The 72,089-nt window shown below is 36.8% G+C and overlaps 2 protein-coding genes and 1 non-coding gene across 3 annotated transcripts; 1 reads left to right on the top strand and 2 right to left on the bottom strand.

Moving 5' to 3' along the window:
- Window positions 1-44,239: 44,239 nt before the first annotated feature.
- On the bottom strand, window positions 44,240-44,755 carry LOC120084189 (pectinesterase inhibitor 10-like). The gene has a single exon (XM_039040081.1). The coding sequence runs from the start codon at window positions 44,753-44,755 to the stop codon at window positions 44,240-44,242; it is 516 nt and encodes a 171-aa protein (XP_038896009.1).
- Window positions 44,756-48,519: 3,764 nt separating this feature from the next.
- On the bottom strand, window positions 48,520-49,266 carry LOC120084188. The gene has a single exon (XM_039040080.1). The coding sequence runs from the start codon at window positions 49,264-49,266 to the stop codon at window positions 48,520-48,522; it is 747 nt and encodes a 248-aa protein (XP_038896008.1).
- An 8,580-nt stretch (window positions 49,267-57,846) lies between these two features.
- On the top strand, window positions 57,847-57,952 carry LOC120084352. Its single transcript, XR_005483711.1, has one exon. It is a non-coding gene; the product is annotated as a small nucleolar RNA R71 (small nucleolar RNA).
- Window positions 57,953-72,089: the final 14,137 nt, after the last annotated feature.

Genomic DNA, 72,089 nt, shown 5'->3' with positions numbered 1-72,089 from the left:
TTCGAGCTGGATTTGAAGATTTGAGGAGTTCTTCAAAGGTATAATTTCAAAATCCTATTTTCCTTTATTGAACATGCTTGCTTGTTTGCTTAAATTGATGAAATTAGAATGCTTAAGATCCTAATTTATTCCGCATTTGAATGTCAACACCATCAAGAAAAAACTATAAAAATAGATGAAGGAATAAAATCAAAATACATATGATGTAATTAGAATAAGATTGTTTATTTGGAGATAACAATGTTACCTATTTGATGAAATTTATTTGACAAAAATAAGTTTATAAGTTCTCAAAATTCCATTTTGACATGATTCAATGTTTCCTTTACAAATAATGAAAACATTTAATTTTCATGTTTTTCTTTGAGAACTTTAATCTCTATTGTAAGAGAAATCATTTTTAAGACATTTTTAAGACATTTTAGGTTAATCCTAAACTATGTATATGCATGATTATACTATATAGTTTGTATGCTTATAATATAGTGCTACATTATTTGTTTTAATGTTTGATTAAAAGTATGCTTAGCTATATAGCAATTCATTAACATTTATTTTAATATAAGTTATATTGTGTATGCTGATGAATGTGACATGCTTGAGATATGATTTTATTCATTAGTTTATAATTGTTATATTTAATTAATAATACCGCAAAACGCATATTGTTTAATTGCTTGCCAGCCTAATGCGATTAGGATAAGGTTAATTAATTTGTTTTAATTGGCTTAATACTGATTTAATTAATCTTCAAAGTTTTTCCTAATAAGATTAGATTTAAAATAAAATTTTTCTTTTTCTTTTAATATGATTAAAATGAGAAAATAAAAGACTAAATTTATGAAGAAAAAAAATCCTATAAAGAACCTTTATTTAAGGAACATTTTGTCTAAGATTTGGGTATTTTAGTTGACAAAAATGGAAAATCCCTACCTGGGAACTGATCTGAAAGGTGAATTTTTCAAATGTTTTATAAGCATGCAATAGATGATTAAAATTTATTAAAGTATTTAATAAATGATAATCATACATTGTTAAACTATCCAATATAAGAGTTATATTGGGCAAATTTAACAATGCTTTTAGATAAATTTCATAGCCTAATTTACCTTAGTAATGAATTCTCAATTGAAAAATACTTAGTGGAAGGAAAAATGATATATATGATATATGTCTAATTCCCTTACGTTCTCGGGTAATTCACACCGTGAGATTCATGTTCGGTCTCGAGACGCCTTGATGCGTCTTTCTACAGATGGTGTTTCCATTAGTCAATATTAAGCTGAACTAGAGAAAATATTTATAATAAGTGGGTGAGGGACATATATCAACACATCCCGCGGTCTCTATCATTAGTTGTAATGTGAGACAATATCCAGGCGAACTTTTGAAAAAGATAGGGTTATAATTTTTATTCTCATCATTGTTCTTCCCTACGCCAAACTTGCTGGGACAAAAATTATAAATTCTAGAATGATGGGTTACACTTACAAGAATTCATTAAAGTGGTTAATAAAATTTTGACCAAATTTATGGTAACTAAATATTATAGAAATAAGAGTTATTCAGGTGTAATATTTGGTTAAGAATGTTTCAATCCAGTGAAGGAATAACTGACTGCCCTACGATGTCTTTTATTCTAACTCACTGGAGTATTATAGCAATAGAAATCTTGAACTAATATGAATGAGATTCATATTAAATCTATTGAATTTATTTTTAATTTGAATGTTGAATTTGAATTGAGAAAGATTGCATATTTTTTAAATAACCTGTTTCATATAATTCAAACTATTGCATATTTTTTAAATAACCTGTTTCATATAATTCAAACTTATGTCATTTTCTAATTTTTAACTACCGATATAAGTCAAAAGATTTTATAAATATGTTACTTGGAAAAATATCAACTACACATAATGGTCATGTAATTTTAAATTTGTCTTCAATTTGGAAAATCTTCTCAAAAGGGTGTCGCCAATTATGAAGTGTTCACAAATTATCTTTGAAGTGATAGCTTATTTTTATCATCTAGATTATGTATCATGTGTCTGGATTATAAGATAAAGTCATGACAAGAACATATTGTATGTTGGAGTCATGAGAAGTTAAATGACCTCCAAAATAGTATTATTTGAGTCCAAGAAAATTATCGTGACTAGAGCCAATAAGAAAAATGTTTCCAAATTAGCTTGAGATGTCACACGATGAGGAATTTTAGAAATACCTCAAAGAGGAAGAAATATAAGAATAAGTAAATTTGATTTACTAAGTTCTTATTGGAAATACAGACTCACACCATGATAGTTGAATATGGATTCACTATCATAATTATTTTTCATTATAATTGAATTGAATTTCTTGGCAGATGCTTAATTCAATGGAATAATTCTACTTGTTGGCAACGAAAAACTCATCTCAATTAAAATAGTGGGAGATATTAAAATGTTACTTATTTATGCAGAATATAGTGGTTTTATCATCATAAGAGAAATTCAATTTCTCCAAACTTTATTACTAAATAATTCATAGAGTATGAATGGTTTTAATAATGAGGCATGTTATCAAAAGTTGTTTGAAAATATGTTTTAACTTTAAATAATACATCTTTTCTGTGTGTTAAAAGTTAATACATCTAAATACTAAACTGAGGGAGTGTAAGGATTAATGAATCCATAAATAAAAACAAATTCTTTTCTTCTAAAAGGATACTTGTCTTTGGCATTTAAGTGACTCTTACAGGTAGTTCTCTAAGAATTAGAGTTAAATTACTATTACCTGTCAAAATTCTTGCTTTTCATGCAAGAGTGTCATTAAACCTTATTAAATAAGGCTATCAGGCCAAAGAATTTGTTGGACTTATACATTTTGACCTAGGTGGTTTAATAACTGAAAGAGTAAGTTTGAAATCGTAAATATATCATTAATATGGTTAATGAGTATTTATGAATAGAGGTATCTTAATCTAATGCAATTTAAGTTTTATTTTCTTTGAAATGTTCAAAAGAAATTAGACTAAAGTCAAAGTCATTTAGGCAAGTCTACTGCAACATTATGATTAGATTATAAGGATTAGTACGGGAAATTTAATGTACTGTGTCTGATTGATGAATATGATATAAGATCTCAAATTTGAGCATTAGGTACCATTTGGATTAAATCGTAATGAAATAGGAGAAATTTGGTCTTGTTAAACTTAGTACGTGCTAAGTAATTTGTGAAGCATAAACATTACACTGGTGTTAGACTCACTAAGGACATGCATTAGAGATTGCAATTTTGAACATTATTTCCTCAAAAAATGTTTGAGAAATGATTTTAAGTTATGAAAGTGTTATAAAAATGTTTACGACATTTCAGTATTTGGATAAGTTGAGACGCTCGTGTCAAACTGAACCCTTGGCGAAATGAATGTTCAACAATACACCTAAATATAGGTAGTCATTGAGGAGTTTATAAAATGGTCTTTTGGACAGTCCTAAATAAAATAATGTATTTGTGTGACTAATACTGGTTTTTATTAATAATGTAAAAATAAAATGTCGCGGACCTTGAACAAGGTTAAATCATGTTGATTGACTAATTTCAAGTAAAACTACTTAAGTTAACAAGTGTTAACCATTTATTTTCATTCAAACATCAATTTCTAATTTTCATCCAGATAAGTCTTCATCATAGTGAGACAATTGTGAGATAACTCAACCTTTATAAAGGCTTACTTAAAGTCTATATTTTCATATGAGATGACAAGATGAAAATTTATAAACCGTAAAGTAGTGGGAGATTTATGAGATAACTAAACCCTTGCTATGGCTTATTAGAAGTCAAAATTGTCATAACAGATGACAAAGATTGTAGGAAGTTGACAAAAAAAAAATGTCAAAGTTATAAAATTTGAGATAAAGTAATGTACTTAATCGCAGTTAATTTTATGTAGATTTTCATTGATGGGATCAAACCCAAAGATTATGAATGGATTTACAAAAGGGAGACTTGAAAGTGTAGAACTTAGAGATAGAGATCTCCAAAGTAAGACTCTTGGCGTCAGATAAAAATCAACGCTATAATTAACGGGTGAAAATAGACTATGTGTCAATTTTCTCAGTGGTTATTTTAATAGTTTTTTGCATTATTTGATTCATTATTGCATATGAGATATTATGTCAATGTCATAAAATTTGAGATAAAGTAATATACTTAATCCTAGTCAGTTTTACATAGATTTTCATTGATGGGGTCAAACCCAAAGGATATGAATCGATTTACAAAATGGAGATTTGAAAGTGTAGAACTTAGAGATAAAGATATCTAAAATAAGACTCTTGGCATCAGATAAAAATTAGTGCTATAACTAGTGGGTGAAAATAAACTGAGTCAATTTTCTCATGGGTTACTTTAATAGTTTTTATGTATTATTTGATTCATTGTTACATAGGAGATATGTAAAAATGAATAACTTTTTTTTATGAAAAGTAGTTCAACGCATCTACACAAATTTGAGCACATTTTTCAGAGATTAAAATTGCAAAATGTTTGGAAAGTTGTGATGTACATTTGAGAAATGATTTCACAATTAGGATCTTTGGATAAAGATTTGACGCAGTATCATAACCCATGACTTTGAACTATGACATTTTTCTTGTACAGACAAGAAAATGAAAAGTATGAAAGTTTGACTATTTAACTCATTTCAAATAATTGATTTGGAGTATTTTTGTATATTAAAATTTCACATAAAGATGTTTAGGATATGTTGTTAAATTTGTCTCATGCATCTTACGTTAACAAAGTAGTTGTTTAATGTAATAATTTCATATGGAATGGTAATGTGCACCATTCTACAATGAAGTTAATATGTCTAAGGGAAAAGTTTCCGAAGACACCTCAAGTATTGAGGGGATGTAAATCTTAAATGAACTATGAAGTTCCATAGCGGAAGCGAGGACCGACCCAATTTTATTTTCATAGAACAAAAATTTTACAAAACAAACAATTATACATTAATGAGAAAAATTACAGCAATAGAGGGAGAATAGTGCTTACTCTTGAAGCCAAAGATCTTTAAGAAACCCTCGAAGCAGTCACTAACAATTCGTGAAAACACAAACACCCAGTGATGACACCATCACAAATGAGATCTCCATATTCTTGTTTGAGATGAGAATCCACACGAGGTTTAAGCTCTGTGTATTTTGGGAACATGGAATTATATTTTAGAAGAGAGAATTTTTTTTTTACAAGACGAGTTTGCAGAAATCCATACACAGAGACACTCTTTGTGAAAAGAGGATGAAGATAAAAAAAACTCTTTAAAAAACCATCCATTCATGTCTGATTGAAAGAATTAAGAGGAGGGAAGGAGGGAGTTACCTTTAATTTTGAAATTTAAATTTAAAATAAAATAAAATAAATTTAGATAATAATTTTTTATATATATAATAACTAACTTATTATATGTATATATAATTATATGTTATATTAAGGAAAATTATTTCAAATGGTAAAACTGTTTAAAATATTTACAAGATATAGCAAAATTTTCGAATTATCAATGATAGATGTTGATAGACACTGGTAGACTTCTATTAGTGTCTATCAATATCACTGATAGACACTGATAGAAGTCTATAAGTATCTATCAGCGTCTATCATTGATAGTTCTAAAATTTTATCATATTTTATAAATATTTTAGTTTATTTTTCTATATTTAAAAACAACCTTTATATTAAATATAGCACATAACCTATAATTTTTATATTGTATCAAATACAATATAACCTATAGTTTTTAATTCTTTCAATCTTTTGTGGTATTTAATATAAATCAATTTATACTAAATTTAATTATATGAATCCAATCCATATAATTAAAATTTTAATAATATTAAAATATTTATTCTCTCTCAAATAAACTTTATATTATAATGTATCAAATACATCATATTAATTATACCACATATATAATTAATTTAATTATATCACATATAATTAATTTTCTCAATTAATTTGAACAATTCAAATTAATCCAAAATTGATTCTCATTAATCCCTGTTAAGCTACAAAGGGAACCTTATGGACCTGTAGATTGAAGCTCCAATGGTACTTGAATAATTAATTAAACTCCTTTAATTAAATTATTCAACATCCATAAACTATTGGTTACTCCACTAAAGACCGACAACTGTACTCTTCGCACTACAGATATATTTTTATGTCCATTGGATATTATCAGTCAATAGCATGATGACCCTCCACATATTGCTCATAAGTACAACTGGGCCAAATTTACCGTTTTGCTTCTATAGTTACATCTATCTCCTTAAGTATCACTGATCTCTCTAATGAACAATAAGTCATAGTCCAACTATGACCAATCCCCTCTCGAGTCAAGAATGTGTGGCGCCACATTGTTCAAACCCCGGAATCAGCCCTTAAGGAAGCAATTTATCTACTTACCTAGATGTTAGAGAAGGTGTGAATTCCGTCTTGGGTAGTTGTATTCCCAGCTCCACAATCAGACGAAACCCCAAAATGGTAGGCTTATTGAGTCGACGATCTGGCCACACTCATCTATACAAGTCAAAGGACCGCCTTCAAAGGCAGGGTTCACAACTTACTCAGGATTCAGGTCATGTCACCTATGGTCATCCTAGTAAAATTTAAGTCTCTATTATGAACGGTGGTAATATAATAAGACTAGTCATTTTGTGGTCTGGTCTTATACAAACTCCTTTGTATAGAACACCCCCACTCTCATGTCTCTACATGAATGAGCAACATCAGATAATTTATAGCACTTTACAACAATTGTAACATCTACAAAGCGGGTCGTATTCGTAGTGTCACCAGGATAAGGTACCCAACCTTATTCATCTACTACAGACCATTTAGGTTATCACTTAAACATGATCTATGTGTATGTGTCTATTGGGGTTGATGCCCTAAATCTCGTAGGATCTTGTAGTTTGTAATTATATTGTACAAACATTTCATTTATTTTATAAAATATGAGATGTTTTATTTACATTTAGTAGTATTAAACCCACCAACCAATAAACTAACATCCAAGGTTATCATTTGTAGCTTAAATGTATGCACAGTCATATAGGTAGATCATGTTTAAGTGATAATCTAAATGGTCTATAATAGATAACCTTATCCTGATGACACTACGAGTATGACCTACATTGTAGATGTTACAATTATTGTAGAGTGCTACAAATGATCTGATCCTAATCATTCATGTGGAGATATGTGAACGAGGGTATTATATAGAAAAAAGTTTGTATAAGACCGAACTACGAAATGACGAGTCTCATTATATAACACCGTTCATAATAGAGACTTACATTTCACCAAGATGACCATAGGTGACATGACTTGAATCCTGAATGAGTTGTGAACTGCTGCCTATGAAGGTGGTCCTCTGATTTGTATGGGTGAAAGTGGCCAAATCCCTGACACAACAATATACCATTTTGGGGATTCGTCTAATTGGAGAGTTGGGGACACAACTACACAAGACAGAATCACTCATTCTCCAAACTCGGGGTAAGTAGATAAATTACTCCTTTAAGGCCTGATTTCAGGGCTTCAATAATGTGGGCCACACCTTTTCCTGGCTCGAGAGGGGTTTAATCATAATTGGACTATAATTTATTGTTCATTAGATAGAACAGTAGTACTTAAGGAGTTAGATGTAATTACAGGGGTAAAACGGTAATTTTGGTCCAGCTGTCCTTACGAACAGTTTATGAAGGGTCATCGTACTGTTGACTAGTTATATCCAATGGACACATAAATATATCTATAGTGCGAAGAGTGCAGTTGTCGGTCTTTAGTGGAGTATTCAATAATTAACAGATGGTGAATGATTTAATTAAAGGAGTTTAATTAATTATTCAAGTATCGTTGGAGCTTCAAGCTATAGTCCATGAGGTCCCCTTTGTAGCTTGACAAGAATTAGTGAGAATCAATTTTTGGACTAATTTGAATGGTTCAAATTAATTGAGGGAATTAATTGTATGTGATATAGTAAATTTAATCTAATTATATATGACATAATTACATCATTAATATAAAGTTTATTTGAGAGGAAATAAATATTTGAATATGGTTCAAATATTAATTATATGAATTTCATACATATAATTAAATTTAATATAAATGAGATTTATATTAAATGTCATTGGTGAGAGTATAGAAACTCCAGGCTATGTGCTATATTTGATATAACATATAGCTTAATATATATTATATGATAAGGTAGTTATTATACAAATATATATTAGATTGATTTATAAAATTAAATTAAAATAAAATAAACTATTTTAAAAATTATTTTGGGAGGGAGTTACTCTTTAATACGTGATAGTGGGGCAAGGGAGAGGGGATTTTCTTCTTCCTGTGGTGGTTTCACAAAAAGATTACAGATCTATAGAAACGTTCCGAAAAAATTTGAATCCTACCTTTCATCTCTCTCCAAATCGTTTTCTTCCAAAATAGTTAGACCCCACAAAACTTCTAGATTCTCACCCAGAGAATACTAAGGAAATCAAGTAGTGGTATCTATTATAAGGTGATAACTTGTAGAAATACAAGTTATTATATCTCTTTCATTTAAAAGAATAAGAAAAAGGTATGAAATTACAACACTTGTACCAAAGAATTCATACAAAAATCGAAGTATGCGATTATACAATTTCAACATCTAATATATCTGAATTACGGGCTAATATTGCTATCTTTATGCAGAAAACTTGCTAATGCGACCAGGCGAACACATGATCACATGAACCAAGTACCTACTGATGCGATCAAGCAAGAGCTATCGGAGACAAACATATGATCGCATATCCAACTATGGCGATGAAGCATGACATGGGCGGTGGGAGTCAAATCACATATTGAGTTGGTGGCCGACAAGAGAACTTCGTTGGAGATTCAATAAACTTCATGGAATTTAATGTGTCCTATCAACACAATCATGACTGTGAGAAAAAATAAACATCCTCAGATGCCTATAAATACCCATGCAGGATATATACAGAGAAACGAGAGAAATTATGAGAAGAAAACTCTGCTAAAAAACCTTCCTATTCAGTCATATAAATATCTTAGCGAGAACTTAGGATTCCTATGGAAGAAAAAGAGGGATACCATTGTTTGATAATCTGAGTGAAGCAATAGCCAATAGAGGTGAAGGGAGCAAGACATTGTACACCACGACTTGATTCTCTATCCATTTCTTTCTCTTAAAGTGTATTTACATTGTAACTTTGACTTTGACAAATTCAAACATCATAATATGAATACATATTCATTCTATCCTTTGTTTATCTTATCCATCACCATCATGCGTAGCTAAATTGTCTAATGGGTTGAGAAGTATGTAGATAATACTAGTAAGCAACAAGAGAAATATGCAATCAACTTGTTTTATGTATGCTTATATGCGTTACTTGAATAAATTGAAAGATTGTTCTAAGTAAATTTAATATGAGTTTGAAAAAATTTGGATTTGGAACTTATAAAACAAGAGGAGATGTTCCTTAGAAATAAGTATACCTTCTGCATATTATACTAATCGCATGCGTCTTAGAGATAAGATATGTGGCTAGATACACTGAGAAATGATGATCGTAACATTGAGTGCATCACTAACACATAATCCATTTAGTTGTTTAGGAAGTGTTAATGAAAATTCTTCTCAACCCTATCATCACATATCTATCACCAACAACCATAATTCACACTATTTCACTTAGGCATAATTTTCATCGCATAGAATTTAGAATTAGAATAACATCTCCAATCAACCCCTTGTTTGAACATTTCAATTTGCATTAAGATCGTTTTAGTTTCATCGCACATTTACAAGCAATCCCTGAGTTCGACCCTGAACTTACCAGGACTCTGGTTGAATTTGCACTTGGGTTCTACCAGATAAAATAAAGCGCTATAACCTTATAGATCTTACTCATTTCATCACATGTTACGAACGCATCATGGGGTTTCGAGTTCGTGTTTTTTGTAGAAGAGGATACATGAAGAAGATTGTCCTTCAAGGGTTAGTTCTCTCACCCTAATTCTCTCATTTCCTTTTTTTTTTTTTTTTTTGCATGTTGTACATTTATCATTGTGCATAACATTTGTACTCTATAATTTTGATTATGTGAAAATAAATTTTGGATCGATCTCCACGCTTTTGCTAAAAAACCTTCAAAGATTGCTTCAATTGGTATCAGAGTCAGATTTTGATCCCAAATTTTTATTGTTCTAGATCTTAATTTTACAAAATTGGTGGGTAGCATTCTGTATATGCTCATGTGAATGGATTATGATTATTGGATGTTTTCAGGATTGGATTTTTTAGATTTATCGCTTTCATTTACAAATTGGTTTGTAAGGGCCCCTTTTTTGGGCATTATTGTTTGCGATCGAGTCTGTAATTTAAAGTTTTGAGTCGCTCGTGTTGTTCCCGGTGTGTTATGGAGGAAAAACAAAGCAACATTACGATGAGGAAGAGATCGCTCAGTGTTTGCTAAGAGATCGCATAACATTTTCTAATAGATCGCGTAGCATTTGCTAAGAGATCTCTCAGCGTTTTCCAAGAGATCGTTGCTAAGAGATAGCTACTAAGAGATCATTGGTGGACGGTTCAGTTCAAGCGGTTCAAGGCCCGGTTCACTTGTTTCGAATTAGTTGACTATTATTTTTTAATAGTTATTTCTTTTTTAATTAATTAAATTAATATAAGTGCTATATTTACTTAAGTAATTGTTAAGGTGTCCAATCTCGGTCCAATAATTATTTTTTAAAAAAAATTATGCATTTTATGTATGATTTATATTTATTATTATATGTCATAATGTATGTCATGTAGTAAAAATCCCACCATAGGTTATGCATTTAATTTCATGCATCATTTATATTATGTTATAAGTGTTATAATAAATATAATTGCATGATTTAATTAATATAACATGCTCATACATCATATAATATAAGTGTTATACTATATGTTTGCATGCATTAATAACATTGTCATGCATCATTTATATTATAAATGTTATAATATATAGTTTTGAGAATGTATGGATAAATGTTATTAATTATTTCATTACATTATTATATAATTGTTATATATAGTTAGTAATGAAATAGAATTGCATAAAGCATGACATTACCTTAAGTAATTTATAATTGTTAAGTATGTCATTTGATGCAATTGATTAGTTTTAATTTGTTTCATTTTCTTTATAATCGTTATAATTAAATAAATTTAGAAATTAAAACCAATAATTCAGAAATATATGCAAACCTTAGGTCAAAATCATCTTTTAAAATTGTTTTAAAATATGATTCATATAGATCTCATATCGCTTTTCTAAAGAGATTAGAAATTTAAGTTTAATTTTTTAATCGGTAAAATAGGACTAAACTGATTCTTAATTAGAAGATTAAATTTGTAACAAATGTATCTATAAGGGATCTTTTGTCTAAGGCTGGTTATGTCTAGGCTGGGGTATTTGAAAAGGTGAATTAGATAGATTTATTACAAGCATGCAATGTTTGATTAAAGTTTATTAAAGTGTTTAATAAACCTTAATTAAAAATTGTTTAACTATCCAAAGCAAGTGTTGTTTTTGGGAAAATTAAATATTCACTTAGTTAAAATCAGTAGCCAAATTTTCTTAAGTTAATTAACCCTAGGTAAAATACTCAATGGGAAGAAGATGAGGTATATGATACTTCAATTTTCCTCTTCATGTTTCTCTCTAAAACTTCACACTGTGAGATCCATATGTTGGGGATGATGCATTAAAGTCTCATGTCCTGTAGTTTGTAAACAGTTTGTATGAATGCTTGTGATGTATAATATATGATATTTACTTCATTTCTTGATTTTGCTCATTTTGGATGTTTTATTTGCTTTACCAAAAACCAATAAACTAAAATTCCTGGTTGTCTTTATGTAACTTAAGCATTTATGTGGTGACATACAAGTGAATCATGTCTTAAGTGATAACCAAAATGGTCTGTAGTATATGGATATAGGAGGGAAACCTTATTTTAGTAACGCTACGGATGCGGCCCGCTTTGTGGAATAGTTACATGTGTTGTGACTTCTCACACTTGGTCTGATCCTGATCATTCGTGTAGGGGACATGCAAGTGGGAGCATCCTATACAAAGAGTTTGTATAAGACCTGATCACAAAGTGTTTAATGTCTCGTTATATAACGTCCTTCATGATAGGACTTCACTTCACTAGGATGACTATAGGTAACCTCAATCCTGAGTGAGTTGGGAGTTCCTAGCATTGAAGGCAGTCTTTTAATTTGCATGGGTGCGAAGGGCCAGGTCGCCGACTCAAACCTACCACTTTGGGAATTTGTCTGATTTAGGAGCTGAGAAACTCATCTACACAAGATGGAATTCACTCCTTCCCCGGAGCAGGGGTAAGTAGATAGATAGCTCCCTAAGGGCTGATCTCAGAGCTGGAATGATGTGGCACCACACACTTTCTCATGGCCTGAGAGGTGTTCACACATAGTTGGACTATGTTGTATGTTCATTAGAGGGATCAATGGTACTTAAGGAGTGAGATGTAACTACAGGGGCAAAATAGTAAATTGGCCCAGCTGTACTTACGAGCATCTGTGAAGGGTTATCGTACTCGTGATTGGTTATATCCGATGGACACAGAAATATATCTGTGGTAAGAAAAGTTCAGCTGTCGGTCTTTAGTGGAATGCCTAGTAGTTAACGGATGGTGGATCTCGTGGCTAAAGAGTTTAGTCAGCTATTCACATACCGTTGGAGCTTCAAACCATAGGTCCATAAAGTCTCCTTGGTAGCTTAGATACAAGTTGAAAATTAATTTTTGAGTCAGTTTAAAATATTCAAATTGACAAGAGGGAGTTCGATTATATATGATATAATTGAACTGGTTAATTATATATGATATGATTGACTAAATGTATGAGGTACATTAAGTTGGAGGAAATTGGATATAAATATGATTTATATCAAGTAGATGAGAAAATACTATGGTTGATATATGATATCAAACTATAGGTTATGAATATAATATGATTATATTTATTATTTTATTAATTGGATGGTTATGAGATAATTGCCCACCATTTTCTCCGAATTCATACGTTAGTGGGAAGTTCAAGTCAGTTTTAGTAACTAAAGAATAAAATGAAAATGGTTTTCATTTTGCAAGAGATGCATAATCGCTCACCATGTGATTAGCAATTGATCGCATAGTAATTAAGAGCCTATACGATAGCACTTACCGTTTCTAAATGATTGCACACCCGCACGCCTTTTCTCTAAACGATCGCTTACCATTTCTGAGATGATCACTTAGCGTCTGACCTAAACTAAACGATTGTATAGATGATCACTTAGCTTTTACTACATGATTGTATACCACGCACTAAACGATCAAGCACCCGACTATATGATAGTCTGTCTCTTCTCCTACTTGTTTGATCTTTGTACACGATTGCCTTTCCTCCTCCTCTCTACCAAATCTGAACAAAGCCCACCCTTTGGATTCTCACTCTGAGAATAGTAAGGGCTCCGAGTTTTGGTGTTGTCCCCGTTTCTTGGTGTTTATGCGAAGCCGTTCATGGTAGACGACGGGAGAGTTGCTGAACGATTGCCTGACGTTCTAGCGAGAGGAGTTCGTTCGCGGAGAGAGCGAGTTTTAGAGTGAAGAAAGTCTTCAACTAGTATGTTCTCTCCATCTCTTTATTTATCCTTTAACATGCCAGTAATTTAGTGTTGCTAATGCCTATTTGTATGTCTAAATGTATATGTGGAAATTTTGTCACAATGAATTGGAAAGATCCGCTTTTACATTTTGGGATGAAACCTTGGTTTGTTACATTCTTTTACATTTTCAGTTAATTGTAAAGGCCCCTATGTTTTTGGGCATAATTAATTGCTATCGAGTCTATAATTTCAAAGTTAGTTTGAGTTTTGAGTCGTTCGTGAAGAAGCTTTATTGAAAGGGTTGTTGTTCTTGGATGAAGAAGACAATCAAGCGTTGGTCAGGTCATGTAGACCATGGCGTAGACAATCGTTGAATATCGGATGCTTAGGTGTCGTTTAACGCGTGCGCACACTAGATGATCGTATAGCTCAGCACGCCTTATCGCTTAGTCCCTGACTATACGATCGAGGAGTAAAATGCGTGGTAAATCATTTACCTTATCGCGTGTTAAGCGATCGTCTAGACAATCAGGCTTCGTAGCCTCGTTGTCGTCTAAGCAATCGAGTAGCATTTGCGCTATTGTCTAGTGTGCACTAAACGATCGTTACCCAGACGTGTTTACTACATGATCGGAGCTTCACTCGATGGTTCAAGAACTGGTTTGCCTGTGAATCGGTTTGCTCGGTGGAAAATGCAATAGATAGAATTTTTCATTCCGATTTTGTGTTAGTTCATCCCGATCTATTAATCTGTGGTTTTATACATGCAATGTATGTTTATTTTATATGTCATATGATATGCACATATAGGAAAATCCACCTTAAGTTATGCATTGGTTATGCATCATCTCTTTATTATAATTGTTATGATTTAGAGAAGCATGATTTAAATTAGCAAGAGCATGCTCATGCATCATATAATATAAGAGTTATATTTATGCATGCATAAAAGCATTAACATGCATTATCTTTATATTATAATTGTTATAGTATAAGGGTGTATGGAAAGTATGTTTGCTTGGTTATTTATTTGATCTCCTATAAGAGGGTAAGGTTATTTTGTCTCTTGTCCTAATTTGTTTCTTTCCTATGGTGGGCTCATTAGGGTAGGACTCTGGCACTGAAAACGAGGGGTCACACTTACGATAAATTTTTAAGAGTTAACAATTATGGACCACATAAATGGTGGTTGTAGGTTCAGTTCCAAGAGTTGGTTTTGCCTAATGGTTGAGAATGTCTCATCCCAGTGAAGGGCACATGATCACCCCACCGGTGACGTTTGTCCTACCTCGCTGGGGCATCATTGCAAAATAGAAGTCTTATCACTTAGGGTACTTGGAAACTGTTTTGCTAAAACTAATTGGTTAAAAATGTGGTTTAGCAAAGTCTTATAAAAGTTTGTTCATTTTTCACCAACAAGTTTTAAAATGGCTACAGCCACAATCTCTTTACTTAGCACCGAAAAACTTACTAGCGACAACTATTCAAGTTAGAAACATACGATCATGACAATACTCATCATCGAGGATCTAATGTTTGCCTTTACAGAGGTCTGTCCTTCTATTCCAACTCCTAACGCCACTCGAAATTTTTGGGAGGCATACGAGCGCAAATGAGAAGGCCTGAACCTATATCTTGGACAATCTTAGTGGTGTGTTGGCCAAGAAGCATGAGCCCATGGTCTCAGCACGTGAGATCATGGAGTCCTTGTGGGGGATGTTCGGAAAACCATCTAGAAGCTCAAGCACGAGGCTCTAAAATACATCTTCAACTTCAAAATGGAGGAAAGCACCTCTCTTCGTGAACATGTGCTTAACATGATGGTCCACTTCAATGTGGCAGAGATGAATGGGTTTAGAATTGATGAGGGCAGTAAGGTTAGCATAATCATGCATTCATTGCCGGAAGGCTTCCTCCACTTTGTTAGCAATGCGATTCTTAACAAAGTGGAATATACCCTTACAACTTTCCTCAACGAGTTGCAGACATACTAATCTTTACTAAAAATTAAGGAGAGGAAAAGGGGTGAGGAAAATGTTGCTTCATCTTGTAGGACGTTTCATCGAGGTTTGACCTCAGGAACGAAGTCTGCACCTTTTACTTCTAGCTTTGCAAAGGGGAAGAAGATGAAGGGTGGTAAAGGGAAAGGGAAAGTGCCTGCTAACCCGCCACCTGTTGCCCAGAAGGCATCCGTCACTGGTTAAAAAGGGAAAATGTTTCCACTGCAACCAAGACAGACACTGGAAGAGGAATTGTCCTCGCTGGCTGAAGGAAAGGAAGGCCACCAAGGTTAAGGCCAAGGCAGACAAAGGTAAATATGATTTACTTGTACTAGAAACATGTTTAGTGTAAAATGATGATTCGGCCTGGATAATTGATTCGGCACAACTAATCACGTTTGTTCTTCTTTTTAGGGGATTAGATCCTGGAGTTAGCATGAGGCTGGTGAGGCATCTAGTTATCTTTACAGAATAGGTTTCTAGTTTTAAAAGATGTTTATGTTTTTCCTGAACTTAAGAGGAACCTTATTTCTGTAAAGTGTCTGTTACAATATAAATATACGCTTTCTTTTAATGTGGATAAAGTATTTATTCATAAAGATGGTGTTGAAATTTGTACATCTAAACAGGAAAGTAATTTATATATGTTAAGACCGTTACCCTTAAGTTCCCTCCATAACACAAAGTTGTATAAATCTGTCGTAACTCAATCTAAACGTCAACGAATTTCTCAAAAAGAAAATGTTCAACTTTGGCACCTTCGATTATGGCACATCAATCTCAATAGGATTGAGAGATTGATGAAGAATGGCCTTCTAAGTGAGTTAAAAGAAAATTCTTTACTGGTATGCGAATCTTGCCTTGAAGGTAAGATGACTAAAAGACCTTTTCCTGGTAAAGGTTATCGAGCCAAAGAGCCTCTTGAGTTAGTAATTCTATCCTTTGTGGTCCTATGAAGTGCGAGCCCAAGGTGGCTATGAGTATTTTATCGATGCATGTCCTAAGTTATGTGTTTATACTCATACGTCGATGGTCATGTGATGGAATGAAATGTATGTGTTGATCTCAAATGCAATGACCATGCGTTCCTGTCACAAGTTTTCTTGCGCTCGCGCCAAGTATAATGCGAACGCAAGTTTCTCGGGTGATCCGAGGTCGAACTCAGGGACTTGTAGATAAATGTATGCGGTGATGTGTTTGCGGCGGATGAATAAAAGAATGATGGGGGTTGTAAGCTATAAACTACTCCTACTCCTAACTAACAGACAAAACAATGGGAATATGAATGAAAGGTAGAGACCCGACAACTATTGACGCGTAGTAATTGCATGAAAAAATAGATGAAAAGGTGAGGATGTCTTCACTAAAACACTGAGCTTGACCGCAAGGGCAACCCCATCCAACGCAAAGCTATGCGATCAAGCTACACACACTTGTGCCTAATTCTAGGACGTATGTGATGTATATGCGATAGTGTTGAGAAGCCTATTTCTAAGCCTCCATAACCCACTCACGAGCTCTCACATGTAAGCGTGGTGACCACATACCACCGTATCCTACTTCTGGACGCATGCAATATCCTATCTGTAGGGTGCAATACGCTACGTAATAGCAACAGAGCTTATCTCTAAGTTCCCCATTCTTGCTCATGCATTCCAATCCGCTCTCTCAAGTTTAGATTTGGCTTTTAGGCTACTCTCCCAAGTATGCCTAAATGATGAATGATGCACTCATAAGATAAGGTAATCGCATAAACCTGGCTGACGTAAGATTATTCCTACTCTAGTGAACACTTTTTTACATTGCTTAAGACGACCAACCATGTACCTCCCGGTCATTAGTTGTTGCTGATTTTACTCATAGACAAGCATTACGTCTGCTTATAGACAAGCGTTGCTACAAGCTTCACACTAAGCAAAATAAGGTTTTCTCACAACACTCATGCAATGCACACCTCTCGGTGGTTTGCTACATCTTCATATTCCTATGCCACATGGTTAAATATGCGATACTCTAACAGTCTCACTAAGTGATGCAGCGAAAGTTAAGGAGCTAAGTAAATGAAGATGAGATGGAATCAAAGGGAATATAGAAATGCATTGATCACAAAAATATATTAATCCTTAAGCCAAATGTAAACAATACAATATAAGGAAAGAAAGAAATGGAAAGCTAGCTGGTAGCACTTTCTTGCTTCAGTAGATGTGTGTCAAGGCTACCGATGGTGCCATGGAAGGCGCGGAAGCAGACTCTCTCGAGCTCCGACTCCGACGAAGGCTCCAGTTGTCACTCGGAATGGATGAAGGAGATAAAGAACTCTCAAGCTTTCTTCTCACGCTTTCGCTGGATCACAAGGATCCACCTGAACGTAGAAACTTGGATAATGAAAATTCTGCTCAACGGCTTCTATTTATAGAGCTGAATCGCCAAAAAGCAATTAATGGACCTGCTCTGATTCTGACATTCGCGGTGCGATGGTTCTTTTCTGAATCTCTGCTGTTAACAGCGTGATAGGTGAAATGTCAACATCATCTTTTGATTCTCCTAAGGTATGCGTTAATGCTTCCATTCCACCAACCTTGCATTCATCCCTCTATTATGGTTATCATCATGTAGCTGTAATCTCCTTGTGATGACCGCATTCGCTCGATGGACGCAAGTTCTATGTGATGACCGAATTCGCTTGATGCCCGCAACTTCTATGCGATGGACGCATGTGGCTGATGGTCGCAACACCCATGCGTCGAATGTATGCGTTCGCCTTTGCGATGGAGAGATTCCTCGCATTCGATCGTCTTTACGATAGCCCGGCTTTCGCGTATGCACCTGCTTCTTACGTTAGTTACAAAGATAGGCAATTTAACGCATAATAACACATATAATGGATTAGTCGAGATTCCTGATGCCGATCGACACAAACTCGTTTTCTCAGGAATTCTTAACATATTCTCCGCATATTTCTCTTAACAGCTCTCATAATTCTAAATAAAAGGCCTAAAATGACGTGCATTTCTGCCCATTATCACACCCCCAAACTTAGAATCATGCTTGTCCTCAAGCATGCGTTATACTCAAGAAATTCTTAACTCACCTTCTGGCTTTCCTTTGCAATGACTAGCCTCTCAGAATATAATTTACTCATACCTCTGACCATGGCCGCAATGCTCTCCTCCACTTCGGCTGCTTCTTCAAAAAGATCTTTTCTAAGTTTAATTCCGACAAGCCTTTGCTCAAAATATTTTGATTCATCCCTCGCAACTTTACGTTTAGCTTTTGAGAATGTGTTCGTTCAAGACAATTCAAAACTTTTCGATTACTTATTATAATGCGACGTTGAACCTAGTTACACTCTTCATTTTGGCTTGCCCCTACAGGTGTCATGTGGACAGCCAACTTCGGTTGCGTGCTATATTCAACTCAACTCTTGTCTTGCTTGATTTGGCTTACGCCCAACAAAGGATTTGCGCTTATGCGTTGATCCTGGCGACTTACCTTCGTTTTGGCTTGCCCCCACGTGTGTCATGCGAACATCCAACTACGGGTAGGTGCCTTTCACAACTTAACTCTTATCAACATGGGTTTCCCTATTGCGTTGACAGTGGAGTTGTTATTCTTACAATTCTTTTTTTTTAAAGATGGTCGCAATGTAGTGAACGCAATTCTCTGAGATTGCTGCTACCCCCAATCTTAAAGGTTGGTAGCGCTCTCACCGTAAAACTAAAAACAAACTCAACAGGAATGCGGTAACAAATGTTTGAGCAAAGGTTTGCACATAATAAAACTTAGACTGTCAAAATTTTGAAGAAGCTATTAAAAGTAAGGTGAGCCTTGCGATGCTTCGTTAGCAGATGTGGTGAATTATACGTACCATCATAGATACATTGCAAAGGAACGCAATCAGACAAGGAGAATTTCAAGAGGATAATGCATAAAAGATAAACAGAAAAGAACTTAAGTAGAATAACGCTTGCGACCATGCCTTGGAATTCATGCAATCGAAGCCATGCATTGAAGGATGGGGAGGATTCTTTCATTGTAACTGCACACTGAGGAGAATTATTGTCGCACCTACAAGGAGCAAACGCACCACAACCAAGGAAGCAGCCGCATATCCAAAATAACAAGAAAAATAAATTAAACTAGAAAAGCAAGGTAAAGATAAGAGTAGAAGATGTCCCTGGAGAAATTGGAGTGTTGTCACCGCAAGGAGTCTTCCATGCAGGAGATTTCTCTCAACTGCTTAGATCAAAGGGCTCGCCCTGACCAGTGGAACTTTTGGCAATTGTTGGGCGCATGTTAGCCACCATGTGCTTAGAACTACCTTCAGCTCATGCGACTGATTGCTCTTCTACCTTGGGGTCAATACTGGTTTTCAGCGCATCACCTACACTTCAATATTGGTTGCAACTTGGTTGCACAAGCTACAACACTCCCAAGATAAAAAGGTTGTCTGCGAAAACTCAAAACTCAACAAAGTATCAGTTGCTAAGTCCCCGACAATGGCGCCAAAAACTTGATGACTAAAATTATTGGGGAACGCAATTATGCGATGCATGTCTTAAGTTATGCGTTTATACTCATGCATCGGTGGTCATGCGTTGGAATGAAATTTATGTGTTGATCTCAAATGCAATGACTATGCGTTCTTGTTACAAGTTTTCTTGCGCTCACGCCAAATATAATGCGAACGCAAGTTTTTCGGGTGATTCGAGGTCAAACTTAGGGACTTGTAGCTAAATGTATGCGGTGATGTGTTTGCGGCGGATGAATAAAAGAATGATGGGGGTTGTAAGCTATAAACTACTCCTACTCCTAACTAACAGACAAAACAATGGGAATATGAATGAAAGGTAGAGACCCGACAACTATTGACGCGTAGTAATTGCATGGAAAAATAGATGAAAAGGTGAGGATGTCTTCACTACAACACTGAGCTTGACCGCAAGGGCAACCCCATCCAACGCAAAGCTATGCGATCAAGCTACACACACTTGTGCCTAATTCTAGGACGTATGTGATGTATATGCGATAGTGTCGAGAAGCCTATTTCTAAGCCTCCATAACCCACTCACGTGCTCTCACATGTAAGCGTGATGACCACATACCACCGTATCCTACTTCTAGACGCATGCAATATCCTATCTGTAGGGTGCATATGCTACGTAATAGCAAACAGAGCTTATCTCTAAGTTCCCCATTCTTGCTCATGCATTCCAATCCGCTCTCTCAAGTATTAGATTTGGCTTTTAGGCTACTCTCCCAAGTATGCCTAAATGATGAATGACACGCTCATATGAATCACATAAAAATGGCTGACGTAAGATTATTCATATCTCTATTGAACAATTGCTTACATTGCTTAAACCGACCAACCATTTACCCTCCCGGTCAGTTAGTTGTTGCTGATTTTACTCATAGACAAGCATTACGTCTGCTTATAGACAAGCGTTGCAATAGCTTCACACTAAGCAAATAAGGTTTTCTCACAACACTCATGCAACGCACACCTCTCGGTGGTTTGCTACATACTTTATATTCCTATGCTGCATGATTAAGTATGCGATACTCTAATAGTCTCACTAAGTGATGCAGCGAAAGTTAAGGATGCTAAGTAAATAAAGATGGAGATGAAATCGAAGGAAATATAGAAATGCATTCATCACAAAATGTATTAATTCCTTAAGACAAAATGTAATACAAGACAATATAAGTAAGGAGAGAAATGGAAAGGCTAGCTGGAAGCAATGTCTTGCTTTCAGTAGATATGTGTCAAGGCTGCCAGTGGTGCCATGGAAGGGCAGTGGAGTAGACTTTCTCGAGCCCCGACTCTGATGTAATGTGATTTGTATGTATGATATTTAATGCTCATGATGATGCGATACTACTATTATTTATGCATTAATTAGAGATGCTCAAGTAGTATACCCTGCACTGTCACAAGTTTCCTTTTATGGAACCAAGTATAATTCCACCGCAAGTTTCTCGGTGTGATCTGAGGTCGAACACGGGGAAGTGGTGCTGGTTATTGCAGTATGTTCATGGTATATGCGACCGGGTTTTTTAATTCTTTATAAAAGTGTGTACAGTATGTAAATTACAGTAAAATAAAGGAAAGCAGTAAGATGCGATAAAACATGAAAATACAATAAACCTAAACTAGATGTTACAAGATACAGAGTTTATGTGCAAGATACTAGGATTAAGGTTGGCTGTGAAGGTTGTGCAAAGATATGGAATGCGATGAAAAGTCTTATGAACATATTAGAAAGAGAAAGATAAGTATTACAAACAACGCAAGTTCTTAATCGAATTGAAGGTACAAATATTGTTCTGCTCTTTTCTTGGCGTACACCTTTCAGTGGTCGACCGTGTTTCCCACATGTCTGTGGTGAAACAGAGTCTAACGTAATGAACGTATGGTTGCTTCCATGTCTGGAAGTATTACTTGCTTTAGTTAACGCACTCTTCTGACCTTCTTTTGATAGATCAGAATGACATTTTCACTTCTACTCTCACAAGTGAATATGTCATCTAGCATGCTTTAGCTAAACGTATTTGATAACTTTAATACATATTAAGTTCTTGGTGATTCATATTGCTCATCAAGAAGTTAAGAAAACATCATGGAGAAAGTGACTAATGGGTGAACGGAAATAGACAAAGAATGATAAATGAAATCTATCGAAACATTTAATATTTCTGCTAAGTGTTTGATACTGATGTGTGAATGTAGAGATAAAGAAAACATGGAATATAGTGAAAGAGAGATAAAACAGATACAATCAGGTGCCAAAGTCTTGGCACAAATTCAATGGAGATCTGCTTGCCGAATAGGATGGTTTTGATGGCAGGAAGAGCTTCCCTCTCAGGCTTGCTCCACCGGTAGCAGAGATCTCTGCACAGAGCTATGATCGGGTATACAGCTGGTCGGATATGAGATTTACCTCTCGGCCTTATCTCTTTCTCTTCCCAGATTTCTTCTTTTCAGCATTCAACTCAGCCTTTATCTCTCTAAAATATTACAACACTTAGCCCAGTATCAAATAGCATAATTTTCTCTAAATTCGTTGGGGTATTTATAGGAGTAGATCCTTTGACTCCAGCCATATGTTCCCCACTTGATGGTTATGGTAATTCCACAGAATGAGGGATATTATTCCTTCTGTTATGCAATCAGACCATCAATTCTGCACAACTGTTAGTTGTACACGTGTCTCAATCCTCCACTTTTTCGTTGCTCGGTTGCATCTTTCGATCATAGGTTCGCATGCGGTGTTTGTTTTTATTATCGCATGTGGTCGTAGCATAGCTCTGGACCGACTATCGCATTGCACCGTTACTTCGATAATTGTCTCTTTAAGGTTGATCGACGGGCGCAATGTGATAGAGATGCGTTGATTAGTTTCTCATGAGCCTTGAGCACAAGCGGTGACTTGGTCTCCTGCAAAACAGAGTAAAGTTTGGCTTGTCCTCGATCTTTTTGGCGTTAGTGGGTGTAATTGCAAACATTTATAATTATTGTCATACTAAGTTAATTTTCATACAATTGGCGCATAATTACTAACTTTTGGCTGCAATATCTAGATAAGATGGCATAAATAACTTTTATTTCTACAAGTTATCATCCGGCGAAGGCTCCGGTCGTCACTAGGAATGGATGAAAGAGATGAAGAACTCTCAAGCTTTCTTCCCACGCTTTTTTTTGGATCACAAGGATCCACCCGAACGTAAAAACTTGGATAAAATGAAATTCTGCTCAACGACTTCTATTTATAGAGCTGGATCGTCGATAGCATTAATGAACATGATCTAATTCTGACATTTGTGGCGCGATGGTCCTTTTCTAACCTCTGCTAATAATGGCGTGGTAGGTGAAATGTCAACATCATCTTTTGATTCTCCCGAGGTATGCATTCATGCTTCCATTCCACCAACCTTGCATTCATCCCTCTATTATGGTTATCATCATGTAGCCACAATCTCCTTGCGATGACGCATTTGCTCGATGGCCGCAACTTCTATGCGATGACCACATTCGCTTGACGCCCGCAACTTCTATGCGATGGATGCATGCGGCTAATGGCCGCAACACCCATGCGTCGAACGTATGTGTTTGCCTTTGAAATTGAGAGATTCCCCACATGTGGTCGTCTTTGCGATAGCCCGGCTTCTGCGTATGCGTCCACTTCCTGCGTTAGCTACAAAGATAGACAATTGAACACATAATAACATATAATAGTGGGTTAGTTGAGATTCTTGATGCCGATCGACGCAAACTCGTTTTCTCATGAATTCTTAACATAATCGCCACATATTTCTCTTAATAGCCCTCATAATTCTAAATAAAAGGCCTAAGATGACGTGCATTTCTTCCCGTCATTACGATGCTCTATACTAGACCAGACATAGCATGGTAATAGCTAGTAGGTATCAGTCTAACCCAGGTCAGGGTCATTGGACAGTAGTGAAGAACATCCTCAAATATTTTCGGAGAATAAGGGACTACATGCTCGTGTATGGATCTAGGGATTTGGTCCTTACTAAATACATTGATTCTGAAATTCTGACTGATAAGGACTCTTACAAGTCCATGTCAGGGTAGTTTTTACTCTTAACGGAGGAGCTGTAGTGTGACAGAACACGAAGCAGGGGTGCATCGCCGACTCCACTATGGAGGCAGAGTAGGTAACGGCTTGCGAAGCTGCTAAGAAGGTCGTCTGGCTTAGGAAATTTTTGATAGAATTGGAAGTTGTTCTAGATATATCTAGGCCAATCACCCTCTATTGTGAAAATAATGGTGCTATGGCGAACTCCAAGGAGCCTAGGAGTTACAGGTGCGGCAAACATATAGAGTGGAAGTATCACCTGATCCGTGAGATAGTGCATTAAGGGGACGTGATCGTCACGAAGATCGCTTTAGAGCACAACGTTGCTGACCCGTTTACTAAGGCTCTCATGGCTACAGTGTTTGAGGGTCATCTTTAGAGCATGGGTCTATAGGACTATCCACGGCTGGACTAGGGCAAGTGGGAGTTTTTATTGTACTGGGCTTTTATGCCGTAGTTTATTGTTTTGTACTATCTTTCGTACACCCCACTCACATTAGGACAAGTGAGAGATTGTTGGGAATGATGCCCTAAAGTCTCATGTCCTGTAGTTTGTAAACAGTTTGTTTGAACGCTTGTGATGTATAATATATATGATATATACTTCACTTCTTGATTTTGCTCATTTTGGATGTTTTATTTGCTTTACCACAAACCAATAAACTAAAATCCCTTGTTGTCTTTATGTAACTTAAGCATGTATGTGGTGACATACAAGTAGATCATGTCTTAAGTGATAACCAAAATGGTCTGTAGTATATGGATATAGAAGGGAAACCTTATTTTAGTAACGCTGTGGATGCGGCCCGCTTTGTGGAATAGTTACAAGTGTTGTGACTTGTCACAGCTAGTCTGATTCTGATCATTCATGTAGGGGACATGCGAGCGAGAGTGTCTTATACAAAGAATTTTTATAAGACCTGACCACGAAGTGTTAACATCTCGTTATATAACGTCGTTCATGACAGAGACTTCACTTTACTAGGAAGACCATAGGTAACATGACCTCAATCCTGAGTGAGTTGGGAACTTCTGCCATTAAGGGCAGTCCTTTGATTTGCATGGGTGTGAGTGGCCAGGTCGTTGACTCAAACCTACGACTTTGGGGATTCGTCTGATTTGGGAGATGGGAACTCAGCTACACAAGATGGAATTCACTCCTTCCCCGAAGCAGGGGTAAGTAAATAGATAGCTCCCTTAAGGGCTGATCTCAGAGCTGGAACGATGTGGCACCACACACCTTCTCATGGCCCGAGAGGTGTTCACACATAGTTGGACTATGTTGTATTGTTCATTAAAGGGATCAATGGTACTTAAGGAGTGAGATGTAACTACAAGGGCAAAATAGTAAATATGCCCAGCTGTACTTATGAGCATCTGTGAAGGGTTATCGTACTCATGATTGGTTATATTCAATGGACACAGAAATATATCTGTGGTAAGAAAAGTTCATCTGTCGGTCTTTAGTGGAATGCCTAGCAGTTAACGGATGGTGGATCTCATGGCTAAAGAGTTTAGTCAGCTATTCACATACCATTGGAGCTTCAAACCATAGGTCCATAAAGTCTCCTTGGTAGCTTAGATACAAGTTGAAAATCAGTTTTTGAGTCAGTTTGAAATGTTCAAATTGACAAGAGGGAGTTCGATTATATCTGATATAATTGAACTGATTAATTATATATGATATGATTGAATAAATGTATGAGATACATTAAGTTGGAGGAAATTGGATATAAATATGATTTATATCTAGTAGAGGAGAAAACACTATGGTTGATATATGATATCAAACTATAGGTTATGAATATGATTATATTTATTATTTTATTAATTGGACGGTTATGAGATAATTGCCCACCATTTTCTTCGAATTCATGCATTAGTGGGAATTTTAAGTTAGTTTTAGTATCTGAAGAATAAAATGAAACTAGTTTTCATTTTGCAAGAGATGCATAATCGCTCACGGTGTGATTAGCAATCGATTGCATAGTACTTGAGAGACTATATGATAGCACTTATCGTTTGCTAAACGATCGCACACTCGAGCACCTTTTCTCTAAACGATCGCTTACCATTTTCGAGACGATTGTTTAGCGCTTAAGCTGAACTAAACGATCGTATAGACGATCGCTTAGCTTTTACTACACGATCGTGTACCTCGAACTAAACGATCAAGCACCTGACTATACGATAGTTTGTCCCTTCTCCCACTTGCTTGATCTTTTTACACGATTGCCTTTCCTCCTCACCTCTACCAAATCCGAACAAAGCCCACCCTTTGGATTCACACTCCAAGAATACTGAGGGCTCTGAGTGGTAGTGTCATCCCCATTTCCTGGTGTTTGTGTATAGTCGTTCGTTGTAGATGACGGGAGAGTTACTGAACGATTGCCTGACGTTTTAACAAGAAGAGTTCATTCACAGAGAGAGTGAGTTTTCAAGTGAAGAAAGTCTTCAACTAGTATGTTCTCTCGGTCTCTTGTTTATTTATCCTTTAGCATCCCAGTAATTTAGTGTTATTAATGCATATCTGTACGTCTGAATGTACATGTGGAAATTCTGTCATAATGAATTGGAAAGATCCGCTTTCGCTTATAGGTACTTTTGTACAAGAGTTCCTTCACTATACTCGGCCTCAAGAGCACCTTGAGTCTCCCCCTACGTATGGTATTTGTATAGATCAATATCAAGGTGAATGGAGAGACTATTTATAGTAAGTGGGAGTGGGACGTGTGACAACACATCCTTCGGTCTTTCTCATTAGTTTGAAGTAAAGTTTCATGCACGGCCCCATGGCACCTTGAATGTCTTGCTATGGATGGCATTTTTGTGTGATGCTTCATTTAAACTCCAGCAATGGATAAGGTTACTTTAGTTTCATGTCTCAATCAATTTTTCCTTACGGTTGACTCATTCGAGCGAAACTTTAGAATCTAAAATCAGAGGTTACACTTACAAGAAATGTTAAGCGAGTTTAACAATTTCTTGATCAAACAATGGTGATTGATAGTTACAATAGCAAAGAGTTGTGCTGTCTATTGGTTGGGATTGTCTCATTTTAGTGAAAGGGCACCTGATCACCCTTTAGTGGATTTTGTCCTGCCTCACTAGAATATCGTTGCAAAATAGATGTTGCTTAGGGTACATTAGATTATTTTGCTAAAAAAATTGATTGATTTTTCTAAGTGTTTTAATGTTAAATAGATTAATAAAAATAATTTGTATGGTTTTAGCAAAATTTTTCATAATGACTTCTGCAACGCTTAATTTACTCGCCGCTGATAAATTAACGGGAAAAAATTACACGTCATGGAAAAATATGATCAACACAATCCTAATCATCAATGACCTCCATTTTTTCCTAATGGAGGACTGTCCTCCAATTCCAACTCCAAATGCTGCTCAAAATGTTCAAGAAGCATACGAGTGCTAGATAGAGGCAAACGAGAAGGCCGAACTATACATCTTAGCAAGCCTTTTCGAAGTCTTGGCTAAGAAGCATAAGCCCATACTCATGGCCCGTGAGATTATGGAGTCCCTAAGGGGAATGTTTGGACAACCGTTTGCACAGCTTTGGCATGATACTCTCAAACACATCTTTAATGCCTGTATGCAAGAAGAAGCATCTGTTCGAGGACATGTTTCTCAACATGATGGTCCACTTCAACGTGGTGGAGATGAATGGGTCTGTTATTGATGAAGCCAGTTAGGTATAGCTTCATTTTGGAATATTTATGAAAGTTTCCTTCAGTTCCATAGTAATATTGTTATGAATAGGATTGACTATAACCTGACTACCTTGCTCAACAAGCTTCAGAATTTTCAGTCCTTGATGAAAAGCAAGGAACAAAAGGGAGAGGAAAATGTTGACTCATCCTTAAAAAATTTCTACATAGGATTGTCCTCTGGAACTAAGTCTCCTTCTTCTGGCACCTAAAAGTGGAATAAAAAGAAAGGTGGAAAGGGGAAAGCTAACCCACCAGCTGCTGTCCAAAAGGGCAAGAAAGCCATGGTTTCAAAGGGAATTTATTTTCATTGCAATCAGAAGGGACATTAGAAGAGGAACTGTCCCAAATACTTAGTGAAAAAGAAGAAGGTAAAGCAATGTAAATATGATTTGCTTGTTTTGGAAACCTGTTTAGTAGAAAATGATGATTCGACCTGGATAATTGATTTGGATGCCACTAACCACGTTTGTTCTTCATTTCATGGAATTTATTCCTGACGAAAACTGGAAGCTGGGGAGATGATGCGGGTTGAAACTGGGTACATCGTCTCAGCTGTGGCAATGGAAGGCTTCCAACTGACTTTACAGAATAAATATATTTTACTAAAAAATGTATATGTAGTTTCTGGTTTGAAGAGGAACTTAATTTTTGTAAAGTGTTTGTATTCATATTGTATTAACTTCTCTCTAAATAAAGTGTTTGTTTCAAAGAATGGTGTTAATATTTGTTCTGCAAAGTTGGAAAACAATCTTTATGTTCTAAGCCCATTAGCAACTAAAGCCCTCTATAACAACGAAATATTTAAAATTGCGGTAACTTAAAATAAAAGACTTAGAATTTCTCCTAAAGAAAATGCCCAACTTTGGCACCTGAGATTAGGACACATCAGTCTCAATTGGATTGAGAGGTTGGTGAAGAACGAACTTCAAAGCGAGTTAGAAGAAAATTCTTTACCAGTGTGTGAGTCATGCCTTGAAGGCAAAATGACTAAAAGATCTTTTACTGGAAAAGGTCACAGGGCCAAAGAACCTTTAGAGCTAGTACATTCAGACCTCTGTGGTCCAATGAATGTAAAAGAAAGAGGAGGGTTTTAATATTTCATCACCTTTACTGATGATTATTGTAGATATGGTGTTGATAAAAATTGTAAAACATATATGATGCATGTCTTATGCTATGCATTTATACCCATGCATCGGTGGTCATGCGTTGGAATGGAAAGTATACATTAATCTTGTATGCAATGACCATGCGTTCCTATCACAAGTTTTCTTGCTTTCTTGCCATATATAACGAGAACGCAAGTTTCTCGGATGATCTGAGGTCGAACTCAGGGACTTGTAACTCAATAATGTTTGTAAAGTAATGTGTTTGAGGCCTTGAATAAAAGTAAAAAGAAGTTGATGGATTACACTCTACTCCTACTCCTAACTAAACAGATTGAGCGAATGGAAGATTTGCGATGAGAATTGTTAGATATGCAACAACCGTTGATGCATAGTAATGTTAATTATCTTAAGTCGCTCGAGTAATCCCAGCTCGTCACACTAACGCATCGCACACCTCTCGGTGGCCAGCCGTATGCCTATATCTTTATAGTGCATGGTTGTGTCGAGCATAAGACCGTGCCCATCTCTAGGAACAATGCATACTCTGCTTTAGTGGGTTCCACCTCTTACCTTCTCAGGAAGTTAGATACGGCTAAATAGCTCATAGACAAGCATGCCCATAGACAAGCATTGCTACAGCCTTACACCAAGCAAAGAGGATTAGCTCACTATACTCGCACAACGCACACCTCTTGATGGGTTGCTACATGCGTTCTATCTTTAGGCTACACGATTAAGTATGCGATCGCCTTTGATAACTAAACGATGAAGGTAAACAATGATAAAGATAAAGAAGATGAAGAAGATGGCGTTGAAGGAATTAAGATATGCATTGATTACAAAATGTCTTAATATCTTAGGCTAAAATGTAATGTATTAAAAAGAAGAAATCAAACCCTGTTGGACATGATTTGGTCTATGATGAGTTGCTCCCTGTTGGACATGGTTTGGTCTATGATGAGTTACACTTCCTTACCTAACTCATTTTGGGGTTTGTAGTATAGACTACAACATATATTTTGAATTGTGTTCCATCCAAGAGTGTTACTAGAACACATTTGGAGTTATAGAATGGTCGTAAGCTAGTTTAATGATTTTAGAATCTGGGGTTGCCCAACATATATGCTTAAGAAAAATCCCAATAAACTAGAACCTCATTCAAAACTATGCCTATTTATAGGCTACCCCAAAGGAACAAGAGGTGGTTACTTCTTTGACCCTAAGGAAAATAAGGTGTTTGTGTTGACAAACGTTACTTTTCTAGAAGATGACCATATAAGGAAGTACAAGCCCCATAGTAAAATTGTGTTGAATGAACTTTTCAAGGAATCTACTGAACCTTTAAGAAGAGTTATTGAAGAACCTAATACCTCAAGAAGAGTTGTTGAAGTTGGATCATCTAGGAGGTTAAATCCATCTCAAGTGTTGAGGGAGCCTCGACGTTGTGGAAGGGTTGCAAACCCCCTTGTCTGTTGCATGGGTTTAACAAAAATCCTAGTTATGTTAATTGATGAAGATGTTAAAGATCGATTGTCTTACAAGAAGGCAATGGAGGATGTAAGAAAAGATGAGTGGATCAAAGCTATGGATCTCGAAATGAAGTCAATGTACTTCAATTCAATTTGAGATATTGTAGATCAACATGATGGGGTTAAACCTATAAGTTGCAAATGGATCTACAAGAGAAAATAAGGCACTGATGGGAAGTTGCAAACCTTTAAAGCTAGACTGGTAGCAAGGGGTTACACCTAGGTTGAGGGAGTTGACTATGAGGAGACTTTCTCACCCGTTGCCATGTTAAAGTCAATCTAAATTCTCCTGTCCATTACCTCATATTATGACTATGAGATCTAGAAAATGGACGTCAAGACTTGCCTTTATGAATAGAAATCTTGAGACCATTCATATGCAACAACCTAAGGGATTCATAACCCAAGATCAAGAGCAAAAGGTTTGTAAGCCTAATCGGTCCATTAATGAATTGAAGCAAGCTTCTCGATCTTGGAATATAAGACTTGATACTAGGATCAAATCTAGCTTTGGTTAGATTATTAATGAGCTTTGTGTATATAAGAGAATCATCAACAGTTGAAGAGCTTTTCTAGTGTTGTATGTAGACGATATCCTACGCATTAGGAATGATGTAGGTCTACTGACCGATGTTAAGAGTTGGCTAACGACCCAATTTCAAATGAAAGATTTGGGAGAGGCTCAATTTGTTCTGGGAATTCAGATCTTTAGAGATCGAAAGAACAAATCACTAGCTCTATCTCAGGCATCGTACATTGACAAGATGCTTGTTAAATTTTCGATTCAAAATTCCAAGAGAGATTTATTTTGTTTCAAGCATGAAGTTATATTGTCTAAGGAACAGTGTCTTAAGAAACCTCAGAAGTTAAGGAAATGAGACGAATCCACTATGCATCGGCTGTTGGCAACTTGATGTATGCGATGTTATAAACTAAACCTGACATCTGCTATGCAATAGGGATAGTCAGTAGATATCAGTCTAATCCAGGATTTGATCACTGGACCGCTATTAAAAACATCCTCAAGTATCTATGGAGAATGAGGGACTACATGCTCGTGAATGGTTCTAAGGATTTGATCCTTATAGGGTACACGAACTCTAATTTTTAAACTGATAAGGATTCTAGAAAATCTACATCAGGATCATTGTTCACTCTTAACTAAGGAGCAATAGTCTAGAGAAGCACCAAGCAAGAGTGCATTACTGACTCTACTATGGAGGCTGAGTAAATAGCGGCTTGTGAAGCTACTAAGGAAGTTGTATGGCTCAAGAAGTTTCTGACTAAGTTGTTCCAGACATGTCAAAGCCCATCACCCTTTATTGTGATAATAGTGGTGTTGTGGCTAATTCTCGAGAGCCTCGACAAAGGCTCTGATGGCTAAGGTGTTTAAGGGTCACCTACAAAGTATGGGTCTACGGGACATGCTACATTTAATCTAGGACAAGTGGGAGATTTTGTATTGGGTGCATAACATGCCCTAGTTTATTGATTTTTGTACTTGTATATTAGTATGACTTGTATATTGTACAACTTGTTAGCTTGAGTACAGGTGGGAGATTGTTGGGGTTGATGCTCTAAATCTCACAGCGTTCTATAGTTTGTAGTAGGGTTCTATAGTTTGTAATGGTAGTGTACAAACATTTTATTTATTTAATAAAATATGATAGAAGCCGTGTCATTCGCATCGAGAGGTGGTTTAGTGTCATATGCATGTTGCATGATGACATAGCATGAACGCATCCTGGGAAGTGTTATCAATAAATTTTCTCAACCCGTTCACCGCATACTCATCGCATTTCCCGTTTATCAACTCTTTTCAAACTCCGCTGCATTTGTTTATTTTTCATCAATGCAAACAACAATCCCAACACTTTATTTATTTATCCGCTTACCGCAAAGTTTTCATAAAAATTACCAACGCAACCTGTTTTCACAAGTCCCTGAGTTCGACCCTAGACTTACCAGGAAACTCAGTGGAATTTATACTTGGATTCTACTGAGAAAACTTGAGTGCACAACGCAATTTCACCATCGCTTATTATCCATAATTCACTTCATAAAAACAAAGCATCAATGACTTTTTCAAAAAAAAAAAAAATAAATAAATAAAATAAATAAAAAATGTCTCTACTTCTCTCCTCTTCTTTATTCATGGTTTCTTCGTATATATATATATATATATATTAGACTGTCTCTTCTTCTTCCTTCATTCACGGCCTCTTTCAAAAAATTTAGAATTGTCTCTTCTCTTCCAAACGTTAGTTACTTTCTTCTTCTTCTTCTTTTTCAAATCAAAGTCTCCAAAAAACAGAGTGTGAAGTGTCCAGTTCTATTTTTCTTAAAAAATAGAGAGTTTTATTTTTTCTTAAAAAATAGAAAGTGTGACATATGTGCCGGTATCTAGCCTTTTTTTTTTTTTTTTTTTTTTTTTGCAAAAAACTAAAAAGAAAGTCTTGTGTTTTTTTACTGCCAGCCACCATTACTTTGGTACCACATTGGAATCTTTGTTTTGTCATTAAAAAACAAAGAACGGCTTCAAAACAGAGAAGAAAACTCTACAAAGCAGCAACCGTCTTCAAAATCCTAGTACGTCTTGGCTCCCAAATCCCAAATCCTAACTTTTGTGATCAATTTATTAAGGTAGTTACTAATCAAGTTAAGTTACTAATCAAGTTAAGTTTCTAATAAGTAGATGGTTAAGGACGGTATAAGAAAGGATCTGGCACGGAAATATGTAAAATTGCAAAATGATCAAGATGTTAATACATTAGTGTGTGGATTTTGTTCAAAAGTAACAAAAGGAGGAGTTTTTAGAATGAAACATCACCTTGTTGGTGGTTATAGAAATGCCATGGCATGTAGAAAATGTCTGGATCATGTGAAGGAAAGATTAGAGAGTATATATCTAAGAAAAAGGAGATTAAAGATCAAATAAATTTGATTGAAGACATTGATGTAGAAAACTATGGTATTGAAGATGAGGACGAAGATGAAGTGTGCATAAGTAATTCGAATAAAAGAGGTACACCAGTTTCAAAGAAGCCGAGACAAAAGGGTCCAATGGATGCATATTTTACACCTAACCCAGAAAATGTGGTGCAAAATAAAAAGAATGACAAAGGAAAAGGAAAACAGGCTACAACCATCTATGTTTTGGTTGTGTAAATAAACATGTATATAAATATATATATGTATATTTATATATTTATTTATTTATATTTATTTATATATAGTATGCCTCATAAAAAAAAAGCCCATGCCTTTTTGTGCACCTCGTGTCTAGGCTTCAGAGGGCTATTGCGCTTTAGTGCGCCTTGGGCATTTTAAAACACTACTCATACCTACAAAGTAGATAAAACAACAATTTGAACAAATAAATAAAAAACAACAATTTGAACAAATAAGTAAAAAACAACAATTTGAACAAATAAGTAAATCAATGATCATGTTAGCACGCAAGAAAACAGACACCAATAGGTAGAATTCTACTTACCTAAGTGTTTTAAAAGTGCTTCTCAAACAATCAAAAAATCAAGTTTTTTACTCTTATATTTTGAAAATTTTCTACAGCATAACAACGCTACCACAACAAAACAAAAAATTTACCTTGAACCTGTTCAAAGAAACAACTTCCAATAATATTCCACAACCACTTCTTCTCAATAGAACTACCAAAATTCTCAAAAAACAAATATTCAATACTTCATAAAACAAATCCAGCAAAACTTGTTATAAACTAACCAAATGTATTCAATGACAACTCAAGTAAACTAAACAAATACCTATTATAAGTTCTCAACTCAAACATCTAATTCAGAACCAACTTAAATTTAAAACACTTTCAAATTCCAAATATTTGAAATAAGCAAAATTCACCCCAGGCATCAAAGAATGTGACAACATTTTAAAGCTAGCAGAACAACAAGACCTTAAGACTTAGTTCTGGAAACAGGAATTTGATGGCATCTAAAAAGTACAAAGAAACTTCATAAAAGACTTGCATTTACAAGTAAATGATTCTTGAAGTAGTTACATTGCTACAATTCAATCCACTCCAAGGGTATTCAACTAGCACACGTGGATCTCCTTGCCAATCCCTCTTTATCCCATAAGTTTGACTTGATATTGGCAACTGCATTCACTAATGATCTAAAGAAAAATCACAATAGTATTCTTTAACTTTCAATAAACTCAAAGAGTGCATTTAGAGAAGCATACCATCTTCTTGATTTGTTTCTAACTTTTTTATGTCTTTCACGTAATATACCCAGGAAACAAGATATCAGGCACAAAAAGAAAAAAAAGAGAAAATACCTGTCGACAATTAAAATACCCAGGAAGAAGCTAGCAATGCATAACAGAAAACCCCATCTGGGAGAGAAGCCATTGGTGGGCTTATGAGGTATGGTGAAATCCATTAGAGCATGTGTTAGACTAGAAAATATGCATTATGCATTAAGCTCGTATGCAATGACCAAGCGCTCCTATCATAAGTTTTCTTGCTTTCTTACCAAGTAAACGAGAACGCAAGTTTCTCAGGATGATTCGAGGCTGAACACAGGGACTTGCAACTAAATAATGTTTGTGAAGTAATGCGTTTGAGGCGATGAATAAAAGTATAAAGACAGAAGTTAAAGGACCACTCCTACTTCTAACTAAAAAGATTGAGCAATGGAAGTTTAACTAAGAGAATTGATAGAGATACAACAACTGTTAATGCATAATAAGATGACTTCATTATGTTTGGTTGCTCGAGTAATCCCAACTCATCGCACTAACTCATCGCACACCTTTCGGTGGATAACTGCATACTTATATCTCTATAATGCATGGTTGCGTCGAGGATAAGGTTGCTCCTATTTCTAGGAACAAAGCTTACTTTGCTTTAGTGTGTTCCCCTACTTACCCTCTCGGGCAATTAGTTGTAGCTAATAAGCTCATAGACAAGCATTGCGACAACCTTACAACAAGCATAGAGGATTAACTCACTATTCTCGTGCAACACACACCTCTCAGTGGGTTGCTACATGCATCCTTTTTCTAGGTTGCACGACTGAGTATGTGACTGTCTTTGATACTTAACTAAACGATGAATGTAGACGATGATAGAAGATGATGAAGATGGTGCTAAAGGAACTAAGATATGCATTGATTACAAAATGTATTAACGTTTTAGCCAAAATGTAATACAATACAGAGATAAGAGGAGAGGTGGGAGGCTAGATGCAAGCAATCTCTTGCTTTTTCATCCGAAATGCGTCAAGGCTGCTGGTGGCGCCATGGATGAATGGTGGAGAAGTCTCTCTCGAGCTCTATCTCCGATGAAACTCCGGTCGTCACTCGAAAGGGGTTGTGGAGGTGAAGAATCCTCAAAAAGTGTCTCGCTCATGCTCTCATCTGTGATCACAAGAATCTGCCTAAGGCAGAGACTCGAATTGTCTAAAGTTAAACTCCAAGACTCAATTTATAGAGTTTAAACGTCGACGACATTGATAACTCTATTCTGACTCACTACTACTTCTGTTGTGGTATAGGAAACGTCAGCATCACCTTATCTTGTTGATACTCCTAAGGTATGCGTTCATGCTGGTTTCTCCTGAAGTGTCAACGCATTCCACCCACTTGGCGATCAATCTTCCATCACGATTATCACTCTCTGGACGCAACATTCCATGCGACGAACTAGTCTTTATGAAACTTAATGCATGCGATTACTCTTGCAGTGGTTTGAGATCGATGCATGCAGTCAATTCCTGCAATAGCTGCAAAAATGGAAGCTTTGATGCATAATAATGCATGATATAAGGTTAGTGAGGATTTCAGGTGCTGGTCGATGCAAGCTCACTTTTCCATATGAATTCAATGCATATTCTGCTTATTAGCCCTCATAATTCTAAGTAAAAGGCTACAATAGCTTGTATTTCTACAAGCTATCCTCCCAAATTTAGAATCCTGCTTATCCTGAAACATGTCTTATACTTAAGAAATTCAAAATTTACCCACTGGCTTTTCCTTTGCGTTGACCAACTTTTCAAAAAATAATTCACATGCACTTCTAACCTTGGCAGCAACATTCTCCTAAAATTTAGCTACTTCTTCTAAGAGATATTTTCTAAGTTTAATTATGGCAAGCCTTTGTTCAAACACTTTTTACTCATTTCAGGAAACTTTGCTTTTAGCTTTTTGCAATGCGTTCGTTTAATATGATTCACAGTGTTGCGATACATTATTGAATTGAGGCGTTGAGCCTGGTTACACTCTTTGTTTTGGCTTGCCCCTATGGATGTCATGTGGGCATCCAACTTCGGTTGCATGCCATATTCAACTCAACTCTTATCTTAGCTTATTTGGGTTGAGCCATACAAAGGTGTTGTTATTATGCGTTGATTTTGGTCACCTACTTTCGTTTGGCTTACATGCACGGGTGTCATGCGAAGTATCCATCTTCGGGTAAGTACCTTTCACAACTTTAACTTTTATCAGCTTGGGTCTTCCCTTTGCACTGACAGTGGAGCTTTTATTATGAACCATCTTTTTTTTTTTGAAGTAAACACCACAATGCTTAGATTGGACGCATTTTCCCAGACCATTGCCACCCCCAAATTTAGAGAGTGGTAGTGTCCTTGCCAAAAAAGCTAAAAACAAACTCGTTTAGGAATTCGGTAAAAGATGTTTGAGCAGAGGTTTACAGATAATAAACTTAAGACTAAAAAACCTTGAATAAGTTACTAAAGTGAAGTGAGCCCTGCGATGCTTAGTTAGTGGATGTAATGAATTATAAGTATCATCATGGATGCTAATCTATCAACGCAAAAGAAAGAAAGCGGAAAAAAGAGAATTTAAGAAGGATAACGCATAAAAGATAACAAGAAAAGAAACCTACGAGCAGAATATCAATTGCGTTAATACTTTAGAACTCATGCGGAGGAAATAGTCATGCGTTGAATGATGAAGAGAATTCTTCTTCCAAACAATGCACCAAGAGGAATTATTAACGTGCCATAGGGAGTGAATACGCATCACGTCTAGGAAAGCAGCTGCAAATCCAAAATGGCAATAATCAAATAAATAAACTAAAGTTAACTAGGAAAGCACAGTAAAGATAGAGTAGAAGACGTCCCTTGAGAAATTGGAGTGAAACCATCGCAAGAAGTCTTCCATGCAGAAGATTGAACTTGTCTGCTTAAGTCAAGGAACTCATTGTCCTGACCATCATAGCTTCCAGCATTTGTTGGCCACATGTTGGTTAACATGCTCCTAAGACTGCTTCCAGCTCGTGTGACAGATAGCCTTTTTATCTCGTGGTCAATATTAACTTTCGGTGCATCACCTTCACTTAAATATCATTTGCAACTTGGTCGCACAAGCTACAATACGCCTAAGACTAAAAGGGTTGCCTGCAAAAACACAAAACTTAACAAAGTATTAGTTGCCAAGTCCACAACAATGGCGCTAGAAACTTGTTGGTTTGGAAAAGAGGAGAGGAAAATATGCTTGTCTTATGTTATGCGTTAATCTCCATGCGTTGACGGTCATACGTTGGACTGGAAATTTCCAATATGCGTTAAGCTCGTATGCAATGACCATGCATTTCTATCACAAGTTTTCTTACTTTCTCGCCAAGTATAACGAGAACGTAAGTTTCTTGGGATGATCCGAGGTCGAACACAGGGACTTGTAACTAAATAATGTTTGTGAAGTAATGTGTTTGAGGTAATGAATAAAAGTAGAAAGATAGAAGTTAAAGGATTATGCACTACTCCTACTCCTACTCCTAATTAAACAGATTGAGCAATGGAAGTTAACTAAGAGAATTGATAGAGATGCAGCAACTGTTTACACATAATGAGATGACTTCATTATGTTTGGTCGCTTGAGTAATCCCAGCTCATCGAGCTAACACATCACACACCTTTCGGTGGGCAGTCACATGCTTATGTCTCTATAATGCATGGTTGTGTCAAGCATAAGGTTGCTCCTATCTCTAGGAACAAAGCTTACTTTGCTTTAGTGTGTTCCCCTACTTACCCTCTCAGGCAGTTAGTTGTAGCTAATCAGCTCATAGACAAGCTTTGCGATAGCCTTAAAACAAGCATAGAGGATTAACTCACTATACTTGTGCAACGCACACCTCTCAGTGGGTTGCTACATGTATCCTTTTTCTAGGCTGCACGACTAAGTATGTGACTATCTTTGATATTAACTAAACGATGAATGTAGACGATGATAAAGATAGAAGATGATGAAGATGGTGCTAAAGGAACTAAGATATGCATTGATTACAAAATGTATTAATGTCTTAGCCAAAATGTAATACAATACAGAGATAAGAGGAGAGGTGGAAGGCTAGATGCAAGCAGTCTCTTGCTTTTTCATCCGAAATGCGTCAAGGCTGCTGGTGGCACCATGGATGGATGGTGGAGAAGTCTTTCTCGAGTTCTATCTCCAACGAAACTCCGGCCATCACTCGAAAGGGGCCGTGGAGGTGAAGAATCCTCAAAGAGTGTCTCGCTCATGCTCTCATATGTGATCACAAGGATATGCCTTAAAGCAGAAACTTGGATGATTTGAAGTGAAGATCCAAGGCTCTATTCAATAAACCTCAAACGTCGACAACATTGATGATTGCATTCTGACTCACTGCTACTCTTGTCGCGGTATGGGAAACGTCAGCATCATCTTATCTTGTTGATACTTCTAAGGTATGCATTCATGCTGGTTTCTCCTGAAGTGTCAACGCATTCCACCCACTTGGTGATCAATCTTCCATCACGATTATCACTCTTTGGACGCAACATTCCATGCAGCGAACTAGTCTTTATGATACTTAATGCATGCAATTACTCTTGCGGCGGTCTGAGATCGACGCATGCGGTCAATTCCTGTAATAGCTGTTCGTTGCTATCGTGATTCGCTCTAGGAGTGTATTGTATAAAATAAATTGGAAGAATAAGTTCCAAGTATAAGTGATGCGTTGAGGCTTTCATGCGTTTAAGTATTTGTAATGGGTTAGTGCATTAGAGAGATGCAACAGAACGCACAACACTCCTTCTAATGACATTCAAGTTTTCCTAAACTAGATCCAAGTATAAATCTAATTTAGGTTCCTAGCAAGTCCAGGTTTGAACTCAGGGATTCATTTAAACAAACGCAAACCTTACGTTGATCTATTATAGGGTTTTTCCTAAATATATGAAAAGAAATGTGTTATTTACACTAAGTGTTGTGCCTGTGCCAGATGATACAAAATAGTTGAGTGGTGAGTGATGGATCATGCGAAAATGGAGTTTAATGTGAGTGGATGCGTCGGACTAAAATGAATGTACACAAACCAGAATGTAATGTGGATGAGATGGGATGATTTTCTTATCTTTTGTTTATGCGTTAGACTTTATTCAACACTTCTCAATGTGAATAACATGCAAAACCTATCTCTAGGATGCATGCGTCTAACACATAATGCAATAAACACCAGTAAGTCTATCTTTAGCTGTACTAGGCATCCTACTTGATGCAGCTTAGTTATTCTCTCGAATAATCTAAGTTAAAGATACGTTTACCAATTGATCAAGTCGGCTTAAGCGTTTGAAATGAGATTTTGCATAAAGTATAAATGCATTCAACATGAACAAGAAATAAATAATGGCAAAAATGTGAAGGATCAAATATATGAATTTTATAAAGAAGCAAATTGTCTTTACAAAAACAACATTTAATCAAATGAAACGAAAGCGATAAGTGAAATGAAAGTGATAAATGAGATGAAGGAAACTAAGTTAAGCCGCAGAGTACAATCTCTTGTATCTTTTTGGCTCAATTCTGTTGTGTACAATCACTTGTATAGGAAGAGGATGAAGTGTCTTTCTCAAGCTTGGCTTCCTTCGCTCCCTGACCGGCGGTGGTGGTGATTCTCAACCCTTCTGATCGTCTTGGCACTATAACACAACTTAAACTACGACTACACTAATTACAGAGAGTAAGGATCTTGATAATTTCTGAACTGAATAATTTTTTCACTAACTGCGAACTCTAGAGGGACTTCATCTATTTATAGGCGTTGGTCATATCCACTTGGTGAATGGGCAGCATTAAAGTCCATATCTTGGTCAGCATTAAAATCAATGCCCTGGTCAGCCGCCTGACTCTCATAAGCTTTTCAGACGCCGCCTACTACTTGGAAGCTTTTTAGACGTCGCCTACTGCAGGTGCCCATACTTGCAAGTGGTGATGTGACACAATCAGCCTAGATCAATGAATCTTCTCTTCGTTGAACTCCCTCCGATGCATGGCCCATGCGTTAGAGCTTTCCCTGTGGCACTTTTCTAATGTGTTAGCATTAATCCTCGTGTTGAAATCTTGCAGTACAATGCGTTAGCGCTGTGATATTTAGTAATAAAACTTATTTTGCATGAGTTTGCTAATGTTTGAATAATTCTATGCGTTTCTAATAAATGAGGAGAATTTATTATTAAAAACCTTAGTTGTTCAAACTTAAAAGCAAAAATAACTTGTATTTCTACAAGTTATCACCACCCCCAAATTTAAACAATGCTTGTCCTCAAGCATTCCAAAATAATTCTTTGTTATGTCTTTTGTCTTAAGTGTGCAGAGTTCGCCTCTCATCATATTCATTCATAAGCTTGAGATAAGAGTTTGGAAAATGTAAATCAGATTGATTCTTTTCTAAAAGAACTAATGTTGAGTTTCAGATGCAGCAGGCCTTTTATCAACAACTCCTTTCATTTCTCAAAACATTCTCGTTTTTTCTAAACCAGCAATGCGTTAGATGTTCTTTTTAAGATAATTTCTAGATAAAAAGAAAAACAATTATGAATTTTTACTTACCCATGCGTTGTTCCAGGTATCCCACTTTCATTTTGGCTTGCCTCTAGGGTGTCATGCGAACATTCAACTATGGATGAGAACCCTTCACAACTAAACTCATATCTAATATTCATGCGTTTCAAGATATATTTTCTTCATACTAGATAGAGGAGTTCTATGGGATGCATTGGTCTAGGAGACTTATCTTCGTTTTGGCTTGCCCCACGGGTGTCATGCGAGCATCCAACTACGGCTAAGTTCCTTTTCCAACTTAACTCATGCCATTTTAAGGTCTTTCTTTTGAAGTAATGACAGAGGAGTTGCGTTTAACATTTTTTTTTTATTTTGTTCCCTTTTCTTTATGTACTCGTTGATGCATCTTAACTCGGATTTTCCTCATCCCCAAATTTGGAGATGAGCTATACTCATCCCAAATTTGGAGACGAGCTAAATCCTCATTGCTAAAAAAGAAACAAAATTTCAAAAAGGCTTTAAGAGTTAGAAAGGAGTTTAAGACTTGAAGCTTACACGCGTTAGAAAGTAAACTTAAGTCTTTTTAGAGAAGTTCAGGCCTTGTTGATTTTCCTAACGCCTACTCTATACATAGATTTTATATAGTTGATATCATTGAGGTCAGGTAACGCACAAGACTTAGAAAATATCTAAAGAACAAAAATAAAGTATGCTAAGGTCAAACGCAAGGAACAAAATGATAGGAATTTCTCATTCATTTTCATAGATTCACATGAAGTAAACAAACAAGTCAAGCAAATACAAAAGAATATCAATTAAATCAAAATATAAAAATAACCCAACACCCCAAAACTCTATTGTGTTGGCGCGTTATCTCTGCATTCTTCTCTAGGGTCTTCATCCATAAAGCGCAGAGGGTTTCTAAGATGGGCAGACAGTGGAGGCAGAGCAAACATTCCAACCAAGACCTGATTAATGTACTATGTTGTATAAACGAATTGGTCTTGCATCCATCTTGTTTGCTGCCTTAGATAATCCCTTAGAACCCGATTTTATTGTTGGAGACCTTCGATGGACGCGACCAGTGGTCTGAGCTGATCACTGATAAAAGTTTTCAACTCTTCTAAATCAGCGTTGCATCGAGGTGGGGTTGGTTCTTCATTTCTTCCAACTGGGTCTTCAAAATTTGCTACGTTGCTCGATCCTAACCCAGTTGGTTCAAAGATTATTGGAGGAGGCACATAATTGGGAATTGGACTTGATGGGGGAGAAGAAAGGGAACAAGAGATGTCCTGATCCATATGAGTTAGTTCTTGGTGCGTTTGATCAGGACTCCTTTCTGGAGGGGCCAATGGCAAGTCATGGAGAGTAAGGTTGAGGATTGATTGCGCTTCTTCACCCGAAAGTTCAAGCTCAGCTTCATATTCTTCTTGCTCTGAAGCTTCATTGTTGTGTTCAACAATCTGGACGCGTCTTCTTTTGGGGGCGCGTTTTGATGATCGAGGCTTGGTTGCCACTTCCTTGGTAGGTAAGGCAGGTTGATGCAGCGAACCGTGAAGTAGACGCCTTACTAACTTTATATCTATCAAGCCATCAATATCTTCATGATCATTTCCCAGAGGATGCCCCCACATTCACATAGTGCGCAGATCAGCCATGGAAAATAGAGTTGCCCTCGTGGCTTAGTCTTGATGGCCTTGATCTAATCCCTTATTATTCTTCCAACATCTAAAGGGATGTACTGCATGATGCAATAGGTAGCCAGGACGCATTCCTTTGACAATGTTTCATCAGGTGTTGTAGGCATGATGCTCCTTTTGATTAACTAGTACCATAAATTCGTGTCTGGAGTTAAGTTCCTGGAAGCTAACATCTTTGCTCCATTTCTAGAAGTTTGCCACTTGCTTCCAGGTTTGGCTACCGTTCTTAATGCATCTTCCAATTGACTTGGTGTTGGATGCTCCAAGATGCGATTACCTTCTGCATCCGGATTACTATCAATGTTAAACACTTCGTTGATCTTGTCGGCTGAGAAGCGCACTAATACCCCATCAACAAAGGCTGTGTTCTTCTCCATGTCAAACTCGTTGTTGTAGAACATGCGAACGAGGTTGGGCCAAATACGTGTGTGCCCAATGCAGAACTAACTCCACCCCAATGCATTTATTGTTTCTATTATGTATATTGGCAGTGGGTGGTGCTTAGGAAAGAAGCCCTTTTCTACAAGTATGTCACTGAATTGACGCTTTCTTCCCGAGGTCTTCTTAGGCAATGCATCGGTTACCTTGCATTTTCCTGCTGCGTGCTCTTTGGCTTCCTTTGCCAGTTCTCTCAATTCATTTTCCAATTCCCTTTGGAGAGCCGTCTTCCTTCGCCCTTGCCTTGTGGGCTGATAGTCTTCCAAGTCCTTCTCTAGTGCATCGTGCCTTAAGCAACTCCCATGCGTTGCATCTTTAGGGCCAGATGCAGATTGCTCATCTACTTCCTCCAATATTAACTTTCTCTTCCTTGTTACTTTCTTTGATTTTAAAGGCCCTTCATTCGCGTCAGTTTGGCGTGATTGAGACGTGTCAGGGCCAATTCTCCCATCTTCTTCTCTATCTTCTTCTCTATCTCCTTCTCTATCTTCTTCTTCTAATTCTGCCTCTAGCATCATAGTGTATCGCTTCGCTTTTTCCAACTCAAGTGATACGTTAGGTGGGTTTGAATGCATCACTTGGTCTTCCTCTTGGCTTTAATTGAGAGACGTCAAAATTGCACCAAAAACTTCTTGTTCGTCCAGTCGAGCCAATTCTGCTAACTCTTCAGGGTTGCGCTCTGACGCAGGACTGTCAGAGGGGGGTATGGGTAGAGTAAATGGAGGGGTGCCCACTAGGGTATGAGGCATCCCAGGGGAGGATATGACGATGGGCGAATGAGGTGTTTGGCTCGACGCGTCTAATTCGATTGGATAAATGGTGACTAAGGGCTGGATCGAAAGTGGAGGAGGTGGACGCATAACTGGTGATGGTGCGCTGTTAAGGTAGGCTGGAAGTGGGTCATGCGTTGCACCCATCGGGGTTATGTTAGGAATGAATGGTGGTGGGGCAGGCTTGGTGTAAGGCTTAGTGGCAGCCGTGGATGATGGACGTTGCCTCGATTTCGAAGATGTTTTGGCCTTTGGCTTAGGGGTGGTTTTGGGTTTTAGTTGAAGGTTCTTGGCCGGAAGGGTTGCTTTGGTGGTTTTAGAGGGGAGTTTTGTGGGTGTCATGGAAGGTTTCAACCTAGACAACCACTGGGAAGAAGAGGTGGCTCCGCTGTGCATGGGTTTGGTTTGGACAAGGGTTTTGGAGGTTTTTCTAGGGCTCGGGGGAGGTGAAATCGAAACCGAGGACGAGGAATAGGAACTTACCGTTAGTCGTTCCTGAAGCTTACGTTCTGTTTCTGACTGTCTGAGGCGAACGACATTGTGGCTGGAGAAGCTTGAGCAAATCGGAAGGGAGGAAGACGAAGAGGCTAGTTTCTTTTTTCTTTTTCATTTCAGAGAACTCGAGAGCGAAATGAGGAAGAAGAAGAAAATGAACCATTCGATCGTTTTATAAGCTGAGAGAGGGTTAGTGGGCTGACAGGCGGTGCCTGACGTCCGTAATAAATGTGAAGCTGAAGGGACGTCTTGGGTTTCTAAGCACTCGAGTGCTTTTGTATTCTCGAGACGCGTCCTTTCAACTGGGCCATGCGTTAGACTTGAGTCTAACGCGTCCGTTATTCCCAACTCGATTATACACAACTTTTAAAAAGAAAACAAGTAAAATTTCATAATTTATGAAGGCAGAAACAAAGAACAATCAATCTTGAAAACATAGGCAGACAAAAAAACCAACAAACTCAAACGCATTATAAAATACAGATAGAAGAAGTGTCCCTGAAATATATGGCGATGCAAACGCAGGGATGCTTCGATGCGGGCCTCAATTGGCTTCGCATAGTGCGAGAGATGACTTTTGATGTTCCAGTCCATCTTCAAAGTATGGCTTCGCTCTCTGGCCATTTACTTTGAATGCGTTGGTGCCATCTTCTCGTGTTAATTCCACTGCTCCATATGGAAATATTGTCTTAATGATAAAGGGTCCTGACCACCTGGATTTTAACTTCCTTGGAAACAAACGCAAACGTGAATTGAACAATAGAACTTTTTGGCCAACAACAAGTTCTTTCTTACTGATGCGTTAGTCATGCCAACACTTTGTCTTCTCTTTGTATAGCTTGTTGTTCTCGTACGCGTTCAATCGCCACTCCTGAAGCTCATTGAGCTGAAGTTTGCATTGACCGCCCACGACGTCCAAGTTCATGTTTAGCTTCTTAACTGCCCACAATGCCTTGTGCTCCAACTCTAAAGGTAAGTGACAAGCTTTTCCAAATACAAGAGAGTATGGAGATATACCTAGAGGGGTTTTGTAAGCAGTCTTGTAGGCCCAAAGAGCTTCATCCAGCTTCTGTGCCCAGTCCTTCCGCGTTGCATTAACGACTTTCTCCAGGATAGATTTGATTTCTCGATTGGATACTTTCACTTGACCGTTTGTTTGTGGGTGGTAGGCAGTAGCGATCTTGTGCCTAACACTATATTTTGCAAGTAATTTAAAAATGATGCGATTAATGAAGTGCGTACCTTCGTCGCTTATCAGGGCTCTTGGCGTTCCAAATCGCGTGAAAATGTTCCTGGTAAGAAACTTGGAAACAATGGACGCATCATTCCTAGCACAGGCTACTGCTTCTACCCATTTTGACACATAGTCTACTACAAGTAGGATATACTGTTGGCCGCAGGACAAGGGAAAAGGTCCCATAAAATTGATACCCCAAACATCAAACAACTCAACTTCGAGAATATTGTTCAAGGGCATTGCGTCTCTTGAAGAAATATTTCCGATGCGTTGGTAGGGGCCACAATTACGAACAAACTCCCTCGCGCCTTTAAAAAGGGTGGGCTAGAAGTATCCGCTTTGAAGGATCTTTGCAGTGGTCCTCTGCTCACCGAAATGCCCTCCGTAAGGAGAGTCATGAAAGTGTCTCCTCCTCCGGAACGCATCAACGCATTATGGAGTCAGGGCTTGCTTATAAAGAAACAGTTCATCCCAAAAGTAACATTTGCTGTCATGCACTAATCATTTCTTTTGCTGAGAGTTGAAGTTCCCAGGGTATTGCTTGGTGGTTAAATAATTGACTATGTTCGTATACCAAGGTTCCCTACCTTCAACTCTGAACAGGCTTTCATCAGGAAATGCATCCTTGATTTCACTTTCTTGATCTTGCATTTCTTGATTTTCTAGCCTAGACAGGTGGTTAGCCACCTGATTCTCTGTTCCTTTTCTGTCCTGGATATCAATATCAAACCCCTATAATAGCAGCACCCATGTTATCAATCTTGGCTTCACATCCTTTTTGCTCATCAGGAACTTTATGGTTGAGTGATCGGTATATATGGTGGTTGAGGCACCAACTAGGTAAGATCTAAAATTTTCAATACCAAACAAACATTTATTTTTTAGTGGTGGTGTAGTGTTCCTAAGAGTCATTTAGTGTTTTGGACGCGTAAGAGATGGGATGTATCAAATTACCCTTCTTCTGCCCTAACATTGTTCCTACTGCCACATCACTCGCGTCGCACATAAGAATAAAGCACTACGTCCAGTCCGGTGCTATTAGTACTAGGGCTGTTGTCAACGCATACTTCAAGTTTTCAAACGCGTCAGTGCAGTCTTCATTAAAATCATAGGGCCGATTCGCCTCTAGTAATGCGCTTAGAGGTCGCGTAATCTGAGAGAATCCTCTAACGAACCGTCTATAGAAGCCAGCATACCCTAGAAAACTTCATAAAGTTTTAACATTTGATTGTGGTGGAAGTTTTGCTATGACATCTATTTTGGCTTCATTTACTTCCAGGCCAGCCTTAGATACTTTGTGGCCTAAGACAATTCCTTCAGTCACCATGAAGTGACATTTCTCCCAATTCAGCATCAAGTTTGTTTCCTCGCATCGAGCGAGGACGACCTCCATATTATCTAGGCATGATTGGAATGAGTCTCCAAAGACTGAAAAATCGTCCATGAAGACTTCAACGGTCTTTTCTAGGAAGTCAGAGAAGACAGCCATCATACATCTTTGAAATGTCCCAAGTGCGTTACATAGTTCAAAAGGCACGCGTCTGAATGCAAATGTTCCAAAGGGACAAGTAAATGTTGTCTTCTCCTGATCTTCCGGATCTATCAAAATCTGGTTATAACCAGTTTATCCATCAAGAAAGCAATAAAATTCTTTGCCCGCAAGTCTGTCAAGCATTTGATCGATGAAAGAAAGGGGGAAGTGGTCTTTCTTAGTTGTTGCATTGAGCTTCTTGTAATCCATACAGATGCGCCAGCCTGTGACAGTCCTCGAGGGTATGAGCTCATTATTGCTTTGACTATCACAGCCATTCCTCCTTTCTTGGGAACGCATTGGACTGAGCTTACCTAGCTATTGTGGATATAGGATAAATAACTCCCACGTCCAACCATTTTAAAATTTCTTTCTTGATCACTTCTTTCATTATGGGGTTCAGCATTCTTTGAGGCTCGATTGACCCTGACTTCCCTTCTTTCACCCTAATCTTATGCATGCAATAAGATGGACTAATGCCACAGATATCCAAAAGTATCTAACCTATTGCCCGCTTGTGCTTTTTCAGCATCTGCGAGAGAGATTGGTTGTTAGGCTCTGTAAGATTTGCAGAAATGATCACAGGTAAAGTGTTGTTGGTTCCAAGGAATGGGTATTTCAGGTGTCCAGGTAACTGTTTCAACTCGAGTTCTGGTGGTTCCTCAAGTGATGGACGCATTGGTTTTGNAACTCGAGTTCTGGTGGTTCCTCAAGTGATGGACGCATTGGTTTTGTCCGCTGCTCACTCAGACTTGGCGGCTTTGATTCTTTTAAGTTCTTCTCCAACGCGAGGACCTTACATACATGGGTCTCCTCTTCAGGCAACTCAATACTGTTTAGTTGTCAAGCTTCATTATCTGAGAACTTTAATGCATTGAGCACATTCAACTTCACCTCTTGATTATCTACGCGCATAGTCAATTCGCCTTTATGCATGTTAATTAAAACTTTCCCAGTAGCTAGGAAGGGGCGTCCAAGAATAATTGGTACCTGCCTATCCACTTCATAGTTCAAGAAAATAAAGTCTACTGGGAATATGAAGTTGTCAACCTTTACCAGAACGTCTTCAATCTTTCCTTCTGGGTACTTAATTGTTCCGTCAGCAAGCTGAAGAGTAACAAAAGTGGGTTGTGCTTCGCTAATTCCCAGTTTCTTAAAAATTGAGAATGACATGAGATTAATGCTGGCTCCCAAATCGCACAACGCATGACCCACATCCAATCCTCCTATCGAGCAAGGAACTGTGAAGCTCCCGGGGTTCTTCCGCTTCTTTGGTAGACTATTGCTTACTAATGCGTTGCACTCTTGCGTTAGCGTGATTACTTCATTCTCACCGACTCTTCTTTTCTTTGTCAATATGTCCTTAAAAAATTTGACATATGTTGGCATCTGCTCCAAGGCCTCTATAAGTGGAATGTTGATATTTAACTGCCTTAGTAGCTCAAGAAAGCACTTGAACTGTTGTTCATCATTCTTCTTCATCAGACACCTAGAGAATGGTGCGTTCAGCGGCACCTCAGGCTTTCCCCCATTAGACGTACTAGTTTCTGAATGGCTTATAGTCTCAAGCGTTCTTTCTTCTTGATCCATTGAACGTGTGATGTGTTCTTTCGAAGGACTGCTGTTTCTTGGATTCATTCTTCTTTCTTCGAGAACTTTTCCACTTCGCAACGTCACCGCGTGACATTGCTCCTTCCCATTGTTATTCCCAGGTGTTTCTGTGTTACTAGGTAGAACTCCAGGCTACCTACTTTTCAACTCGCTCGCTATCTGCCCTACCTAGATTTCCAGGTTCCTGATAGACGATGCCTGGCTTTTCAGCAGTGCGTCATTTTGGGCTATGTATTTCTTCAATAGGTTCTCAAGCGAAGATCCTATGCTTGACGCCTGTCCTCCTCTATTAAAGGGCTATTGATGTGGCTAATGCATTTGTTGAAATGTAGGTGGTGGTCCATTCCTTTGTTGTTGGTTCGCCCCTGGGTGGTGCTCCTGATGATTTTCTCCTGTCCAAGAAAAATTTGGATGGTTTCTCCATCCAGGATTATATGTATTGGAAAATGGGTTGTTTTTTATGAATCAAACTAACTGAGGATTTTGTGGACAATCAGCATAGGAGTGAGGATCTCCATAACCCACACAGCTAACCATGGGCTGGCTAAATGCTTCTACCTGATTCACCTTCTACTGATTTGATGCATTTCCTAGCGTTATGTTCTACAAAAGGTTGGTCATTGTAGCCACTTGTGCAGAAAGTGTGGCTATTACGTTGGCATCGATAGAATTAACGTTCTGAGATCTTTTCTTCCTGTTAGTTCTTCCATCATACGTATCGCCCACCCATTCCATGTTGTGTTTAGCAATGCGGTCTAATATCTCTTTAGCCTCAGTTTAAGATTTGTCCATAAGTCCACCAGTTGCTGCTACATCTGCTGCCATCTGCGATGCTCTATTCAATCCTTCATTAAACTGTCTCCATTTGGATAGTTAGTGGTAGTCCATGGTTCGGGAAATTTTTGACTAAGCCCTTAAAACGCTCCATGCGGCGCTTAAGGTCTACACTTCTTCTTATTCAAAGTTCATAATCTCTCGAACCTCCTCGCGTTGGTGTTAGGTGGGAAAGTATTTTTTGCATAAATTTTTCCATCAACTTCTCCCAGGTGGTGATTTCACCAGGCTCTAGTGAGCTCACCCATTATTTTGCGTCATCACGCAAAGAATAGGGAAACAAGGACAGCCTGATCGCCTCTGGTAATTCCAGGAATCACAAATGAATTACACATTTTCAGGAAATGCTCATGTGGGCGTGAGGATCTTCACCATGACCACCCTCAAATTGTCCAGCAATCTGGAGCATTTGAAGCATTACAGATTTCATCTTGACCTTGGTCCGTCTGGCATTGGGTAGATGATTCCTAGAGAGAAATCATATAGTACAAGGGATGCGTACTCTCTTATAGGACGCGTGCTGCTATTCGCCATTAGGGTTGGATTCTGTGCAGCATGAGCTAGTTGCTGATTTGCCTGTTCTTCCGCCATTGCTCGTTGCCTGTTCTATTGTCTGAGAAATTGCTGCCTCAACCTTTGACGACGGTTAGATTGGTTCCTACGCCGGAAGGTCCTTTCAATCTTGGGGTCGTATATGAATTCAAGAGTGCTCTCCCTACTCATAAACGTTCACAAGCTTAGGCTTACCTTGTAGTACTCCTTCGACCAAAGTGTTCTTACAACAGATACAAACAAAATTTCTGGTTAGTTTTGTTTCTGAATCCCCGACAGTGGTGCCAAAAACTTGTTCGTTGCTATCATGATTCGCTCTAGGAGTGTATTGTATAAAATAAATTGGAAGAATAAGTTCCAAATATAAGTGATGCGTTGAGGCTTTCATGCGTTTAAGTATTTGTAACGTGTTAGTGTATTAGAGAGATGCAACAGAACGCACAACACTCCTTCTAATGACATTCAAGTTTTCCTAAACCAGATCCAAGTATAAATCTAATTTAGGTTCCTGGCAAGTCCAGGGTCGAACTCAGGGATTCAGTTAAACAAACGCAGACCTTACATTGTATCTATTATAGGGGTTTTCCTAAATATATGAAAATAAATGTGTTATTTACACTAAGTGTTGTGCCTGTGCAAGATGATACAAAAGAGTTGAGTGGTGAGTGATGGATCATGCGAAAATGGAGTTTAATGTGAGTGGATGCGTTGATCTAAAATGAATGTACACAAACCAGAATGTAATGTGGATGAGATGGGATGATTTTCTTATCTTTTGTTTTTGCGTTAGACTTTATTCAACACTTCTCAATGTGAATAACATGAAAAACCTATCTCTAAGATGCATGCGTCTAACACAGAATGCAATAAACACCAGTAAGTCTATCTCTAGCTGTACTAGGCATCCTACTTGATGCAGTTTAGTTATTCTCTCGAATAATCTAAGTTAAAGATACGTTTACCAATTGATCAAGTCGGCTTAAGCGTTTGAAATGAGATTTTGCATAAAGTATAAATGCATTCAATATGAACAAGAAATAAACAATGGCAAAAATGTGAGAGATTAAATATATGAATTTTATAAAGAAGCAAATTGTCTTTACAAAAACAATATTCAATCAAATAAAACAAAAGCGATAAGTGAAATGAAAGCGATAAATGAGAAGAAGGAAACTGTGTCAAGCCGCAGAGTACAATCTCTTTTATCTCTTTGGCTCAATTCTGTTGTGTATAATCACTTGTATAGGAAGAGGACGAAGTGTCTTTCTCAAGCTTGGCTTCTTCCACTCCCTAACTGACGGTGGTGGTGGTTCTCAACCCTTCTGATTGTCTTGGCACCACAATATAGCTTAAACTACGACTACACTAATTATAGAGAGTAAGGATATTGATAATTTCTGAACTGAATAATTTTCTCACTAACTGCGAACTCTGGAGGGACTTCATCTATTTATAGGTGTTGGTCATGTCCACTTGGTGAATGGGCAGCATGAAAGTCCATATCCTGGTCAGCACTAAAGTCCATGCCCTGGTCAGTCGTCTGACTCTCGGAAGCTTTTTAGACGCCGCTTGCTATTTGGAAGCTTTTCAGATGTTGCCTGCTGCAGGTGCCCATACTTGCAAGTGGTGATGTGACACAATCAGCCTAGATCAATGAATCTTCTCTACATTGAACTCCCTCTGACGCATGGCCCATGCATTAGAGCTTTCCCTGTGGCATTTTTCTAATGCGTTAGCGTTAATCCTTGTGTTGAAATCTTACAGTACAATGCGTTAGCACCGCGATATTTAGTTTTGAATAATTCCGTGCGTTTCTACTAAAAATGAGGAGAATTTATCATTAAAAACCTTAGTTGTTCCAACTTAAGAGCAAAAATAACTTGTATTTCTACAAGTTATCAATAGCTGCAAAAACGGACGCTTTAATGCATAATAATGCAGGATATAAGGTTAGTAAGGATTTCAGGTGCTGGTCGATGCAAGCTCACTTTTCCATATGAATTCAACGCATATTCTGCTTATTAACCCTCATAATTCTAAGTAAAAGACTACAATAGCTTGTATTTCTACAAGCTATCAATTTTTAAGAAAAATCCAAATAGAAGTACAAAACAAAGGAAAGGAAAGGAAAGAAGTTTTATGTTTGTCACAACTTCTATAGATATAATGTATAGCAATGGACTTTGAAACAAATTAAATAAATCCTTATTTCTAAGTTTCATGTTGAATGTTGTTGCTATTATAGGAAAATATTTGCTTGGGAACACATAAGATAGACATGACAAGATAAGATATCATTTCTCCATATCTTATCAATATTTTGACGACCATGATGATGAAAAGAAACATCCTTATTCCCTTATACTAGCAAAAATAAGCTAGCATTTAGTAGGAATTCTCATTGTGATATAGCATTTTCTTTGGTCCCAATTTCTAAGCTTTTCTATATTGACTTCCATAATTATTCATGAATATTTTGGTATAACTAAGCATAATAGTTATTAAGAGTACCTTTGCGTCTCATTTGGAAAAACTCCTCATTAGTGAATCGAGAACAAAGCACCTGCAATGTAACTTTAAAACATCAATTGATCACTATAAAATATGTGCAATATTATCATGTAATTAATAGTAACCTAAGAGTTCGTCAAATACATATATCTCAAATAGTACCATTAGAATTGGTCTTAAAGAGTTCATCAGAGATAATATAATAAAATGGATAGGAAGCAGACACTTATAGCTAGAAATCAAAACTCAATCTCTCTATATATAAATACTGGAATCTGACAAGTAAGGCAACATACACAAGATTAAGAAATTATTCCTCTTCAAAAGGTTCAATTATTCTACATGAAGTTCTGTTAATTACCTCAGACTACTTAATGTTGAAAATTGCAGTGATGGTATTTTCTCATTTGCAAGGCTTCACACACAAGCTGGAAATCTTCTGATATTCAGATAAATAGCACATCGTTGAACAATACAACCAAAATCTTTCGATTAGAAAAGAAATTAAACTTACGAATCAGAAGAAAAATGGAAGAGAAATAAGTGCACCCATTAATCATACAAGATGAAATCAACAACTTGGATGGAACCCCAACAAATCTAAGTAGGAAAACAATCAGTAAAAAGAAGGGAAAAATAGTATGTTAATCACAAAACAAGATGAAATTAAGAACTTATTTATAATATGAACAAATAAGGAAAAATCAGTAAAAAGAAACCTCAAAAGAATAGATCTAAGCGAAGATCAGGGCTAGAAGAACAGGTGAAGCAAAAAGATCCGAGCAGAAAAATGATGGAGCAAATGGATCTAACGACCAAAACGAGCTGGACAACAAGCTAAAGAACCCAACAATAGAGCTGGTCGACTAGATCTGAGCAAGCTGTGAACGACGAGCTACACGATCGGAACAGAAACGAATGGTAATGCTGGACAATGACAATGCTGAACGACAACGACCCATGACGAGTTAGTGATAATCGCCAGCAACCCACCTCTACAGATCGGAAAAGCCCACGATGCGGACAACCTGAACGTCGGCGACCCACCTCTATAGATCAGAAGACCCACAACTAAACTACCAACCATGACGATCAGAAGACCTCTTTAGACTACCAACCACGACAATCGGAAGAACCGGATGACCCAAATGCTGACGACCCACCTCCACAACGAATGAGCAGGATGGTGAGCTGAACTACCAGATCTGATGACCGACGATTGACCTCCATCTGATGACCAGCCAGATCTGGACGACAAGGAGAAGAGAGGGTTTGTTAAAGAGAAGTGAAAAAGGAGAGAGAAGAAAGGTAGTGAAATGAAAGAGATATTTTTTTTTATTAAAGTTAAAAAAATTAATGGGGACCTTTAATGTCAATTTTAAACCGACATTATAGCCTATCCTTAATGTCGGTTTAAAACCAACATTAAAGATCCATTTTTGTTAACCAACATTAAACATCCATTTCACTTTTTCCAACCGACATTAAAGCCCAAAATTCTTGAAGTGAAAGGAAAATAAAATTAAAACGTGTATTTGTTTATTTAGTTCATCTAACTTTCTTTATTGGTGAAAGAAATGGGAGGATAAATTCATTGTTGATAATTGCTTAGAGAGTGTCTGGAGTAAGGAGTGCAGTTGTTTTGTCTCAAAAGATGTTTAGTCGTGTAATTTTTGGTGACGAGAGTTGAAAAGTCATGGAATTAATGTTTTTTAGTTATGGGTCTACAAACTACTTGGGTCAAACATACCCTTAATTAATACAATCCACGAACTTATTCTAATTAACATTGGAAATCTATAGATATAATATTGAGACTTTGTTAAGAGACTCTATTTTTAATTTAACATCACGTTGGTCGTTTTCTATATTTAATTTGAATAATTTATTTTTCTGGATAATTATTTTAAATGACAAAACATTTTGTGAATTCTTGATGCTTGATTTTATGAAGTGGAAATGTGGATGATATGCGTTGATGAAATTGCTTTGTGCACTCAAGTTTCCCCAGCAGAATCCAAGTGTAAATTCATCTGAGTTTCCTGGTAAGTCCAGAGTCAGACACAGGGACTTGTGAAAACAGATTGCATTGGTAATTTTTATGAAAACCTTGCAATAACCAAGTAAATAAATTGTTGGTTTGTTGTTGATTGCGTTAATGAGAAAATAAACAAATGCGGCAGATTTGAGAAAAGGCAGTTGTATGGTAGATGCAATGAGTATGCGATGAACAGGTTGAGAAGATCTTTAGCTAGCGTTACTTAGGAATGCGTCAGACTATGCGATCATGTTACCACCATACATCACAAGTCATTTTCCAATGCAAATGTGATGCTCCTAAGTCTAGGACACATACGTTGAATGCAAAAGTATCCATAGAGCTTATTCCTAAGTCTCTACTCTTGTCCTATGTGATGATACAAAATGCAAGAAAGCAAGGTGACCGCATACAATCATATCCTATCTTTAGGATGCATACGATATGTTAATAACAAATAATGTTCATTCCTAAGCTCCTATCTCTCGATTATGTGTTCTAATCTGGCTCTTCCGAGCCTAGATTCTAACCTAACCTTTCCAAGTCTAGATCTTGTCCTTAGACACCCTCTCGAGTATCTCTAATGGACGAATGAAGCATACATAATACAAGATAATTACAAAGAATGAAGATTCCCTAGTTGTGCTAGCTAAATGCTTCTCAACCCATTCAACCGATTTAGCTACTCATGCGTAAATAACAGAGAGCGAACAAATATAGAGAAGGAAATTCCATTTTTATAAATGAGTTTAAGTACAAAATAACAATGGAAGTTAGAGGTAGAGAGCTTGGTAGCAATTCCTTACTGACCGAGGCTTTTACACTGAAATCTCTATTTAGTTCTAAAGATGTTCTTGCTCCCACAGGCGTCGACCCTCTCTCTGCCCTTGAAGCTTCTGACACTTTCCTAAGCTTACCGGAACAATCTGCCGGCACAACCTCCTTCCTCGCTTCCACCTTAAAATGAAAGAAAGCTAAGAACAAAGATGTATGAATTAGAGAATGGTGAACTGATCAACTCATCAACCCCTTTTCTGAAGAATGCCCTTGGTATTTATAGAGCATCCATGGCGAAAGGCGGTTTCTCTCTCATGGTTATACAGATGGGACGACTTTAATTCCTGACTGACGCGTCGAATAATTGTCCCAAAAGCTGATTATACTTTGTGATCGTTATCGACTGTCAACTTAATTCGGATTCGACTGTCATAAGCTTTCTGTTCCATCGCGCTTAATGTTCACGTCCATGGTGGCTTTTCTCTCTTTTCTTTGTCCTTTGAGATCTTTACTGCCTTAATCCGGAGTTTTTCCCCATGAATGCTCATTCAATTTCCCCCTTGCGTACATCAATTTGAGCACGACCGGTTGACAGGAATGGTCGTCCCAATATGATGGGCGCATCTTCGTTCGCTTTATAATACAAAATGAGGAAGTCTACCGGCAGGATGAATTTATCAATTGAGATTGCGGCATTTTTCAACTCTCCTTCAGGATGTATTTGAGATCTATCCGCGAGCAGGCGAGTTTCCTTTGTGGGCATGAGTATGCCGACATTCAATTGTTTGAAGATTGATAGCGACATTATGTTTATACTTGCCCTAAGATCGCATAGTGCTTGGCCACTGTAAGTCCCTCCGATAGAGCATGGTATCCTGAAGATTCCTGGGTCCCATTAGGTGGAATCATAACATTTTGCGTTGTAGCCACTATTGTGATATTTTCTTCATCATTTTGTTCCTCTTTCAATCTTTGCGGAGCTACTGGTGGTTGGGCTTCTTCTGTCTCAAGATCTAGAGGCTTAAGGGTGGATGCAACTTCAAGGTTTAATTTCTTGGGCTTCTCCAAACTATAGGTCAATGGGTCCTCGGTTGTCACCGTATTCAAGTTGGTTGCAATGGGCTTCTCCCCTACTTTCGTAGTTATGTTGTCGCTTAGCAAGGAGACTACTAAGCATTGTTCCTTCCCGTTACCCCCAGCATTGCGAGGGAGCTTAGTTGAGCTAGGCAATGCTCCTTGCGGTTTATTTTTCAGCTCGCCCGCAATTTGTCCCATTTGAATTTCGAGATTTCTAATGGACGTAGCTTGATTTTGAAGCACAGATTCATTTTTTTCAATGTATTGCTTCGGTAAGCTCTCTAAGGACGAAGATTGCGGTGATTGTGAGTTGCTAGTTTGGCTATGCGCTGGACCATTGTTTTGCGGGAAAAATTTGGGTGGCCCTCCTTTTTTATGCCACAGGTTGAAAGCTTTGTTGTTGATTTTTCCACGCAAAATTTGGGTGGTTTCGCCACCCGGGGTTATATGTATGGGAATAGGGATTATCTCTTATGAAGCATACCGACTGCAGGTTTGTTGGGCATTTTTCCATTGGGTGAGCATCTCCACGAATGACACAACTTGCGTTCGTTTGAGTAATTGCGCTGATCTGCCCTTTCTTCGCTCCCGTATTATTAATTGCGATGCCTTGTATCAAAATCATCATCGCAGTCATTTGATTTTGCAGGGATGTGATGGCCCCATTGTTTGCATCATTAGCAGTCTGCGAAGAGGAAATCTCCATTTGTAGAAAATCTATTTGTAGAAAATCAAAACGGTAGAAAATCTCCATTTGTAGGAAGTGTGGTAAGCCATTGTGTGGACAGTGTCTTACCAGCCACTTGAACCTCGCCCAAGCATCGATGAGCGATTCGTCATCTTCTTGTTCAAAATTTGTTATTAATTTCTGTCTCCTAGCATTCTCGGTTGGTGGGAAATACTTCTTCATAAACTTTTCCACCACCTGTTCCCACAAAGTTATCTCCCCTGGTTCAAAGAATATGCCCATTTCCTCGCCTAATCACACAAAGAAAATGGAAACAGAGTTAGTCAAACTTCCTCGGTTGAGATATTCGGGAACACAAAAGTGTTGAAGATTTCTATGAAGCTCCAGAGGTGGGCGTGCGGGTCTTCACCACGCCTTCCTCCAAACTGGCCAACAGCCTGGATCATCTGCAACATTACCGACTTCATTTCAAACCTCGATCAATCTAATGCCGACCTCATGATTCCTGGAGAGAAATCGTAGAGTTTAGGTGAAGCATAGTCCCGGATGGATCTATTGTGGTCATTTGCCAGAAGGATGGGGTTGGCCATTATATTATTCGCGTTAGCGGCCCTTGCGTCCGGTTGTTTCGCCATTCTTGGTGTTCTTTCTTGTTGTTGTTGGCGGTTTCTTAATCTTCTTCTAAATGTCCTCCCAATCTCCGGGTCGTAATTCGCCAGAGATTGAGAGTCTGCAAAGAAATAAAAAAAATTACCGTTAGCACTCTATTTTGCCGAAGTCCCCAGCAACGGTGCCAAAAACTTGATGCATGATTTTATGAAGTGAAAATGTGGATGATATGCATTGATAAAATTGCGTTGTGCACTCAAGTTTCCCCAGCGAAATCTAAGTGTAAATTCCTCTGATTTTCTTGGTAAGTCCAGGGTCGAACACAGGGACTTGTGAAAACAGATTACGTTGATAATTTTTATGAAAATCTTGCGGTAACCAAGTAAATAAATTGTTGGTTTGTTGTTGATTGCATTAATGAGAAAATAAACAAATGCGATGGATTTGAGAAAAGGAATTTGTGTGATAGATGCAATGAGTATGCGATGAACGGGTTAAGAAGATCTTTAGCTAGCGTTACTTGGGAATGCGTCAGACTATGCGATCATGTTACCACCATACACCGCAAGTCATTTTCCAATGCAAATGCTATGCTCCCAAGTCTAGGACACATGTATTGAATGCAAAAGTGTCCATAGAGCTTATTCCTAAGTCTCTATTCTTGTCCTATGCGATGATGTAAAAGCATGAAAGCAAGGTGACCGCATACAATCATATCCTATCTCTAGGATGCATGCGATGCGTTAATATCAAATAGTGCTCATTCCTAAGCTCTTATCTCCCGATTATGGGTTCTAATCCGGTTCTTTCGAGCCTAGATTCTAACCGATCACACTTTTATTTTTTCTCTTTTATATATGCATTTCATACCTACGTGAAAGGAAGCATATGTTCGATATGTAGCCACCATTCTTTGAATAGTCACATCCCATTGACATGATTTGCATCAATTGATGTGTTCCTTTAGCACCTATACCTATTCAAAATAAAATTTGAAATTTGAAATGTATAAATATATTATGTGAATTTAAAAATTAGAAAGGTCACATCTATTTTCTTTTAAATGGACACCTACACTCAAAAAGACGCGTTTCCTAAGGGCAACATAGATTTACAAAAGTTTTCCCCTTGTAGCCCGCCTTATATATAGAATAAATTTAAAAATAACTAAATAAGAATTTTAACAAATCACAAGTAGATATCTTGTTATCCTAATTTCTTAAGAATGCCAAAAAAAAACTTATCCAATTATACTAATGGTTCGTCTTTCTACAAATAATCTATAATCCAATGAAAATTAATGAACTAAAAAAAAAAGGCATCTAAGAAAACAAACAAAACAACAAACCATTCCTTATTCCAACACTTTCTGAAACATTAACAATGTTGTAGATCTATAGTCTCTCAACACCTACAAACGTAAGTCACAAAAATTCGTCCAATTAATAACTAAAGTAAAAATTTTGCTACCATTAACACTTTCTCCAAAAAGTCATTCAAATAAAAATAAAAGAGAGGAAAAGAGTTTATTTTGAAATTTAACCTTAAATTTTCATTTGGGAATTGTAAATCGATCGTATCAATGGTGGCATAAATTTTAGAGTCTTGCGTAGTCCAATCCAATTTCAATCTCTGATAATTTAGAAAATGTTATTTATGTTCATTGAATGATAATAGTGAGTTATAGTTAATGATAGAATATAGACAGATAGTTGTATGTTTAAACAGGTGGAACAGGAACATGAACATCAAACAATAATGCAAGACTTGAACAAGCGTTCGAGAATAACAATATGCATCTCATAAGATATAATACAAACTATAAAAAAGCAATTAGATGCATCTAATTAATGAACTCAAGTCATTACTGTCTTTTGTCTCATGAAGTTCGTCTTGTGAAATTACTTCACAAGATCAATTTCACGAGAAATAAACTCAACTTCACGTTATTTCTATCTTTTGGCTCGTGAAGTTCGTCTCGTGAAGTTACTTTACGAGACAAACTTCAAGAGACAAACTTTACAAGAAATGAACTCAAAGAACTCAACTTCACATCATTTCTGTCTTTTGTCTCGTGAAGTTTATCTTATGAAGTTACTTCACAAGACGAACTTTACAAGAAATAAACTCAACTTCACGTCAATTCTGTCTTTTGTCTCGTGAAGTAACTTTACAAGACAAATAGCATGGTCGAGCAACCACGATGTCGTCGAAGAGGAAGAAACCATAGATGGACGTATGTAGAAAATCAAAGAAGAGAATCGAGGAAGAACCGTAGACCTACACGCGCATAAAAAGAAGAAAATTAAGGAAGAAGTCGTACCGTGGTCCAGGAAGAACGTCTTTGATGAAGAAGAACATCGAGGAAGAAGACGTCGTCAATGAGAATGAAGGTCGATGAAGAAGACGTTGATGACAAAGAACAAAGAGGAAGAAGATAAAGAACGACGAGGAAGAAACTACAGGTGAGGACGCGCGGATTTCAAATCGCAAGGATATTTTAGGAATTTTGAAAAAAAGGAAAACTTCGCTTCCTTTGACAAACTTTTTTTCTATAGATAGTAAATACTTTTGTATTTTTTCTATTTATGTTGGAAACGACAGGGCTCTCAGAATTACAAACTGTAAACCGTCAAGGCACGACGGTCAAGCGAAGAGCAAAACCTACAAAACAGAAACTCGTTATAGGTTGAGTCGCGGAGCTCGCTCTTTTTAAGATGTTTTGCGACTCTGCCCAAGTGTGCAAGTAGGTCTGAAAATTGCCACGTCGTCCCCAGGATAAAACAATCAAATGAAAACTGATTGAAAATGCATCGTTACCGATCGGAACGTACACCCTTTTTAAACTCACTGCTTAGAAAGCTAAGATGGAGGAGGAGAGGAAAATGAAGAGAGGAATTCAGAAAATGAACTCTGTGTCTTACGAACTGCTGAAGGCCTCTCCTTTTATAGGCCATCAGCATCGAAACGAACCATTTTAAAATTAATCAATGGACCGTTTTAAAAATTAATCAACGGACCGTTTTAAAATTAATCAACAGACTATTTTAAAAATAATCAATGGACCGTTTTAAATATAATCAATAGATCATTTTAAATATAATCAATGGACGGTTTTAAATATAAATTTGCACCCAACAATCCCCTACTTGGAAATTTAAACAAAACGAGAAGAGAGGAAAGATTTTCATCGAGCAATTTCAGTCTATACAACACTGTGCATAAGCAAAGGTGTCTTACGACTTGAACCTTTACATAGTGTAGATAATTCAAAATATACTAGAGTAACCCTTGTTTTTGAACTTTATCTCTAACAGCATCTCACACAGAGTGTCATTAAGGTGTAGTATGAAAGCTGTGCTTTTAAGGCCTAGCACGTGAATCCCGATTTAGTGAATGCTTTAGAGAGTTTGCCTAAAAACTCCATAAGAAGTGGCCCTCACTTCCACATTCACACAGGTGAGTCTATCAAAGGTATTCCTGTAGCTGGGTACCCCAATTGTCATCAAGTATAGATCTTATTATGAACTGAATTCAACATTTCTTACGCTTCAGGATATCATGCTCAGATTTTAAGTCATAGGTATGAAACTTTGTGTTTGGTTTAGCATGATTCACTATATATCATTCATGATCAGTTATTACCCATTGAACCTGATTCTTGGGATCTCCATTCTACAGGTTGGTTTTCCTTACTGTGATTCATTTTTCGATAGGCATGAGTCCCATCCTTTATGAGGTTCTGAAAACCTTTTCTCTGGCCAATCCTTTCGTCAAAGGATCTGCCAAATTTTTATTAGTCTGTATGTGATCCACTCTAACTGTACCAGTAGTGAGAAACTCTCTAATGGTATTGTACTTACGACGTATTCGATGTCTCTTTTTGTTGTAGTAACGGTTCTGAAATTTTGCGATTGCTGCAATAATATCACAATGGATCAATATAGATGGTAACAGCTTTTCCCATAAGGGATTCTCTGATAGCAAACTTCTAAACCAGCCTGCTTCTTCATTAGTTGTTGCTAGTGTTATCATTTCTGACTCCATCGTAGATTGGGCTAAAATAATCTGTTTCTTGGACTTCCAAGAGACAGCTCCGCCAGCTATATTAAAGATATAACCACTTGTAGCCTTTGAATCATCCAAAAGAGAGTTTTAATCAACATCGTTGAACCCTTCCAAGATAGTGGGAAACTTTTGATAATATAATCCTAGGTTTTGGGTTTTCTTTAAGTATCTCATAACCCTTTCTATAGTATTCCAATGCTCTTTACTAGGTCTACTTGTAAACCTGTAAAGTAGTCCTACAGCATAAGCTATGTTAGGCCTAGTGCAGTCGGCAGCATATCTAAGACTGCCTATGATGCTCGCATACTCAGATTGATTAATGCTGTCACTAGTGTTCTTGAACAACTTGACACTAGGATCATAAGGAGTACAGGCTGGTTTACACTCAAAGTAATTATATTTCTTTAGAATCTTTTCTGTATAGTGAGATTGATCTAAAGAAATTCCCTTTTCAGACCTATTTACTTTTATGCCTAAGATTACACTAGCTTCTTTTAAGTCTTTCATGTCGAAGTTCACACTCAATATTGATTTTACATCATTTATGACGTACAAGTTCGACCCAAAGATCAATAAATCATCTACATATAGACACAAGATAGTGTAGAGGTTATTATCAAACTTATGGTAGATATATTTGTCACTTTCATTGACCTTAAAACCTTTAGATAGGATAAGGTTATCAAAATTTTCATGCCATTGCTTAGGAGCTTATTTTAGTCCATAAAGATATTTGTCTAATTTTTACACACCTTATTTTCTTGATCATGGACAACAAAACCCTCAGGTTGTTCCATGTAAATCTCTTCTTCAAGTTCACCATTTAGAAAAGCGGTATTTACATCCATCTGATGTACTACGAGGTTATAAAGGGCAGCGAAAGAGAACAGGACACGGATAGAGGTAATTCTAGTGATAGGGGAGAAGGTGTCAAAGAAATCTACGTTTTCTTTTTATCTAAAGCCCTTCGCTACTAACCTGACTTTAAATTTGTCGACAATCCCATCAGGTCTAAGTTTCCTCCTTAAGATCCATTTACACTCTATTGCCTTACATCCTGAGGATAGATCTACTAAGTGCCAAGTTCTATTTGACTCAAATGAGTCCATCTCATCATTTATGGCTTCTTACCATTGGTTGGCATCTACTGAGGACAGGGCAACTCTTAGAACTTTAGGGTCTTCTTCTGCATTGTAGAACAGGAAGTCATTTCCGAAATCTTTGGCGGTTCTAGCTCTTTTGCTTCTTCTAGGTTCTGGGTTAGTTTCCTTTCTAGGGTTAGGATTTCTAACTACGATTATACCACTTGAACCAGAGCCTTTACTATTCCTTAATTTAAAAGGAAACCTATCTTCAAAGAAGTCGGTATAATTTGACTCAATGATCACTTTGTTCACTAGATCATAGAACCTGTAGGCTTTACTATTTAAGGTATAACCTTTAAAGATACACTCGTAAGCTCTATTAACCAACTTTCTCCTTTTTGGGTCAGGAATCCTTACAAAGGCTAGACAACCCCATGTTCTAAAGTAGGACAAGTTTGATTTCTTATTCTTGAGAATTTCGTAAGGTGAAGTTTTATTTTTAGATTTCGGGATTCTATTTAGGACATAACACATGGTAAGGATGATTTCACCCCACAATAAGACGTGGCTCCTAAACTAAGCAAAATAGCAACTACTAGCTCAGCTAAAGTTCTATTTTTCCTTTCGGCTTTCTCATTCATTTCAAGAGAATAAGGTGCAATCTTTTCGTGTATTATTCTATGTGAGTTAAATAATTCATTAAAACTATCCGACTCATACTCGGTTCCCCTATCACTACGAAGTCTTTTAACTTTTCTATTAAACTGATTCTCTATTTCATAAACAAAAAGTTTGAAGACATCAAAAGATCACTTTTTTTTAGTAGGTATACAAAAGTAAAATCAGAGCAGTCGTCAATAAAATTAATGAAATGTCTTTTACTGTTCCTAGTCAAGATGCCATCAAATTCAAAGATATCAGAATGAATCAAATCTAGAGGCTCAAAATTCCTAAGTACAGATTTATGCAGAGTTTTAGTAATTTTAGCCTGACTACAATACTCGCATCTATCAAAATCATTCGTGGATAACTTAGGTATCATTTCCAGCCTAATCATATTACTAATTAAATTCTTATTCACATGACAGAGTCTAGCATGCCAAATATTCATAGAACACAACATATACACAGAAGATTTCATTTTATTAAGGTCTAGATTTAATTTGAACATTCCCTCAGTTGCATATCCTTTCCCTACAAATACATTATTTTTGGTAAGGGTATATAGGTCTGCCCCTATAGTTTGAGTAAACCCGACTTTGTTAAGGAGATAGCCCGAAACCAAATTCTTTCGTATCTTCGGAGTGTGCAGACGTCCTTCAACTTGAGAGTCTTCTCAGAGGTAAACTTCAGTTCCACCTCGCTGGTTCCAGCAACTTTCGTAGAGTGGTGATCTCTCAACAGAATATTCTTATCCTTAGTTTTAGTATAAGTTTTAAATAGACTAAGGTCGTGACAGACATGGCGCATCGGCACATCGCGCCAGTGTCTATCCACCATCCTTCACAACCACTGATCACATTTACTTCTGTGACCATGGCGACTAACCATTCTTCTGTCAGGTTCGCCTGACCAGTAGAACGATGCCTATTCCTATAGTTCCTAGCCATGTGCCTAGGTTTATTACAATTAAAATAGAGGAATTGTACTGTTTCTCCTGAAGGAGGCTTCTGTTTTTCCTGTTGGTTCTGGTTGCTGGAGCCATGGTTCTAACCTTTCCTCTTTGTCCCCTTAGGTTTTTGGTTAGGTTTTATCACAGCAGAGGCGGGTTTCCTAGGTACTGCATTCACCTCCTCCCTTTGGTCCTACTTCCGAGCTTCCTCCTTGATCCTTAGCCGGGTTATTAGACTCTCCAAGGAGAACTCCTTGGTCTTATGCCTCAAAGTGTTCTTAAAGTCCTTCCACAAGAGGGGGGCAGTTTATCAATAATAATAACAACTTGGAATTGTTCGTCTAAAGGCATACCTTCATTAATTATCTCGTGGGCTATCTTTTGGAGTTCATGGGATTGGGCCTCCATGGATTTTTCATCCGTCATCTGGAACTTGAGATAATGGTTAACCACATATTTCTTCGACCCGACCTCCTCGGTATCATACTTCTTTTGCAGGGCATCTCAGACCTCCTTCGCTGTCTTCATTGTATTGTAATAGTCATACAGATCATCAGTCAAACCATTTAAAATGAAATTCTTACATAGAAAGTCTTTCTCCTCCCAATCAGCAGCTTCTTTTATCTGTTGTTCAGTTGGTTCTTCTAAAGAGACGATCGGCTTAGTGTTGGTACAAGCTTCAGCAAATTTCTTGACGGTGAGGAAGAACAATATCTTTTGCGCCCACCGCTTGAAGTTTGCTCCTTCGAACCAGAATGGCGATTGAGGTCAGATATCTCATTGTTGCTACTGAGAGTCATTGATGATGTGAAAACGTCTTAAAATTGTTGGAAAATGGCAGAACCCTCAGAACGACGAACTGTAAACCGTCAAGACACGACGATCAAGCGAAGATCAAAACCTGCAAAACAGAAACTCGTTATAGGTTGAGTCGCGGAGCTCGCTCTCTTTAAGACGTTTCGTGACTCTGTCCAAGTGTGCAAGCAGGTCTGAAAATTGCCACGTCGTCTCCAGGATAAAACAACCAAATGAAAACCAATCGAAAATGCACCGCTACCGATCGAAACGTACATCATTTCTAAACTCACTGCTCGGAAAGCTAAGATGGAGGAGGAAAGAAAAATGAAGAGGGGAATTCAGAAAATGAACACTGTGTCTTACGAACTGTTGAAGGCCTCGCCTTTTATAGGCCTTCAGCATCGAAACGGACCGTCTTAAAATTAATCAACGGACCGTTTTAAAATTTAATCAATGGACCGTTTTAAAATTAATTAGCGGACTGTTTTAAAAATAATCAATGGATCATTTTAAATATAATCAATGGACCGTTTTTAATATAAATTTGCACCCAACAATGTATAAGAACTACTCCAAAAAAGAAAAAAAACAATAAAAATAAGTTTGTCATCTCCCCCGATATCCAACAAAAAAAAAGTAGCTTTTTTTCTTTTTTTTCTTTTTTCTTTTCCAAATTAGATTAAGAATCCTAATAACGTTGAATTCAATGTTCTAGCAATTTACTTACGTGGGATTGCACATGTCTACAAATTTAATATTTTATCACGTTATTTATTATATATATTTTTTAGAAAATTTTTTACTGATAGAAAAAATGTGAAACTATTTATCGAAATAGCAAAACAATATATATATACTGACAGACATCGATAGAATTCTATAAGCCTCTATCACGTAGTATCAATGATAGACTTCTATTAATTCCTATCACTGATAAACACTGATAGACTTCTATATCCTCTTTCAACTTCTATAAAAAAAAAATTAAATTTTGCTAATAGAATCTCTATCGTCCTACTTCTGTTTAAAGAATAAAATATGAAACTTCATACACCTTAAAGTTGTTGAGTAGATACCTTATTCAAACCTATAGGTATAGGAAGAGAACTTGTTTAGAATGAGTCTCAGACTGACAAATGAGGTTTAAGCACGCGCAAACTTTTCTTTTCTTTTACATATATAGAGTAGAGTATGTGGGACTCATTCCACTCCAACTTTCTACACTCAAAAGAAGTCGCTCTAATCTAAGTTGAGGATAGGCTTCAACCCTTATACAAAGACTAAAAGCACATAGCTCTCATCGATTCTCATTCATTCACTATGCTCTTGGGCAATCCAGGCATTTGGATTGAATCTGTAAAGCCTGATTCCAGCGTTAGAATCCGTAATGGCAGGAGGAAGGTTTCTAGCACTATGAAACGACTCTCCTTTCTTTCCTTTTAGTGTGAATGCGGGAAAGCAAGGCAATACAGCTATCGATCAATAAGCTGCTTTTAGAATCATGTTTAGTTCTCTCATGTACCAAGTCCGTGCGACTGTGGAGAGCCGATTGCAAAAGATCTCATCTCCAAAGGAAACCTTTCACTCTTCTATCTAAGACTAATAAGGTAAAAGCTTTCTCTTTCTTTATATCATAACAGCCTAATACCCCCTTTTCTTTACTAAATACTAAAGAAAGGCCCTTCAAGCGGTATGGTAAGTTTCATTCTCGAGCCATTTTCTTATGAGAAAGGCAAAGCTCGAGTGCCGGATATTTTAGGTGACGAAAAAAGCTAGTTCTACTCTTCTTCTCTTCATGTATGTGGGCTACCTGCCCTGTCCCAAATAGATGGACAGGAACAAGCTGAAGAAAGGCGTGAAAGAGAGAGTTGAGTATCAATTCACCTCCCCTCTTCCACAATTAGGTGAAGACCAAGGGAGGAGGGTCGAACATCCTTATTTTTCTATTTTTGAAAATCCCCCTATTTTTATTACAAATCTAGTGTAAATATTGAAAATTATAATATTAAAGGAAAATTGAAAAAACCACTCATGAAATATGGTGGTAGTTACAATTGAACCCTTAAACTTTCAATTGTACAAATTGGGCCCGTAACCATCTAAAAGTGTTGAAATTGGACCCTGAAATAGTAATTATAGAAATTTGACCCATAAATGATAAAAATTAAACTCGCAAACTTATACAATTATATAAATGTTAGGGTCAAATTTTAATACATGTATAAGTTTGAGGGCGTAATTTTTAAAATTGAAAGTTTAAGGGTATAATTGTAAGTATCACCATATTTTTAGGAGTGGTTTTTGCAATTTTTCCTAGTATTAACCTAAAATTTTCAATTATCCCCTTCTCTCAATTTGATATTTAGACTAAATAGTCACGTTTTTGACATCAAGTAATTCAAATGATTGAAGAAATTTGATTAAGGATGTTGAAGTGAACATAACTCAACTGATAAATATATTAATGACTATAAAATCCGTGGTTAGTTGGACCATAGGCCGCTTTATATTAAAAAGAAATTATGAGCAAAAGAATTAAATAGAAACAATTCATTTTGTGGATAGTGGTTTAGAACGTGATAACCTTAAGATTCACCTCTTTTGCCCATTGCTTAGATCGCCACACCCTTTTTGGAACCAATTTTCCAATATTTTAGGCTAAACTTTTTGTATACTTTTGCCTTCTCTAAATAATATTTAATGTCAAGCATAGGAAGGAGACAAAACGTTAGTTTCTTTTTAAGAGAGTAATGCATAGGTGTATACCAAACTATATTTAACTTGATGCATTTCACACTAATCATGTACATAACAAATCAATTAAAATAGTTAAAATAAATTTAACTCAATAGATTGACATGATTTTCTTATCTAGAGATCAGGTTTGATTTACTAAAAAAAAATAAAATATTTCAAAAAGAAAGTAAAGGGAATTTGTAAAAAAAAGTTTTAAATGAAAAAATGGTTGAAAATATTTTCCATAATAGTATATTAATATTTATCAACGTCTATTACTGATACTATCACTAATACTATCACTGATAGATAGTGATATCTTACATTTGTTTATATTTATAGATATTTTAGTTCATTTTTCTATATTTGAAAATAGCCTAAAATATTAAAGTATTTTTCTTTGTAACACTTTTTTTTTCTTTTTTAATAGAGAACTTCGACGGTGAACTTATACGCTTTTGTTATGGCAGCCAGCCGACCGCTTCCATTTATCTTAAAAGATTCACAAGTTGAGTTTAATTTATTGCATCTCACTAGCCTCCGCAACGCTTTTCCATGCTTCAGATAATATAAAATTAACTGAATTATTATTATATAATTTTTATACAACTTTTAAATCTTTAAAACTGGTCGGTTCTCTTTTCTTTTCTTTTCCTTTTTTTCAGAAAATAAAGTTGACGGTTGGCAATATGAAAAAATATTGAACAACTCGTAAAAACCATCCCTCAATTAGTGATAGTTATAATTAAATCTTTAAACTACCCATAGACATTGAATCCATAAATGAAAAAATTGAATTTTCAAATTTATATAAATATTATAATTTATACAATTATATAAATTTGAAAGTTTAATTTGACTCAATTTCAATCTTCATAATTATATTTACCACCATATTTCAATGATCTTCTACTTTTTAACAATCTGGTTGTTGTATATTATGTAACGAAAGTCTGAAGTAGGCAATCACGTAGACCGCATGTTTACGTATTTAAATAAAGAAAGTTTATGACATGTCGAAACAGTCTATGTGGTACTACGTGGCAACTTTCACATCTCACATGTATTTGCAAGTCCTGATGCCACCTGTAAGTATTTAAAGTAACAAAGTAACATAAGATCTGTATTGTAATTGTTGAACCTTTGTATTAGTGAAGTTTCCTTTTATATGAGAACTACTGCAGACGAAGATAACTATGCACCGAACTTTTGTGATATGATCTTATCGCTAATCTATTGTATACATTAAGCTAGAACTTTATGTCGACATAAAGTTACGTAGTTTGATAATTCACATTTCACATATTTTTTTAATCCAAAAGTTCAATCCTAAGATTTTTTTTTTTTTTTCAGAAAGAGAGGGATTCAAAATTGGTTTTCCCAAAATCAATTTAATGTATGATTTTCCATGTTTCAATGCTATTTCCATACCGATGTTATTTTTTTAATAAAATACCATTCAAATTGATTTTGAATCACTAATTAATGACATGTTTCAAAGTGTTTTAAACATGACAAAAGTTATTTTACCAATTTCAAAACACCATGCTCATATATGCTCTAAATAATAACATAAAATCTATTTATATTCCTAAATTTTCGGTTGTATCAATTTAAACCCTAAATTATTAAAAAAAAATTAAAACTTGAAGCTTTTAGATAAGCAAATTAATTTAGACCCTTTATCCATATTTTATTTTAAAAATGCTATTGCATAACTTTCACACGTGTATATAACTTCTTATTAATACATACAAGGATTAATGGTAGATTAGAGAGAAATGCATGAATCAAATAGATAATAGTTGTCACACCCCTCCTAGGCTACCCTCTAAATCTGGAAAGAGATGTAAGGATAGCAGATGCCAACCCTCTTATGACACCTACTGTCCAACTGAGACTTGTAACGTATTTCCTTGCTCCTGTGCCACCTAATAAACAAGTATAAATATTTTTACTGTTCACGCACACCAACTCAAACTTCTAAAGCAATCAGAACCTTTTCATACATAGATAAGCCAATACATCACCAACTTAACTTATATGCATATTTACAGCCAGAGTTCACAATATGAGATCCAAGACATAGTTTACAAACGTAGGGTTATTTTACCCTTCCCCAACTAATATGTACATGGATTTCAGGAACCATTAAGGACATAACAAAGGACCTAGGTGAAGTTTGAAGTCTATCGGAGATCTACTATCTTGTGGTAGATTAGTGGCTGCAAATTAGGCTTCGGGATTTTGATCGCTATTTGCGAAGGAAAAACATTTGAAAAAAAGTGAGCTAAAATGTCTAGTATGTGACTATTTTAAAATGAACATTCATGAACATAAACATACTGAAGAATTAGCCAATAAATGGAATGCTTTCATGGTACTAGTGTTAAAACATGCTTAACTTTAAACTCAGATAATAAAGCATCAGAATATTTCATAAGTGTAATGGAAAACCATGAAAAAAAAAGACGTATCATTTCTTGGTAATTCACATGAAGCATTCGTGCTTAACTTTATACCTTTATGTCTTAGTTGGGTAGAGCCCCTTTTGCCCATATTTCCAACGTCAATAGCCTTAGTTGAGGTAGAATTACCACATCACCATCAGTGTCGATAACAGTCATACGTGCACGTAGATATGCCTCAAAGACTAATAACACCCTAACACATGACCCAAAGCCTTCGTGTGTGCTAAAGTGGTTCCAAAAAAATTTCATCTTAAAACTCCTTGGATACCTTCATCTCGTTCAGTATCAGGTTCTCGGATACCTTCATCTCCTTGAGTATCGGAAATTCATATCTACTAGAACATGCCTTTATTAAACATACTTTATACATAAATACCTTTAGCCTTTTCCTAAATAGCTTTAACATTTGAGATAAAAAATCATTCATACAGTGCCTAAACAATCAAATTAGAAATGTTTTTCCCCATTGAAATCATGCTTAAACATCTCATTGGAAAATAACATATAAGCTTCCTTTAGAAGAAATTCATGCTTTAACATAACTCGAAAGAATTGGAGCATCTAGCTCAAATAAGTAGTACACATGCTTTAACATACTTTTGGAAACTTTTTTTCATGCTAAACAAGTCATGCCTTCAGCATAAATCACGGTTTAACTAGGCATTGAAAACATTTTAAGGAAAGCATTCATAAAACATGTGTTGGAAACATATTAAGAAGAGCATTCATAAATCATTGTCACTCACAGTTACTGGCTTAGCTCCCAACAGGTTATAGGCCTTTCTAATCTCCTTTTGGCCTGTAACATAAATTAATAACCCTTTCAATGTCATTAGCTACCTTTGAGCTTAAATAACTTCAGCTAGATCTAGACTTTAAATTCTTTTTTCCTTAACATAACTTACTCTTACATCCTTCCTAGAATCCAAATTTATGAATTTTAATA

Source organism: Benincasa hispida, chromosome 8 (assembly GCF_009727055.1).
Source record: "Benincasa hispida cultivar B227 chromosome 8, ASM972705v1, whole genome shotgun sequence".
Classification (NCBI taxonomy): Eukaryota; Viridiplantae; Streptophyta; class Magnoliopsida; order Cucurbitales; family Cucurbitaceae; genus Benincasa; species Benincasa hispida.
Note: the sequence above shows the minus strand (reverse complement) of the source record. Positions and strands in the feature narration are given on the sequence as shown.

Bases quoted from the DNA above. Each gene is read 5' to 3' on its own strand.
- LOC120084189 (XM_039040081.1), bottom strand. From the start codon at position 44,755: ATGACACCCACAAAACTCCCCTCTAAAACCACCAAAGCAACCCTTCCG.
- LOC120084188 (XM_039040080.1), bottom strand. From the start codon at position 49,266: ATGGATCAAGAAGAAAGAACGCTTGAGACTATAAGCCATTCAGAAACT.